Raw genomic sequence first — 70,558 nt, forward strand, 5'->3', positions numbered from 1 at the left:
GTGAGCAGTCACTAGTGTAATCTAATCCTGGTTGTACAATCCTATCTACTAACCTTATCTGTTAGTCCAATTATGTCTAATTAAACATTAGTATTTCCGTCCATAATATATTTATCTTATTCTTATATATTTTACTTATAAACGGAGTATTTATCCGCTTAACGGCGACGTCAGAATTCCGTTAGTGTAGGAAAAAGATCCGTCACAATGGTGGACCACAAGATGAAGCGCCCAATAATACGAACCTAATCGAATCATTCAACGGAATGCCTATCATCATCATTATCACCATCACCGTCTCTAACACTTGTTCTCTCTCCCCACTGCAGCGCTGCGGCAAAAGAGGATATCTTCAGTCAGATCGTACGATTCTGGTGTGCATAATTCTGCAATTCTACCAATTTATATAACAAACAATTTCTGTAACTTGTTCAAGTTTATTACTTAGAATTTGAGAGAGATTGATGAGAAGAAAGTATAAGTGCAAGTCGAAGGGAATTATTGGAGAAGTTGTGATTATGGAGGTTGCGGAGGTAGCAGTGAAGATGACAAGAGAACGGGAGGTTTTAGAGGTGGTTGATACAAGGAAGAGGAAGAAGCGTGATGGTGATTTGGAGATGTCACCAACTGTAGCTCGTGTTAGAAGGAATTCCGTAGTTTCAGAATCTCCAGCAAGCGAGCTTAGTTCCCAGGGAAATACTGTGTTGTGTGAACCGGCTGTGAGTTCTAACTTTGATAACGTTTCAGCATCTGGTTTTGGAGATAATGAATCAAGCAATGTCACAAAAGGAAGCTCGAAATTTTTAGATCTGGATGTATGTGAAATTAAACTCTTTGAATTTTACTAGTTCCGCTCTTCCATTTTTCTGCTTTACTATTTTCAGGTCTGATAGTAATGCATTAGAATTGGAGCGAATTGTCATGCCGTTCTATAACTGTTCATTTTGGTGAAATTTATGGCGGACTGATATTTGAAATTCGAATTTCGAATTTTTCAGGAGGACAGTGTGGAAATCGCAACCAGTTATTCAGAGTTGAGAGAAAGGTAAATATGTGTAATTTTAATGGCGTTTCAATTCACTTTCAGATCCGTCTTTTCTTTCAACGTTTATTGAAAACAAAGAATCATTCCGCAGTAGAGAGATAATACTATCATCCAGCAAATTCAAAGTTGAATTTCAATCCACACCGAAACCACAACATGCTAAATCTTGCCGCCGCCGATTGACAGAGGCAAATATGCCCTCCGAGGCTGAGCTTGATGAGTTCTTTGCTGCAGCCGAGAAAGATCTCCATAAACACTTTGCAGAAAAGTACAAAACTCTCTCTCTCTCCCTATCTCCTTTTTTCAAAATTTTGCATTATTCATGAAAGTGCGTGCTGTAACAGATACAACTTTGACTTTGCAAAAGAGGAGCCATTGGAAGGTCGCTATGAATGGGTTCGACAATGAAACCACAAGGCCAAGATCATCAGTTGCTTCTTAATCTAATTTGTTAGTAGTATTTCCAAGTATATTTAACTGTTCACTCTTTTAAACTAGTACTAGTACTACTTGTCTTATTTTATTGCTTTATGATTGTGGTTTCCATGGGGCGGGAGTTCAATTTGAATATGTACAGGCCGGGAGCACGAAATCTCTCTTTGTGTTAATATTAACCGAGAAGCTGCCTCTGCAAATCATCATTTCCTATATAAGACCTAATTTTCGAGTTTGATATCTTCTCGATCTTAACCTCCTTCGTAATGGGGCGAAATTAAATTTATAAAATAGGCCGTTGTTACAGTACTTATGATTTGTTGATACTGTTGGAAATGTACATTTTCTTCTGTGACTAAAAGAAGTAGAATGGAATATTTGGTGGAGGCGTTGTGAGGGTAGGCAGTGATAGGTTAGAGTAGAGAAAAACGCAGCAATAGAGCTTGCCGTGTAAGTTACGGACACGTGCTGACTGCTGAGTAAAGGAAAGCTATTCTTGTACAGGCTTTTAGTAGTGTGGACCTCTCCATGCAGTCACAAAGTACTTGGTTGGGGTGAAACAAATAATTACTTTTTTTTGTTCTCTTTTGGTAATTTGGGTTTCATTGCTAAAGAAAATACTCCAACTTCTTATGCAAGAAAACTGACTTGCATTATGTCTGCTTCTTCTAGCTCTAGGAAAATAACACATGAACTAGTGAAGTGCTCAAAAATTTAAAATTAGCATGAAGCAAAAGTTGTTTGAGGATAACTGTTGTAATTGAAAGAAATGGTAAAAGATCATTTGTTACTCCAGCATTCTTCTTGGATCTGCTGAAATAGGCTTCCTTATTTAGGGTACTGTACTCCTGCTGCTGTATACCTTGATTTGTGGACTATTGTAATTTTAGTGTATACTATTGCTGAAAATATATATTCGGTATCAGTTTTACATCTGCATATTACATAAAAATATTCCGTTTATCTTGGTCTTATATGATATTTATACAAGTAGACACTTAAAATTTATATAAAATTGAACAGAGACTTGAGTTCTAAGTGGCCTGGCATAATACATGTCAACACTCTATAGGACACAAAATCGTTATGTAGCATGTTATGTAAAATGAATGTGTCTATTTGTTCAATTTTTGTCACCTAAAATTTGAGGGCATAGATGTCAACTTAAACCAAGTTAAATGATTTTTTTTTTGAGTCAAAACAAACAATTTAACTTTAGTCATGTATAATTATGTGAGAATACGTATTACTTAATCATAGTTAAATAAATTAATTAATAAATAGAATAATCCGTTACACAAATCATTTCGTGATTATGTATGATTTGGAGAAGGGTTGCACCCGAGGAGCGTGATCTAAACAACCTACTATAAATGCAAATATTAATAACGACTTTCATGGTCCAAACCTATGTCCTATAAATCACACACGCTAATAAGTTTCTATAGTTCCTTGCAATAATGTGGCTAAATGCTAACTGTGCATCAACTAATTGAAGTAATTACCCTTTTTGAGTGTTCTTTTGGTGCAACATTCTTATAGTAGTAAATTACCGCCAATGTACTTATTTTTTGCAATGTTTCTCCTGAGTACATTATGTTGAGTTTAAGTTATATATGTTGTTAATTAGTGTAAGAATACACCGTCAACAAAAAAAATTTACACTAAAAGTGTATTACTTTCTACAATTTGAGCACTATTTGTTATGCGGCAGGACAGAAAATTAAAGTCTGCACATAATCATGCATCTTTATTTGGTATAAAGCCATCTTATGACTTTGCTGCAAGTTCTTTTGTCGCGTATAAATAAAGGATATAAACGAAAAGGGACCCAGCAATTGCTAGTTACTCCTCAGTGCCCGGTTCATTTTATCTGGTTCATGTTGACTTGACGGTAGAAATATATATCATAAGAGGTTATTTATCTTGTAAATTATGCTTTGGAAATCTAAATCTGACTAATAGTGCTTTAAAAAGTTATTTCATAATCAGGATTAGTATAAGAGAATCTTCAAAGAACTATGTACAAATAACCAGGTAAAGCTGGAGATCTCATTTCTCATAGGGTGTTTGAATCGATTTAAAAATTGGTCAACTCTATTTTTAAGTCATTCTTTTAATTTCTGCAACTGTTGACAAATACTAAAATAACATATAATAAGTCAAAATATGACTTAAAATAAGTTAGAAAGTGTTTGATAAAATTAAAAATAACTTTAAAACCAAAATAGATATCTTCCTATATTTTATTTTTTTGACTTAAAAGTCAAATTTGACTTTTTTTTTTTTACTTAAACTACTTCTTTTAAGTTAATTGGAAGAGACTCAAAGTTGTCTTTCTCCTAAATGTCTTTTCTCCTCGCTGTTTTTTCCAATTAGCGTTTCCTTAACCAATCAATTTAACACATGCCCTAAAACTTTAGCTACTTAGCTTTAAGATTCAAATCATTGAAGCAAAATGATTAGGCAATGCTAGTTACTGTCATAATTTGAATTGATGTAAAGAAATAAGTCACCAATATCCGTTTTGCAGGACCAAATTTTGGTCTACAAGATATGCTAGATAGATAGAAACAGTTGAGTTCGATAGCATATTGTATAAGACATCCCCTCTACAGAATACAACATATTGGAGTTCGATAGAAAATGGAATCATTCATCTGGAGCAAAATGTAGAATGATCCAGTATCTTATCGACTGAAAAACATAAAGTAATTTTACATCATCTCTAACTCTGTATCTTGCTCTTTTCGGGAGTGACCTTTAAAAGGAAAACAAACAAAGTCATGTCTGTACAAGTTTCTAATCACACGGAGACAAAAATACAACTGTACTGATCTCTAAGAAACGTTGATTTTACTTGATAGTGAGAGTTTTGATGACCTTTCTTGATGTTGTTGATGAATTCATATAAGATGTCCGTGGGAAGATATTTGAGCTTGGAAAATTGGTCTTTCAACAGTGATATACTTAATGAACTCTCTTAAATAACCACGATGGGAGTTAAAGATCACTAATCTATACTTAAAATGTTTAAACAATTTCGAGAGAACCATTTGATCTTGTGGACACTGATCGGGTGGAACTGTTCTTTACAGAACGAGGAACAGATCTCGTAGAACCTTCTCTGGGAATAGTGGAATACTGCATGATCAATGTTTTCACTATCTGTCTGAATTTCCTTCTATAAGTTGGAAACTTAGAAACACTTCTAATCATTCCCACCATCCTGCCAAACCAACAGAATAAATTCTTCATCATTTACTACATGTATCATCACCACACACAAATTTTGCTTCAACACTGCAAGCTTGTAATGAAGATATAAACAAAGAGGCTTACCTTCGGCTTATGCCTTCAATTTGAGCTACCCTGAGAGAATCCTGAGGTGCTACGCTTCCATTTTCCCAGGCCTTAAAGCGTTCAGAGTTGCTGTCGAAAAGGACCACTTTCTCTAGGAACCTCATTTCACCCTCTTCTAGGCTCAGGGCTCTAATTTGTTCCTTGAGGACCATAACTGGTTGGAAAAACCAGTCTAATAATCTGTCCTGAGGTCTGTTCAGCTGAGTGATCTCAAGATCCTCTAGAAGGAACAATCCATCTGATCCGGATTTTATGGAATAAAAGATTATCTGTAGAAATGTATAACATGCTAAACCAACATTGATGACTGCAACATCAACTCCATGTTTTCCCTTCAACCAATCATCCAGGTCGTTGGGGGTTATCACTTTCGCGTCCAATAATTCCTTGCCCCTTATTTCACATGATCTCATCATGTTATGCCACACCTTTTCATTGTTGTGACATGTCAATTACCCAATTTCATGGTTTATAAGACAAAAAAAACTATGATTCTGTTTATGAAAGATAAGTCGAATTGTGTGACTATCTTATCTAAAAGCTTAAGTTATTAAAAGAGTGAATACTTTCATTTACTTAATTAATCTTCAAAGTACATATAAAGATGTTACTTGTTAGCATTTCGCAAATTAGCCATTTCACATGTTTGTCAGTATTTTGCAGATTAGGCAGAAAGGAAGAGACAAAGAAAAGCACACCTGCACCATTTTCACTTCTTGTATTGCCTCCCGCACTGATCTAGATGATGTTAGGCTTGGCACGAGCATTGCAGGTGCTTCAGCAAATATCGAGTTTAATCTACCTTGTACTGAGCTGTTTCGTTTCACAGAGTAATCTGACGAATTGGATCCCTTCTTGTTCCGATAACGAGGTCTGGCTGCGATTAAGATGATCAGTAACATTGACAAATATGAAAACCGTGTATACAGAACTAAGGGAGAACTCAAGCAATTACTTTGGAAGAATGGACCCTTCTCTAAGGTAAAGCCAATCATTTGTGTACTCATCAAACTCTGCCACCATTGCAACCACGAAAGCAACACCTCTTTGGAAGGACCTCTCCTGATATCACAGTTTTTAACTACTGATAAATCCGACGGTCACACTAAAACAGCAGACAGAACTGAGAAACTAATGAGGCAATTACGGAATAATTTACCTGATAGACGATAACAGCTCCATATAATCCAATGAAAAAACTGGAGAAAACAGCCATTATGACACTTCCAATGACAACAAGAGGCCACAGTAGGATTGTTAATCCCGCAATGGGAATGCAAGCAGTTTCAAGAAATGGGCCTTCGCGGCTTATCAGATCATGTATGAGTCTGTACCATCCTTTGAACAACATGAATGGGCTCTTTACTATAGCTATAGCAGTGTAAAGAGGAATTTCCACAATCAGTCCCAATAAACCAACCATGATACATCCTGGTACATGGATGAATCTGCAACATGACATTTTGCACATTATTTTTACTGGTTATCAAAAAGAGAATTGAATAGATGCAAGTAGCCAAATAAGAAATTGGAACATTCTATTTGCATATAACTTTGATTGGTATTATCCTTTTTTTTCTTTTTCCTGCTTGATATAAAACTCTTCCCACAAATCATATAAAATATTTTTTTCTTGTATTCTAGTTTATCTCTTATCATTTTCTAGACTAAATGCATTACCATTTTCCTTCTTCTTTTCTTGATTTTTACTCTTTTATTCTGGAGCAACTACAAAGTTGCCTCTGTGTGGTCACCAGTTCAAGCCGTGGAAACAACCACTAATGCTTGCATTATGGTAGACTGTCTACATCAACAGGTGTACCCCTTTCCCAACTTCGTTAACACAGGATGTTTTGTGCACCAGACTATAATGTGTTCATTGTGACTTTGTGAGGGCACGGAGAAAGTCAAATCCATTTATTATTCTGAGTCCAAGGTAGTTTATTGACTTCGTCATCAAAATAATTTGTGGTAAGTAGAGCTTTAATAATAATATAGCCCTGTTAGAAAATCAAAACGTGTATAACATTTAGAAAATTCATTATGATTGTCCCCTATTTTTTACTAATTTTTTTTTCTGACCTGAAAATTCGAATTTTCTACTCCATTTCTCCTTTTTTTTTTTTTGAGGAAAAAGAAAACATAGAAAGGGAAATTAGAAAGAAACCTAAAAGGTTGAAGGTGAAGAGAAGCAGGGGAATGACGGAGTTCCTTCAAATACATTGGATATGAATGATAACACATATCTGCAAAATCTCTAACAGCAGTACAGCTACCTTTTATGGTTCCCCATGTTCCATCCTGAAAATTAAAATAACCTAATCAAAAACAATACTAAAGTATAGAACCAAAAGTCAAGAATTGGTTCTTACCAGAGCGCAATGAACAAACTTATTAAATTCATCGTCGTGTCTGAAAGCTTCAAAGGCAGAAACCCAAGGAGCAAAGAAACCATATCCAACTCCCACAAAAATACTACCAGCTAAGCTTAAACACAACCAAATACCAAATAAAGCTGGCAAACCGAACAACAAAGCTACTTTAAGTGGTGCATCAAACCTATTAGTCCTGTTCAATTGTCAACATATCCACATATTAGAAAAAAAATTCAACTTTGTACAACATAAATGAATCGCCTTAGACATTTACTTGACAAGGGTGTAAATTGTCCAGAAAACATGTGCTGGGAACAGACATAAAATCACCCCAACATTTCCTATTATAAGTATTAGCCCAGCAATTGGACCCACCAACAAACCTGCAATCAGAAAAATTATGCAATTGAGAACCACCAACAGTAACACAGATCAACAACAATATACGAGAGTCTGTTTCCAAAATCCCCTTCGCATCAACAACAATCATAAAACAAATTAGTACTACTTACTTTTGATAGCACCCAAAAATAAAGCAGAGCAAAACGCGAAAACAACATAAACACCCTGGAACCAAGAATTTACGTTGTTGGTCATGTTTTTTTTTTTCTTTGGTCAGATAACAGAAACTCAAGAATGAATTATAAAAGGCAACTAATAAAATTTTTAAAGAGAGAAGCTAAGCTGGAATTATATTGTGTTGGTCCATGGCGTAATTAAGGACGAGTCATAGTCATAGGAGGATTAATTTTTTGTGAAATTTGGTGTGCCTCTTTTTCTTAAAATAAATTAGAATATCAATAATTATGCAGACTTTTCTTACTGGTTTAATTTCTTTCATCAATAATTAAAATAATTACTAAGTAGATATGTTTTGTCTTCTAGAAACAGAGAGGCGATGAAGTTAGAAATAGTATTGAAAAGTTTTAAAAAGAAATGTAGCTTCTACTACTTGATTTTTTCTCTTAATAGTTAATGCACCTTAAGCTTATAGCGGCCTATTTTGGAATGATAACGACTTTAAAACTTATAATCCATGGCCTAAGCAAAAAATTAAAAATCAGGACAAACAAAATATTAAAAAAAAAAGACTAACTAAAAGAGTAATAAGACAGATAAATTGGAATATGATGGTACAAAATATTTTCTTTTAAGAAAAACATATAATTTTAAAAGTATTAAGGTCTTAAAATATTGATTGAATTCTTTGTCCTTCTTTACAAGACTTTATAAGAGATAAAAATTTTCATTTATTATTTTTTTCAAAGTATTATTTTCCTCAAATTATTAGTTAATTATCTTTATAAGATTTAAAAATTAAGAAGTTTTAAAATATATGATAAAAGAGATTAGGCGAATTAATAATCAAAGAATCCAAAAAATATATGGCAAGAAAAAAATATATTTTAAATATGATGACATCATAAAAGATATAAAGCAGAATAAAATCACAATCACATTAGGAAAAATTAGGAATTTTACGATCATATTATGGCCTAAATTTGGCATAAAAGATCCCACAATTTACTTTTTGTCTGTAATAACTCAAATACATTTTTTTTCTTCTAAATATTGGGCATTTTATTGCTAAATATTGAGATCATTTATGTTATTGCTATAAACAAATCATTCATGACCTAATAATTTGTTTTAGCTTAGTATTGAAATTTGTAAATCATTGGGACCATAATTATAAATTATAACTTTACTCTATTTCAACAAATTTGTGATTTATGGAGTAGCTTCTAGGTCTACACACATGTGCAATTAAGGTGCACTAAATTAGTTATTACAGATATATCATAATTTTTAAAGACTTTGAAATTAATTAAAGTTATAACTATTAATTTTTTATTTATTTGTACTAAGTATAAGAACTTTCAATATATAGTACTTTAAAATAATGTTCTATTGTTTGAACTATATTGAAATTCTTAATATTTTAACACTTTAAAAAACAATTTGTTACATCATATAAATCTTATTTAATTTATGGCAAAATAAAATAAATAAATTAATAATTAAAGAACTCAAAATATTCGAGGAAGAGATTCATATTTTTTAATATAACGTTTTAATCTCCATGTATGAACTTCCTATCATTTAAATAGATATAATTTTTATTTAATGTCAACGGAATTTTTAAAAATAATTTTATTCTTTTTATACATAATTTTATCTATCAACGTAACACACATGTAAAATACACTCAACTAGTCGCTAAAAACAGGGTACCTCATTGAGGGCCTAATTAAGAAAGTTGTCTTATTTTTTAATGCTTAGAATTGATCATGTTATTCACATACAAATCTATTTCTGTCTTTAATATTGATTCAACACATGCATAAAATCTATAAAGAATAAAGCACTTTTAAACTGTTATTTTTTTGTTGTAAAAAGTACCTCGATGATTCTGTAAAATCACATTAAATTTAATGTGACTATAGGAGAAATGAGGGGTTGAATTTAATTTTTTTTGGGTGGGGCAAAATAAGCCACATTAGCTTACACATTCCAATGGCCATTTTTATTAAAAAGAATAAATTGCATGTGTTTTATTTTGTGTGAAAATAATAGTAGTGATGATAAGATAAGATTTTGGTTGGATTACGTGTTTGAAGCACAATTAGGAAAGTTTCCGTAGGCTGCTGAGGATGATTAGTCTAAGCCTACCACGCTTTAATTTTTGACTCTAACCTATTTTTAAGCTAAATTATGAAATTAAAACATAACCACTAACCTAAAATAAAGTCCTATTCCAACACTGAACTTTCTTTATCTTAATTGAGTAATTATCAACAAAATCACAATCATTTAATAACTCTTGCAATAGGAAAAACTATACTAATAGTTACTCTATATTTTATAAGAATAAGGAATATTGCAAGAGGCACACCAATTTTTCATTTATATATTTTTAATCTTTCACTTTCTTTTTTTCTGTTTTCACTCTATGAAGGAATAAAGAAAAGGGGAGTAGTTGGTCAAACCCTTCAAATTGTGTGCTTCAATATTTGGTTCAATCAAATATTTATGGCTAAACATTTGAATAGACAAATTAGGAACCTAACATGTTCAAGGTTTGTGAAAAAGATTCACTATATTTTAATAACTATTAAAAATTACTATAGATATATGACGAAGAGCGATAAATTAACTTCTATCTTATTCTTGTATAATTATTTTTTTATATGAAGTTTAGTGTGCCAAAAAATGGGAGTTGAATTCCAATTTGTTAAAGAAAAAAATCCCAAAAAGTGTAGTTGATTGATTCTCTTACCATGACACTTACACGTCAAGTATATCAAAAATTAAAAAAATTTCCTTTTACTTGTCCAGAGCAAATCGAGAGACAATTATTACTTTAATAAATTTTACTCTTATTATTTACTACAGTGGAACGCAAAATATAAACTAGATTACATTCCGGGCATTATAGTTGACCATACAATTTAAAGCTTGGCCCAAGTAATTAGTCAACCCCCATTTATTGTTTTTATAGGTCAAGTTGTCATTGTAGTCTTTTTAGCTTAAGCAAAAGAGGAAAAATGCACACGAACTGGATCATTGTAGAAACCAAATCAGGTTTACTGTATTTTTTATAATTATTATTTTAGAATCCTTTGATAATTGCGAATCTATTCCATATAACATGAAGTATTGTCCTGACTAGGAATTAGTATTATAACCCTACTAGTACTTTGGCCCAAAATGCAAAATCTTGGTGATGGATTCTACATTGTTGAATGAGGCACTTGATCGGCCACTAATAAATCTTACAACTTACAACAAACTCCTCTTGCATTTACACAAAATTAATACTAACTAGACTATATATTATATGAGAGAACTTTGCTAAAATATTCACATTATTTTATCCAGTGTTTACAAGACTAGACTGGCAAATAACTGTTTCTTCATTATCAGGAGATTCAAGGAATGGTAGCTTTAACAAGTTACACGTGTAAACCAGGTGGCTAGAGACACACACGACAGTATGCCAGTATAGTGAAAAATGGTTCATGTTTTGTAATCGAGCTAAAGATTATTAAACCACAAAAATGGATCTCTAATTGTGTTTGTTTGATTAACCGAATGAAAAAAAAAAGTGCCTATCACCCAACACCTAAAAGGGTTTTTTCTATCTTTTTCTTTTACTAGTAGTTGTATTCTAGTCTTCGTTGTTGTGTGCATCACATTTTTTTTTTTCTATCCAGGGGAGTGATAGGAATAGGATCTGATAGGAAAAAGAACAAATCCCTTCAAAGGTACAATCTTTATTCCATTTTCCATCAGGAAAATGAAGATTAAAGTAGTTCATCGAAGTGAACCCCCAAATCAAGAACGTGTTTCGATTTCCTACCCAGATATGCCCAAGAAGGAGGTTTTTGATGAGGAACAGGAAAATCAACAACTTGGAACTCAAGAACCTGAACCTGAGCCTGATTTTGCAATACCCAAATTGGGGAATGACAATTTGAGTCTTGTTGATGCTTCTATTCCAATTAATTCCATAACCCCATCTACCCAAACTCCAATTTCTTCTTTGCTGGTAGGTACTCTTTTCTCGCTGTGTTGTTATTTGCCTGTCTTGATTTACTGAATTGATGTTGGATCTGGCTTAATGGTTTCATCAGGGTAAGAGAAGAAGGAAGCCTAAGGAGATGGTTGATCAGATTTCAACAATTCCCTTCAGGAAGAAAAGGGTATTCAAGAAACAGTCCCAATCCAGCAATGTGAGATATACTTCTCTTCATATCAACTATTTCCTGTCGAACACACAGTACTCGTTAGCAATCGATAACCTATGGATCAGTTGATGTATGACCAATTTATCCTACTGGTTTTGCTGATAACGGTTCAACTAATTGCTATGTTAATTTGCAACCCACTCTGGTGGAAAATGTGATTCTGGTAGCAGTATTTACAACTCCAACTCTTGTTTACAGTTAGGATCTCATCAATTGCAAACCTGTCTAAGCTGATGCTTGAACCTGGGATAGTAATTAACGCGACCACTTAAGAAAACAGGCTGATTTACAATGCAACCTGGCTACCAAAGTTACCTTAAGCAAGCAACCACAACATTTCCCTAAAAATTGTCCCAGCCAACTCTTAGCTTGGTTCCCTAGCCTTTTACTCCGACTGTTCCACCAGGCCACCCCATCTCCGTGATCTTTGTTTCTGTCATGAGTTATTTGGGAACTTCAACAACTGCACTTATGAAAGGACTTATTTCTGTTATAGGTTTCTTAATTAGTCCTTTAAGGTTTTTTTCTGTGCTTAAATCTGAAGTCAAACTGGTAGTTATTTGGTATTTGTGAATGTAATATGATGTAGAGTTCCTAAAGTAGAAGTGAGTACTCGTCCAACCCCCAGCCGGCAGTCCCATCGAATAAGGTTCCACAGGTAGTCCCCTATCTGTATCAATGGGATGAAATAATGGGAAAGGATTGCTTTCTTAAAAAAAAGCTTTCTTTATTAAGAGTCCTTTAAAAGCTAAGCTCCTTGAGATAGTAAGATTCACTTAAAAAATTGAGATAGTCACTTCGCTTTCCTTTTAGACTGAAAAAGGAAAACTGAAAGATTGAGCATAAAAAAATATAGACAATTAGCTATTAGAGGAGATGAAACTAGAGAAAATAGTTGTGACAGCTGAGTACAGCATGGATGGAACCAATCAGGGTTGACTCAAAGCTTATTCAAATTCATAAACAACTTGCATTTTCCAAACTAGGAGTCTAAGATTGGTCTATGCCTAAGAGTGACTTCAGATTACTCGCATTGGCAAATATTCTAGTGGGAGGAAAGGCTCTTTCAGTTGTCTGCCAAGTATTATTTTGAATAAATAAAATGAGTTATCATTACTACACAAAATTTAAGATTTAAGTTAAAGGTATAATCTGCATTCTACTAAAGCTCATGCTGGTTTCGTGATGCCAAATAACTCATTAGTTTGCATGGTAGTAATCCCTTTTCTGGTTTTATGAGATATAATCATTTTCCTTCCTGTTGCATTCGACATTTACACTGTATTTCAGGAGATGCTTTTGCTTATGCCAATTTTAGATTCAGAACATAATTGTGATCTTACCAAATTTCTAACACACTATAGTTTTTGTCACATTCCATGACTGTGTACTTTTACCAAGAAATTACTTTTAACATCTCTGTTGCTGTTCCTCTTATCCTTGAGCAGGGAGTAGCTGTTGCTGGATGCAGGTCAATTAGGTCAGTCTTTCAGTAGAAAACATTCTTTGGCTATTCTTGCATAATCATGAACCTTCACTTTTTGAGAGTGACAGTTATTTGCTTTTATCTTGAAGCACCAAACTAGAGAGAGCTGCAGCTGATGGGTCTGGAAGTGCTACCCAAATGAAATCACCAATCATCATTCGAGCAGAGGAGTTCCTGTTAAGTATTGGAAATGAATATCCCAGCTTCATGAAATTGTTAGTTAGATCACATGTCGGTAGTTGTTTTTGGATGGTAAGTTTTGTCTAAGCAACTTAACTTTTGATTTAGCAAAGTAATTATTTACTTAATCCTCTAATTTTTGTTTTATATTGTCCATACAAATAGGGGCTTCCTGTGCCATTCTGCAAGAACCATCTTCCAAGAAAGGACACTCCGGTTATTCTTGAAAGTGAGACTGGAGAAGAGTTTGAAATAAAGTACATTGCTGAAAAGACCGGACTTAGTGCAGGATGGAGAAAGTATGCTGCTGCTCACAAGTTGGTTGAGGGAGATGTTTTAGTTTTTCAACTTGTCGAGCCTACTAGGTTCAAGGTGACACTCCCAAATTTCTTTTCTTAACATGCTTTGACTCAGCTTGCTACCGTATTAGTTTATCTACTTGTACAGAAGTGTAGCAGATAACTATTGTTACTTGTGGGTCGATTTTGTTTTTCCCGTTTCATGGTCTATCAGAGTGACGTCATCATGTGAAGCCAACTTATTTGCACGTCGATGAAGATTTTGCAACAGGGGTGTGAATTGGTCAGTTTAAAATGGTTCTATTCTCATCCGAAGGCCACATTCTCTGTTAAACCAATAGATTTGGGCAGAATTATGGTACTTGTAGATTAATGCTGGAAGAAGATATTGAAGACGCTCTTGAATTTGACTCTAGTATGTTTGATACTAATATATATCCTGGGAGACTTTGTTAGAGTTGAGTCTCTTTCAGTTGTAATCTACAAATTTTGAGGCCACCAGTTTTGTGGCATTGTGCTTGGACAGGATGGAAGTAGATGACTGACATTATCACAAGTGCAGTAAACACTCTTTTTTCCTTGTGCTGAACTATTCAAGTCCAAATATGGTAGAGCAGGCATGCTAATGTGTCATAGGTTTGTAAAAAGAACTATCATCATAGTAAGGTTTGCAGGTATCTTGGTAGAGCATGTCTCACGTATTTGCTTAGCCTATCATGGATCCAGATGGAACATACTATTTGTTGTGGTTCATTTCTTGCTTAGCTGGTTTCCTAGCATTGTACTTCTAGGCCTCATGGATAGTGTCTGGAGACTGTCTTATCAACATCACTGTGAGCCCATGTTAGTGCATACCGTCCTCAAACCAAGTATCTATCAATGTATCTTTTGGAAGGAACAAATATATGGGCAAATACTATTGGTAGAATTCACATGTTTTCATCTTAATTTTTTTGGTTACTTTGGTGCCTATATTTGAGGGCAGGTCTGCACTTGTTTCTTTTACTTGATTAAACATTAATTCCACAAATATTGTGGATTCTTTTTAAGATACCAAAAGTAAGAAGATAGCTATTAGTGAGTGCATCCTTTTACTGAAGCAAATGGATAGGATAGAAAATGTATTTCACAGTGGATAAACAAATTCATGGCAGTCCTTGTCATGTGTATATAACAGTGACACTATAGAAACATTTTGACGGTGAGGATGATTCAAAAACTTGTGGAACTACATCGCTTGGCAGGCTGGAGAGGCAATTTCTGATTGAATTAGGACTATTCAAAAAGTTGCTTTATATTATATCAACTGTTATCCAGTTAACAGCATGATAAACTCTGTTGCAAGTGATGATAGTTTTCGTCCTAAGCCTAGTGTCAGATATTATATAGGACATCTCAGTAGGAATGCTCACCATGAAGTGAAGCAGAAACCTGGAAATTGAAGAAATGGTTTTCTAACTGCAAATATACAGATTTAGCTGCAAACATTATCTAAACTTGGTTTCTGATTTCATAGGTGTATGTCATAAGAGCAAATGATCTAAAGGAGGTGGATGGAGCTCTTAGCCTTCTAAATTTGGATGCACCCGCCAAGCAAAGTGATGCAGGTCAGTAAATCAATTTTATACCCGAAACATTCTGTGAAACATGATATAGTTTTTAGTCTTTTGTCTTTCTTCTAAACAACTTGTTTCCAATTTGTCGCATGTCAGAGGGAGCTATTGGTAATAATATAAAGAAGCGTCAAAAGAAGTCTCTTCCCTTAACTGTTGTGCAAAAGAGGAGACGAAAGGAGGATCTGAGTAAACAACTTGTGCCATTGGAGGCACAGTCGGGAAATGATAGTGATGAGGTTGCTTCAGAAATTTTAGAGGGCTCAAGGTCCTCCGGTCTTGCTGTTAATTTTGGAGACATTAAGAGCCTTGAGGAGTTCCACATTCTGGTGAATGGAGCATGCATAGACTCTGAACTTCCTGAACATATAAGGAGAAAGTACTATGAGTTATGCTGCAGTAAAAATGCTTTTCTTCACGATCGTCTTTTACAAGGTCTTCATTGTAAGTTGGTTGCTGGTATGATTTTTGAAGTCGTCAACATTGCCGATATGGTAAGAGCCTGCAAGCTCACCACCCCACGGAAGGAATTTGATAAATGGGAGAAGTCACTGAAATCTTTTGAACTTCTGGGCATGAATGTTGGATTTTTGAGGACTCGTCTGCGCTGGTTGCTGAGTCTTGCATTCGACTCTGAAGGTGCTTCGGACACCAAGAGGTACTGGGACGCTAAAAAGGAATGGTCTCGAGCTGAAGATGAGATACGGAATCTTGAAATGAAACTTGAGGAACTGAAACAAGCTTCTGGAAAATATGTTGCTGATGTTGAGGCTCTGAAATCAAAAGCTGAGAGTTATGAGCTTATGTTTCAAGGAGAAGTCAATGCTCCATGGTAATCTTATCTATATTATATGATGTATGCAGCAAATCAGAGGGAACAGTACAAAGGGAGAATGTTGTTAGTATATCTTAGTAGTTTGTACTTGGTAGTAATATCAAGCTAGGAGGACATGATAATTTTACTTTTTTCAATTGCTAAATTCTGCTGCTATTGTTATTTAAGCCTAAAAACCTAGCTAAAAAAATTCAAGGACTGGTGTCTCGTGTGTACAAGTAGTCTATATTCTAAGTCACTGTTTCAAAATTTTCTTATTAGATGAGGAAAAGAATTGCTCTCTTTACTTGAATCGAGGGTATATCAGAGGGTATGGTCTGGTCTGCATGCTTTACATTCTCATATCCCATTTATGGGATTAGATTGTTTTTACATCTTTAGATTAAATATGGGAGTATTTTTGAAATTGTGAAATTTAGTCTCTTCAAAATGAGAAATATTCATTTAGAACTTTGTTGCTTGTTAAAATCATGGAATCCATCTTGATGTTTTAGTCTAAGAGAAGTGATGAATCTTAATTTATTTATTTTGAACTTATTTTAATTATAAATTTTTACTGCCAATCAAAACATAATTTTTTTTGGCTGTTCATTTGATTTTGGAAAAGCTTTTAAATACTAAATAAACGAGTTTTTTGGTACCATAGTTGAACGTGAATAGGAATAGGAAGCTTCTTTGCAAAATGGGCCAAGTACGTTTTGACCGGCAGCTCCCACGCTATGGACATTATAATTTATAGTATTTATATGTATAAATGTACTATTCAAATGCACATTTATCAATTCTCATGACTCAGATTCAGATTGGTAAAAGTGAAATCTCTTTTGGAGTTTTGTGCTTCTTCCTCATCCAGCCTGTCATTTGACCCCTTAACTTTCAATTCTAATATTAATCTATATACTTTTTTTTACTAGTACTAAAAATATAATACTCTAGCTGAAGAACAAGAAGGAAATAAAGAATAATATGTCATGTACCTTAGTACTACCAGTATTTTGCAGTTGAACTTTGCAAGTCACATGAGTTTTTTTTTTCCATAATAATATTAATTAATGTTAGTCTTAGGTTAGGTTTTAGAAAAATAATTTGAAGAAATATCAAGGCTGAAAAGAAATATATGACTTTGTCTTGATATGCTGCAAGTAAAATAACAAAATGTTTTTTAATACAGCAGACAAATAAAAAGTGATAGATTCTTTCTCAATCATTTTTAGCCGAAATGCCCCTTGTAGCTGTCATTTCATCTGTGAACTCAAAATTATACAACCTAGAGATATATTCCAACAATGCTTCATCAAAAGTAAAGCCAAAATCTCCCATATTTAACAATTGATGATAGAAAGAACACAATTGATCTAAAAGATAGTACTACTACTAGTAGAAAATGATAAGAATTGAAGTTGTACACAAAACAAATCAGAATCTATGTTTGATTCAATTCTCCCAAACTTGAAAACTGAAAAAGCATAAAAGCCATCCCCGCAAAATACCTTGTAGTTTCAATTTCAATTAAAACGAAAGTCCATATCTGTTCCATTACCAGACTCATTGTACCCTTGCTGCAAATTATAAACAAGACAATCATCCAAAAAGAAAAGAGTCGATTATAAATAAATTAAATAAAAAAAAAAGGTACCTTGGTAGAATGAGGCGTTTTTTCATGTTTTTTCTTAGATTTTTTGATTCCTAATAAACCTTTCCATGTAGTAGAACTTTTGGGTATGGTCAAGGTAAAATCATCGTCATTTTGAAGTTCATCTCTGATAGTAGTAGTTTTGTGCGTGTGTTTAAAAGGCAACAATCTGCCTTTAGAGAAGAGTTGATCAGCAGTAAGCATGGTATAATTAGTGACGGAGAATTCAAAGTCAGAGGAAACAGGGGAATAGGAATCCCTCCTCTCATTGTGTTGAGAAGAATTAGTTGAAGAATCAATGAAGTCATTTGAGAAGGAGATTCTAGGACTCATTGAGTATAGTTTGTTGTTGTTTTGGTCAGAAGATGACTTATTTTTGTTGTACATTTCTAAGCAGGCCATGAACAAGACTCACTATGGACTCTCAAACAAAACAGAACATAGCCAATGGTTGCTTATATAAAAATAAATTCCTAATAGGACCCCTCTTTCTCTCACACCACTACATAATAAGGACTAGCTAGCGTTTGATACTCGATTTTTAGATAATTTTTAAAAAAATATTATTTCAATATTATTATTTTTATTTTTATAATAAATTAGATGATATATTATATAAAAAGTCATTATGCAAATTATGATTATATCTACGTTACAATAAAGTTCAATTAAAATAATTAGCTTTAGTATTTCATGCAGTAGAGTATAACATAATCATATGAAAATAACTGTTGGTTCTATTTTCTTGTAAATTGTAAGCTATTGAATTGATTTTTTCCTGATTATATTTACGAATCTTGTGAAAATCGACACTTTCGGTGAAAAACTTTTTGTTGGATAAATCATGCTTTTCAAATGAGTCAGAGTCATTAATAAATAAAAGTAATTATGAGGTAAATTTTAAAAGAACATTTTAAACTGAACAGCTATATTTTGGCCAAGAAAAAGTTGTCTTTTTATTATTTATAGATTTTGGATTTTTTTGCCCAAAAAATAAATTAAAATTAAACAAATTTCCACTCCCTAGCAAGGATATTTTGTAGGGTTGTTAAATAGGAAAACTTTCCCTAGTACTTGGTAGTAACCAATTAAATTCAAAATCGCGAAAGAATCACATTTATATTCATAGAGGGGAGGGTCTTCTTTTCTTATCCCTTTGTGCATTCAATATTTGAAATTTATTTGCTACACTAATTAAGATCCGAACAAACACTTTTTGGTCTATTCGATAACAAATTTTTCTTTTCATAGTTTGAATTTAAAAATTTAATAGCGATAATAATTTTTTTATAATTCAAATTTAAAAATCCTTTTGACGATAAATGGATCATATCCATATAATAATAAGAGAATTGTTATTTAATTAGAGTATTATTTTTGCTAAAGAACACATTTTGTATAAATATGATCCATTCTTAATATCTAATTTAAAGGGCTACTGACATGATTCCTACACGAATGACCACGGTATAAAAAAATGTGGCAGGAGGATAGTTAGTACAATTATATTTTGACAAAATAACAGTCACACTTTGACTGTATTGTGGATGTACATGGATATCAAATCAAAGACGGTGACGCTTTTTCGCATGTCGTCTTCGTTTGGAATTGAGCTATAAATGTACGAGTGTTTGCTCTGATTTTTGGGAAAAATTCGATAAAACGCTTTCTAACAAAGGTAATTTTGTTCATATAGAAATTTGAATACGAGAATCTTTGATTTACTTCATCATATCGTGAATTGATATAAGTGTTTTGCTATGATTTAATCATTTAATACGTGAAATAAAAATAATAATTTTAAAATAACAGTTATATGAAAACTTATATAAGAAATGAAATAATTAATCCAGTAAAACATCTTATCATCGTACCAAACGACCCCAAAATCTTGGATAGAATCCGATAGGAAAGGAAGCCATATTGTCACTTTGTTATGTTTTTCATTGAGTGCGCCTTTTTTATCTCTCAGAGGGTGTTTAGGTTGACTTAAAAATTAGTCAAATATGTCAATTTTTAATTTTGAAAGTATTTAATTAAAGAATAAATTAAAATAAGTTAAAAAGTGTTTGACAAGATTAAAAATAATTAAAAATAAATTTAAAATAACTTATAATAAATTAAAAAATAAAAAAATATGTTTTTTGAACTTTTTATTTTTTTAACTTAAAAATTATTAATTTAATTTTATTTTTAACTTTAAAGATGTTTTTCTTTTTAAGTGTATCGAAACTGTCTTTGAATGACATTTCTTTTTCATTATCTTTTCTCCTTGACGGGCCGTTGTATAGTGTTCTGTGCATTCATTCCCAAAATCATTTCTTTGATTGGGATATAAAAAGTTTGGAAAATAATTTCGGCTTTTAAGTGCCCATCCATGTATATGTCCAAATTCAATTTAAATTTTATAAAAGGACAAGAAAAAATAACAGGAATTTTGACCATATTTATTTAAGTACCCATCAAAATATTCAAATTTGGGTCGTTGATTCATACAATGTGTAGTTTAAATATAAAAAGACTAGGATATACTCCCAACAATACTTTTAGTTTTTTATATAACTAGGAAGGCGTTGTTGTTTTAAGTTTTAAAATTCAGTCTTATTTTGATAAGTTGACTTTCAATAGTAATATATTTAGTGTAGTTTTTAGATGGAATCGGATGAGGATAAAGTGTATAATTTTATTCATATTTCGTAAAGATAAAAGAAAATATCTTTTGAAAGATCACATGACTCAAGCATCACATGTCAAAATGATTTTTTTTTAAAAAAAATACAAAGGACATAACAACTAATGAGAAAAACATTACATGCATTCATAAAAGAAGGATAAAGGTAAATAATGTGAATATTAAGATCAAGAAACAATAAATTATAACATAAAATAAATAGTAGGAAAAAATTACCACACTTATCGCCCTTAAAATACTCTTTACATTCACTTTTTGGTTCAAAAATATCTTCGAGGTGGACGTCAGGGGTATTTTAGGACCTATATATGGATGTAGGTTAATTTTTTATCAATTCAAATATTGAGAGGCATTTAGGCCTTTCTCCGTATATCCCAATACGTAATCATCATCTCTTTTAATCTAAAGTCATGCAGTTAACGATGTATCATATCCTATTTAATTATCTCTCCTCAATATTTTCAATGTCCATCTACATTTCCTTCAACTCACCATAAATAACATTTCACTGGTCATTTATCACTTTTTTTTACCTGTTTAAATCATCTTAATTTCGCCTACTTATTCCTAATTTCTAAAAATATTTGTAAGAAGTAGGTTGAAACTAAAGCTTCAAGTGGTATGTAATATGGACGTTTTCTTGTGTTATTAGTTTACTGTCTTTGAATGACATTAGGACGTGCCGTTATATAGTGTTCCGTGCATTCATTCATTCCCTAAAATCAATTCTTTCATCATTTCGGCTTTTAAGTACCCATCCACTCTCTTTGTATGTCAAAAATCATATTTTAGCTTTAAATGAGACGAGAAATAGGCTGAAAATTTGACCATATTAAATACACATTCAAACTTGTGTTGTCGATTTCATTAAATATTGTAGGATATACACAAAGTGAAAAGGTAATAATAAAAACATTGGGTTTGTGAATAGCTTTTTCAAAATGTTTTAAATGCAAATATTAGTCTTACTAGCTAGCTAAGAGTGTGGACAGAAGAAGGCAGAAAATCAGAGCACAAAGGGTTGAAAGGATGCTGCAGTGCAGATGCCATCCATGGGTTGACTCACCTTTGACTTGTATTTTTTTTTTACTACTTCCACTAATGAATGAGCTGGCTAGGGGACCACCTGATCTTCATCTCTTTAACCCCCATTAAATTACACTTTTTTATCGAGCGATAAGAAATAATTAATTTTATTTCGGATCATTTTAGTGGTGCTCCATTATTTACTAATTACTATTTGTTCCGGATCTTATTTTTGGTCCGAGATGCGCGAGTTTATCGATTTGTATGATTTAAGTCAATCGGAGATATTGTTATTGTATTTAATCTTTTATTTTGTTCATAGTCAGTGGAAATGTGTTCATTTGTGATTTATCCAGCCAGAGAATAGGACAAAGAGGATGCAGCTTTTGCAGATATTGAAAGGTTACAAGTTTGAATTGAAGGGTCAAAAGTAAGTATATATTATATATTAACCAAAAACTGAGAAGTATTAATAGGCACGCGTTTTGTATTTCTAATTCAATTGAATTGCAGCAAATGCATGAGTCAAAACTCTAAACAAAGCACACATCAGATGGTAAGCTCTCACTTCTCAGTTCCTCCAGGCTCCAGCTGTTCACTATCTTTAATAATACAACATGCCAATAACTTTACCACACGTCAATTCTTTATTTAGTTATAAAGTTTTAGACAACTTATTGGGTAAATAATTAGTATATATTTAAGGCAGCGATATTCAACAACATCAAACCTATTCTGATACTATATTAAATTAAATTTTAAATTTAATTCATATTTCGGCTTAAAAAAGGAGAATTACTCAACATTAACTACAGACATTTGTCATTTAAATAAAATATTTTGAGATTTAATAAATTGACGGTGTATTGTTTTGTGATCATTTATGAATCTAGCTCCTGGCCCTTGTATGTTTTACATGTGTCCTCTTTATCAGATTTATTTTATTGTCGCTAATGATCATTGAATTAAAAATTTATAACACGATATATGTTATTTGAGAATATGTTGATTCATTTTCGAAGATGGATTGAATTAAATTTACTCAAGATGTTATTATTATAATTTAGTTATTCAAAAATTATATATAAGAGTCATATAAATTGTAATTTTTTTCATTTTAATTAATGACAATATAAATTTCAAAATTATAGTCAAATTTCACATGATTTAACTCATGCCAGGGATTTTAGCTAAGTCGAACATTTTAAAGAATAGTAGGCCAATCGAGTTGTTCCTATTTATCGAAGATTGTGGACAAGGCCTCTCATGAAAACATTAATGGAAATGTTATTTTTATAATAAACGCTACATATATGGAATTAACTTGCACAAATCTATTTATGTAAATGGATATTATATGATAGACAACTTCTTGTTCAAATGTGTGTAGTTTTTCTCCACTTATATAAATTACTAATTAAATTGAAAGACCTTAATTAGAAGGTTGCGTTGAAGCTATTGGACTTAATAATTTTCCATTGTTGGGCCATAGCTAGCCCACCACAATTTTATCCATTTCATTCTTGTACAGAATTAGCAGCTTTCATGCATTGATGGGCCTCCCATACCACGTGAAGTATAGGGCCGGAGTTATCTTTTTATTGAAAAATTATAAGTATAAATTATAGGAAGCACATATTATAAATACAAAATGACCTTTTGTCCCCTTTATAATTGAAATTACTAAAAATTTCTTAAAATTCAAGGAAGCGGGATACATCCAAATGGCACGGGATACATAAGTCCTGATACATCATATTTTGCATCTGCTGCTATTAATTAGGAGTAATTATCTGATTTCTGTTATTTGTAACTGAAATCATGTAATTAATGTTATACAGCTTGTGTAACTGATTAGTAAATTCAAATTTTAAATCAGATGATCTTCATAAATCAAAATTATTCTTGTAAAAGTTGATCTGCATACTAAGAAATAAAAAAAAAAGGTTTGAAGATGAATATCTCAATTCTGCTGCGACATTCTGGAATTTGGGTAAGCGATGTTAATTATGAAGGTTACAAAGTTGATGGTATTGTTGTTGGCCATTCCATTTCATTTGTGAATCTGAAAACGTTGATTTTATCAGAGCTTGAGATCGACACTGTTACAAAGGATATTGAAATACGATACATTGTCGAGGGAGATCATGTCCATTGAAAATCAAAAACGACATGGGTGTGAAACTTTATTTCGAAGTAAAAAAGAATGCATCTGGAATCGGCATGTATCCGCTTTGTATTAATACCACTGATAAATTTTTATAAATAACTAGATTCAACAGTGGTGCGTTTTTAATGTAACAGTAATGATATATGAGTTTGTTTGTGTATGTGATGTATCATATACATGCATATTATTGAAAATATGTTATATGTTACGTGTATATTGTCTTTTTAGTTGTTCAAGTGTACGAAAAAATTGACTTGTTCAATTGTTTACTATATGATTAGTGTATACAGCCTTATGAGTTATAAATTTGATATATTATACTCAACAGTGTTGGGTTTCCATGTAACAGTAATTAAAGATGAGTTTATTTATGTATATTATGTATCAGATACATTCATATGATTGAAAATATGTTATATTTTTCGTGTATACTCCCTTATGAGTAATTCTAGTGTCCCAAAACTTGACTTGTTCAAATGTGTACTACATGTTTCGTGTGTATTGCCTTATGAACTATAATTTTGATATATTACATTCTAGTGGTGCTTTGCACTGTAATATTAATCTGTGATTAGTTTGTTTATCTATATGATGTATCATATACATTCGTATAATTCAAGTTGCTAAATATATAACTGCAATATTAATACATGTATATATTATAACTTATGTATCATATACATCATTTTTATAAGTGAAAAATACTTAAAACTCAAACAATAATGTATCATACACATTAGATCTTAAGTGTCATATACTTCATTTTGTAAATTAACTGTCAAAATTACTTAAACTGAAACAATAAAAATTTTGTACCTTAACATTATAAAGCAACAACTGTGTCTAAAACAATAACTTGAAAACACATAACATTAATAACTAACAAACTATTGTAATACCAATAAGCTTTTAAAAAAACACAAAAGATACTTGTCTTCAACACAAAACAACATAAAAACTTGTTCATCCTGTCTCAACTAATTACTAATCTATGTTAACAATGTCATCTTCAGTTGGTGTTGTGAATTACCATCTCCAGATTTACACTCTTACATAATATTTGTAAACTCACACGATGAAGAGAAAGAAGGAGACTCCTACAAAATATCAAATAGATATGGCTTCAAATTTGTACTTGAATTCAAATTTTGTTAAACTGCAAACGTGTGGAATGGGGAATTCAAATTAGACAATTATACACCTAAAACGTAGGTAAATAAAAAAGGAATAAAAATTAATATGGTAAATTTTAATTGGGGTTGTTAATGGGAAAGTGAGTAGCTTGAAAATAGGATTTTGTTTTAGTAAAGTAAAACTTGTCAATTGGGTAAAAAAAGGGTGGGAAATCTTTATGTATCTTTCATATTTTTTTAATTGGGGGAATAAGGGATTTTTGAAATTTTTATAATAAGTAGGGATAAATGGTTATTAAGATAATTAAAGGAGTGTAGTTAAGTAATTTTTCCAAATTATAATGCATAAATACATCAAAAAATTAAAAATTGGCTTTTACGATCGTTATTACTTTCTTATTTTTAATTACTTGTTCACTATTAAATTAATATACCTATTAAGATATTGTGAGTTTATCATTTTATCTCTATTAATTATGAAGTGGATGAATGAAAAACTTAAGAAGCTCTACATTTTTCTGAAATAATTAATTGAGAATATAATATGAAAAAAAAATAAAAAATTCTTAATTTGTCAAAATAAATAAGTAAATGGAGATAAGAAAAAATAAATAAATAAATAAAGATAAAAAATATTATTTTACTTGCTTCATGCCAGCTTAAAAATTATTGCTATATGAAGTAAGCGATGAGGCAATTTCTTAGGAAGGTGCATATTGCTTTGTAAAGACTTGGTTGAGTGACTTTGTAATTTTGAATGATTAATTTGTTATTGATAATATCAAGAAAGAGTAGATTAAATGATTTTTCTGAAACCCAACGTAAACCCCGTTTCTCATTTCACGTGGATACCAGCTTAAAAATCTGATTTACTTAATTGAGAAGCATCCTTTTAATATATTGAAGAGAACATACATAATTACCTTATTAAAATAAGATTTGTTTTTTTTAAAAGATAATTGAACTTTATGGGTCTTAATATTCCTTTAAATAATTTTAAAATGTTATAAGTATCTCATTTTTTAGTCATAGGAAAAGAGGCGCAATTAATTATCTTTCACGTAATAATTATTTTTTAATCTTTATTTTTGAAGTGGTCTTTATCAACTCACAATTGTTATATCACTATATTGAATAAAAAATTAATTACTAACAAATTGTAAATTAAAAAATAATAATAACCTTCAATCTACCATTTTCTTTTGTAAATTATAACAATTATGCACTGAAATTTAATTACGATGAAGGTAATGAAATTTTATAATACTCTCAAATCAAAAAAATTTATTTATTTAGAAGCTAAAGAACTAGTAACAATTTATTTGTTTTTTTTTTAAATAATAATATTATCGGAAGAAGTTTACAATAATTATTATTTTTAAAAAAATAATATTTTGAAAAAATAAGAGAGAGAAAAAGAAAAGGCAACAAAAAGAAGCAAGAAGACAGAAAAAAAAGAGTAACGTAAATGGGTCTCAAGTTGAAGAAGATATAAAAGAGGTAGTTGATTCTTTTGAGTTCAGTCGAAGAAGGTAACAAAAAGTAAAAAATTGAGAAGTATACATTTTTAATTAAATAAATGCTTACTTAAATATTTATTTACTAAAGGGACAACAAATTCATTCTAAATAAGAAGGGAAAAGATTCAAATATGTATCTAAACTATTCGAAAAAGATTTAGATATATACTCTTCATTCAATGTTTGCCTCACTCATAAGTCATACCCTCACAATCCAAATTTTGACCCAGATTGTTCTTTTAGGCGTTAGTGGTATACTGGACATATCCAGCTCATTTTTTATTTCATTAAAAATCACATGGAATTGTCATGTCATTTATATGAAAATGGAAAAAGATCAATTATGTCCCTAAAAATTTCAGACACATAAACACCTAATACGACCCATAAATCAACCTCCCTTTAAACAAACTATCCGACCCACTTTCAATAATTTTGTTTAGTTTTTATTTTTTTGATAAATTTCAAAAATGTTGATTGATAAAAAATAGGAAAAGTATGTTAAAATAAAATAAAATTAACGCCAAAAATTTACAAATAAATATAATAACCTTAAATTCAACATTTTAATACTTTTTTAGAATTTTTTTTTTCAATAAATTTTAAAAATGAGTAATTGATTAATAAAAAATATAAAAAAATAAAATAAAAATAACACCAAAAATTCAAAAATAAATATAGTAACCTTAAACTCAACAATTTTAATATTTTTTTAATTTTTATTTTTTTCCAGCAAATTCCGAAAATGAGTAATTTATTAATAAAAAAAATATGAAACATATATATAATTTACGCCAAAAATTCACAAATAAATATATTAACCTTAAATTCAACAATTTCTTTAATTTTTATTTTTTGGTAAATATAAAAATGATTAATTGATAAATAAAAAATAGGAAAATATGAAAAAATATGAAAAAAAAATTGTTGAAATATTTGAATTAAAGGTTACTATATTTATTTGCGATTTTCTGGCGTTAATTTTAGTTTTTCAAATTTTCCTATTTTTATTAATTAATTACTCATTTTTGAGATTTATTGAAAAAATAAAAAAAATTGTTGAAATTATTGAATTTAAGGTTACTAGATTTATTTGTGAATTTTTGGGTAAATTTTATATTTTTATTTTCATATTTTTCCTTTTTTTTTATTAATAATAACTCATTTCGGCATTTGTCGAAAAAAATAAAAATTAAGAAAAAAAATTATAGAATTAAAGGTTATTATATTTATTGATGAACTTTTGGCGTTAATTTTATATTTTTTGATACTTTACATATTTTTTATTAATTAATTACTCATTTTTGAGATTTACCGAAAAATATAAAAAAAAATTAAAAATTATTGAAAATGTTAGATTTACGGTTACTATATCTATTTGTTAATTTTTGGCGTTAATTTTATATTTTTTCATATGCTTCCTATTTTTATTAATCAATTACTCATTTTCAGTATTTACTGAAAAAAATAAAAATTAAACAAAATTGTTTAAAACGGGTCGGGTAGTTTATTTAAAAGGGAGTTGATTTATGGGTAGGATTAGGTGTTTATGGGTTCGAATCTCTTTTCATTTTCATATAAATGTCATGTGCTAAAAAATCAAAATGACATGGCAAATCTATGTGACATTTAAGGAAATGAAAAATGAGTTGGATATGTCTAGTATACCGACTAATGCCCATAAGGGCATATTTGGGCCAAAAGTTGGACGGCGAGGGCATAAGTGAGCCAAATTTTAAACAGGTGGTATATCTAGACCTTTTCGAATAGTTTAGGGTGGTTATATTTGACCCTTTTCCCAAATAAGAATAGGGAGTAATAGGAGTACAGGACCAATGCAAAGTTCAAGTGTCTTTATAAAAAGAAAAAATACATAAAATCCTCCTCAAACTTGTCACACACTATAACTTTACATGTATTTAAATAACTCCTTAAACTACTTGTAAGTGAATTAAATTTCACCTTAGCGGCTGATGTGGCAAATTAAAAAGTTTTCGATGCGTTAAAAAAAGAAGAAAAAATCAAAAAGAAAAAGAAGTGGGTCCCACGTTATCTTCTTCAACTGCTCCTTGTTCGTATCCCTTCTATCAAATTGTTTTCTGTCTATATTGTCTCGAAGAAAAAAGTTCTTGATGACAAAATGGACCGACAAATTAAATGTTGCTCGATCGTAAAGGACATCACCGCCACCCTTTATTTCGCGTTCATCACTGCTCCATAAAAGACCAGGTGTCATGAATTATTCGATCTAATAAAAATAAATTCACATCGCCGGTGGTCTGGACAAAATGGCCATACTCGTTTTCTTGGCTTTCTTCCATTATTCTTATTTTTTTCTTTTAATGTGTTCATATTTTTTCGTCGATTATGATAAACAGTTTGAAATTGTTCAAATCCTAGGCTTGTAAGGGAGAAGATGGAACGAAGAAGAAAATGAGTACACGGTGGAAAAGAGAACAAAATATATTTGCAAAAAGAAAAAAAATGAAAATTAAAAACAAAATATGACATGAAAAAAGAAAACAAGAAATGAAAACTAATTTTATTAACTATATGACGTGTTGTCAACGTGTTACTAAGGTGGTGTTGATGTGGAGTGAGTGTAACGTCACTTCCCAACTATGAAACTGATATTGTATGTATAAGGTGTTATTTAATTTACCTAAAAGTTCTTTAAGGCGGTGTTTAAACACCTGTAAAATTACAGTGCTATAGTGAATTTTGTGGACAAATTAGAGAGGGATTTAATGTATTTTTCCTTTTAAAAAACATATCTTACGTTATTAGGGTAATTATGTATTTTCTAGAACTACTTGCTTCGTTTTCTAAAATAAAGTTTGTGTTTTATCTTTTTCATTTTGTTTCAAAATAAATGGCTAAAAATGAAATGAGTACATCTAAATATAAGTTTGATTTGTTAAGATGTGTGCACAAACTAAAAACAACACTATTTTGAAATAGAAAAATAAATAATTTTTTTGTGTAAGAGTATATTTTTATTTTGAAATGAGTGATTTTCTCATATAAATTTAAAAAATATTATTTAATTTGAAACGAAGCAATTAATAATGTGCTCAAATATTTTAGTGAATAATTGAGCTTGGATTGCGCATTGAGATGCTCAATTACAATTTCTAATTCACACGAATGTTTATAAATTTAATTTATGTTTCATTTGATTTGAAAACGAACTTTGATAACAACACCAGAATATTGTACGATTATAATTAGTAATAAGCTTAATTTTTATTTATGAGTTGTCACAACATATGAAGTGTACTGACCCTCATTCTCTTTTCTTGGCATTATTTTCCAGAAAAGTTAAAACATTACTTCATACTATTTTGATCCATTTTCTTTTATATTTAATTAAAATCCATTTAAACCTTTTGAGTTTTAAAAAACAATACACTAATTTACCTCTTGAATAGGACAGTAAATTAAACCTTTTGTTTTATAAGAAATTTTTTATTTAGTGATTGGCAAATAAAATCAAGAAGACGTTTGAATATACATTTGACTGATCTTGTGAAGATAAGTTTGATTAAAGTTGTTATAGCGGTAAAATTCTAACATTGTTGGAAACTATACCGGTGATCTCTTTATTTAGATTTAGACAAAATTTCATCGTAGTACAAGTTAGTGTCGTTTGGATTAACTTATTTTAGGTGTTTTTAAGTTAAAATTATTTTTGAACAGTTTTGAAGTGTTGGATAAAGTTAAAAAATGTTATAAACACTTGTTTTAAAATCAAAATGACAAAAATAAGCTAAAGTAAATCGAAAGAGTCATGAAATTTCAACTATTACCAGATTTCTTGGAAATGATGATTTAGGTACGTTTTTTACACTACAACATTTCTTGAAATTGATGTTTTTCACCCGTTAAATTAGGAGATTGTACCATTTACCTAGAGAAACGATTCATTCATTTTCTTCAAATTAACTTTACTCTAAGTATAATGTATCCAACGGTAGGATATAATCTAGGTCCAATGAAACAACCTTATGTTCCTCCTCACTATGTATCTGCCCCCGGCACCACCACGGCGCGGTGGTCAACTGGTCTTTGTCACTGTTTTGATGACCCTGCTAACTGTTTAGTTACTAGTGTTTGCCCTTGTATCACCTTTGGACAGATTTCTGAAATACTAAACAAAGGAACAACTTGTAAGTATATATATACACATTCTTTTTTTTTTGGGATAAGTTCAATTTATTTGATATTTGGTTACCAAGAATATGATGTTTGTGCTGTTTTCTTGATGTTAGCATGTGGGAGTAGAGGTGCATTATATTGTTTGCTGGGACTGACAGGATTGCCTAGCCTATATTCCTGCTTCTACAGGTCTAAAATGAGGGGGCAATATGATCTGGAAGAGGCACCTTGTGTTGATTGTCTTGTACATGTATTCTGTGAACCTTGTGCTCTTTGCCAAGAATACAGAGAGCTTAAGAACCGTGGCTTTGATATGGGAATAGGTAATATTTATAAGTTTATACAGTATTTACATAATCAGATCACTAAGATTTATGGAAATTGTGCTGTAGGGTGGCAAGCTAATATGGATAGACAAAGCCGGGGAGTTACCATGCCCCCTTATCATGCAGGCATGACCAGGTGAAATGTATGCTTTTGTGGTGGTTACTAAATTGGATTAGTTTCCTGCAGCTAAACTAATTTCTAATGGCAACTCATTTTTTTCTTGTAATAAGATGATTTAACTTTGACAATGCTATCTCCGACTCCCTGTATGTTCATAGTAAGTTTGATTTAAACTTGTGCAAGATCAATGAAATCATCAAACATGAATCCACGAGCAACACACACATATATATATAATATATTCACATTAATTATTTGCTTCTAGGACCACAAAAACAGAAAAGAGATACAGAGAACAAACAAACTTAAGAACTAGAACAAAGGAAAGATACATAGCAGTACTGTACTGTTTTTATACTTATCAGCATTACCAAGAAGGAAAAAGATAGACTAATTAACTTTCTAGCACAGTAATGATTTAATTGATATAGTTTGATTCTCCACATCAACACCAATCAACTCTTTGGCTCTCTGGGCTTGTATCATCCAATCAGTTCTACTCAACACAAAAACCATGAGACATGCACAAACACCTTGAGCAGCCAAGAGGCCAAAGCAAAGGCCCAACACCCCCATCTTCATAACAAAGCCCAATACAATAGCTAGAGGCAACCCAACACCATAGAAAGATCCAAAGTTTATATGAACAGCCAAAGCTGGCCTTGCACTGCCCCTCAAAGCACCACAACCGGTGGTCTGTGGGCAGTTGCCCAATTCACACAACCCCACCACCGGCATTGCTGCTGCTGTCAGCCAACAAATCGACTCGTCGTCTGTAAAAGCATTGCCCCAAGCATTTCTAAATGTTGTCATACATATCATTAGTAATAAGCTTGTAACTGTAGCACACATAATTGCTACATGACATGAAGTCTTGGCTTTATTAGGCCTATTAGCTCCCAACTCATTTCCAACTCTTGTTGAAACAGCTAAACTTAATGCTGATGGAAATATATAAGCAAGTGAAGTTGCCTGCAAGAGAATTCCCATAGTAGACACAGCCTCTGCAGCATTAAAAAGAACCCCTGATAACAAAATCATCAACTCATACCACCACCACTCCAAGCATACAGAAATACAGCTAGGGATAGCAAGAATCAAAATTGGTTTCCACCCTTCAAAGCATTTAGCTGACCAACCTTGCCAAGATTTTCTATGAACACCAGAAAAACTAACATAAAGAAAAAGAACACCAAGGAGATTGAAATCAGCTATCACCACAGCCATAGCAACACCTTTAATACCAAGGCCAAGGTGATAGATAAGGAAATAGTTGATAGGTGCATGCAGGGCAAGTGAAAAAGCAGCACTAAAAGTAACAGGGAAAGTGACATTCTGAGTTCTCAAGTAGATTTTGAGAGGATTGATAATGGATTGAAAGAAAAGATCAGGGAGACAAAAGGACAGATAAGTAGAAGCAATTGATGAAATGGTTGGATCTTGGCCACAGAAAAGGAGTAAAGGTTCAATCTTTATCCACAAGAGAGAAATGGGGATGGATGAAAATAACAGAATCAAGATTGTGCGTTGTAGCGTTTGACCCATAAGAGACCATTGTTTAGCACCACAAGCTTGAGAAGATATAGCCTCCATACCCATAGCTAGGCCAGACAGAACAGAGTAGCCAGTGATATTAGCTATGCCAATAGATAATGATCCACCAGCAAGTGCTTCTTTACCTAATCTTCCCATAAACAACATTGATATCATTGATTTTCCATACACAAGCAATCCAGCAGCAATGATGGGAAAAGCTATTGAATATAGCAACTTCACCTCCTCCATAACCTAGAAACATACATTCCAATTAAACTCACGATTCAATTTCTAAATATTTTTTCTTCAAAAAAAGGAATTTCTTTCTTTAAAAAAACCTAACCTCGGAACCGGTTAGTCGTTGATGAGTTTGATCTTGTTCATCCGGATTCGTTGTACTTGTACCTGCACGAATTGGTTTCAACATCGGAATACTGGGATCCATCAGCAGAGGCGTTGAAGCCGGTAGAGCCATCACGAGCGTTGAAGGTATCGTGCAGAAGCTAATAAAGAAACGTTGAAGGACGATTAGTTAATATAGAAAGGGATCATAAACATTCTATTGTTTTCCGCGAGAGAGAGTAGAGAGAAAAGAGAATTGAAGTACTAGTGAGTAGTTTCAACATCTATTTAATAAGGAAAATGTACATGGTGTTGATATGTATCAGTGGGTGAACAGACTGCGGCGGTTTAAAAATGGAGAGATTAGAGAGTGAGACAGAGGAAGGATAAGGTAGAAAGTGTACATGGAGAAAACCTTTGTCCTTTCTCTACTTCAATCCAAATCTTTGTTGGAATCCATGCAAATGCCAAATTTCAGTAAGCTGTCATCTCATCTCTTCGTCATTAGATTCTTTGCCTTTACATTTCCTTTCTTTCTTTCACTTCTCCATTTTTTATTTCACTTTTCATACTCTAATCTAATTCTTCATACTTAGTCTTTGTGTTTATAAAGGTAACAAGAAATCAATCAAACAATCAAATCTTGCGCAAACTGACATAAATATATCATTTTACCAAAAAAGGTACTGAAAGAAATATGACAGTAAAAATCTTTACTACTATAAATAGTATACTAAACTTAATAGTAATTGGAGAAAAAATGGAACAGGGAATGACTAGTTAGAATACATCATTCAATAAAAAATAAATTAAAAATACATCATTAAAGAATCTGAAAAAAGAATGACTAACTGCCAAAAAAAAAGATAAAACCTCTAATAAATTGCAAATATTTTCTTTATTAATTTACTTCAAAATAGAAGAGAAAAGCTATGTTAAAGCACTTACCTATATAAATATCAAGTGGTAATAAATTGAGACTAATTTTTATTTTAATTATTTAATCTCAAACTTAATCTTGAATATCCCATTAATTAACTCAAAATTATAAATCTCAAGGACTATAACTTTGTCCAGCAAATGACCTCTCACATCTCACACACACACACACACTATATATATATATATATGGAGCGGCAATAAATGTTATTCTTGTGTTACCATAAACTCAAATTTCAAAGATCATATGCAATAATTTAGGCCCTCTCTCATCTAGGGATTCACAACATCTATGGGTGAGGATTTGAGTAAAGGAAAGAGCCATCAACGTATATGAATACTCTCAATGCATTGCACGTGAAACACATCACTCGTCGTTGCTAAGAAGATCCATGGATGATAAGTATGTATACATGAACCATTCAAACGGCAAAAGCAGGTCAAACTCTACGTTATCCGTGCGCCTTAATTTGGACTGGAGTTTAACAGAATTTGGTATTACCTTATTGTCCGTATTAATAAAACTTAAATACACTCGATGCTTAGCTTCTAAGCATTATTATAGAGGGTAAAATGGGCATTATCCAGATGCATGAACAAATGATATGGTGACACATAATATAAGTTTCCGTTTACGAAAGGGTAGTCAGGACCAGGGAGGGTTGAACGAACCCTCCAAAGACCGAGCCTAGGAGTGACGTTCAGCTCAGAAGGGTCCTGAAATCCACATCACCAAGACCGGTGCCTGAGCCTCACTAACATAGCCTACATAGCTCCGGAAGGATTCAAACTCCTTGTTATATTATGACACATATATGCAAGTAGCAATTATGTTAATTCTTAATCAAGAATTTCTTATATAGCTAAAATGATTCTTATAGATTGTGAACACTAATTTGTTAAGAAATAAATGAATTAAGAAAATAATGTCATTATTTGTTGAAATTGAAAGATGACGATAAGAATATATAAAATAAGCTTATCATCCTGAAAATCACAGGGAGGTATATTTATCTGTCTCTTGCACCAAAGACTAGTGAAATTTAAATGCTGTGTTGCAACACCAGGTTCATATGAACCAAATAAATTCAAATGCAAAGTATAAATTTATGTATAAAATCCACTAATATCAGAACAAATATAAATCAGAACCATAAAGGGGATTTATAATGTTATAAAGTATTAAATGTTGAATTCACAAATTTTTGATTTTGAATACGACTTGCAACATGAATTATGTAGACATTGTCATGGCCATGTGTTGGTATCAATATACTTCTCTTTGCTTGAAATATAAAGGAAGCGTAGGAAACCAAGATGATAATGAGTCTCTCTAAATCTCAAAAGCAGTATGCATAGGTAGGCCACCTTAGTAAAAGCTAAATTGTTGTATCAGGAGAAGTAATCCATGTCAAAGGTGCAGATGATATTTCCCCTTTTTGTCATAAAACTTTAGGGACCATGTATTGTCCATCTTCATTGTGTTCCCTTTCTTCCCTTCCATAGGACAGGATCTATCTCTATCAATATCTCCCACAATTGATGAAAGAAAGAGACGCAAAACAAATACTTAGTCTAAATTACCCGGAACAGGCAATCAGATTTCACGTGACACTTAGTCGAAATTTTCATCAAACAATTGCTTTGCATGTCACCTTCAAATGTGGGGACCCAACCCTCCTGATTATTGCATGAAATTGATGATTCTTATCCTACTTGCATTAGTCATATCCCCAACTGCATGGATTTTATTTATTGATGGTGCACCTAAAATATGAACCACTTACTAAGACATGTTACTGGAGGCATGGGTCAAGTACTTGATAGCAACTCTTCCATTATTTGATACAATATGTACACAACAATGGGATACAAGTCCAGATACCAGTAAAACATAACCTCCTCGGAGTCGGAGAGAGAAGGTTTACAAGTTACATGCGAAATTATACATCTCCCCGAGTTTTTTGCCCAAGGCATTTGCAGTGGTACACTTGTCTTAAGAGTCAAAATATTTAGGTAACTTTTTTCTACCTGATACTTATGGCTAAAGTTGAGTAACTTTTCTATCACAAAAATAGTTTACTAGACTCTGATGCAATAAAGTAAAATTGAATGAGCATCCGTGAAATGACCGCTAGTACTATTGGAAGGCAACATTTCGGCTACACAAGTTACTTTTTGGAAGGAATTGTAATTGTACGATGTGAAGTATTGGGATTGAGGGGATTATTCCTCTTCTTTTTGCCAATCCCATCAAAGAATGAACCTTTTCGTCTTTCTTATAAATAGTAAAAAGTGTAGATTGTAGAGTAAAATCACAACTGGAACTAATCAATCAGCATTGGGTGAGAAGACTACATAATTAGACAAGATCCAAATTCTTACTGTGGAAGTCATTTATGTTTGGTTTTCCCTCAAGACCAGGCAAGGTTTAATTCTTGGAACAATCAAGTGAAGACACCTTGCAACCTTTAGCTTTTTTAATCCCATATTTGGTTTAGGAGATTAAGATCAAGTTAAGGATTGAAAGTTCAACTGTTTTCGGAAAACGTACTGGCATGTTGCAATCAATCATTTGCGAGATTTATCAAGAATGTCGCAACTAATTGGGCATAAAACTTTACTCGGGAACAATTCAGCGGATCTAACTGTATATGAAATTAGACACCGACTAGGGAAACGAAAACAACCTGGTGACAAACACATCTTAACTTCCCACAAAAATAGTCTTGTTTTTCAATAGCATTGTTTCGCTTCTTTCTTCTTAGTAATTTCTTCCAACTCTGCATTTATAGTTTTGTTCCTCCATCCCCATACTCACTACAATCTCTTCGAAGGGGGAGAAAAGTTATATAATGAACACAGATAGAAGACTTTGAGGGATCAAGAGTAAACCACAGCTAAATATAGTTAGCATAGTTAAAAAATGTAGGTCAAAATCCATAAAAAAAAAAATCGACAGGAAGCTTCAAATGTGACATAGTAAAGCTCTTGGAGTCAAGATTTTAATGGGTTAATTATCTTCAAAGCACGACACAAAAGTAACCTATTTAACAGTGTGGGGACTAACCACTAGACCTTAAAAAAATGTGCTCCACATCTTGCAACTAATTCATTTATCTAGGGGGGCTGAGAAGGTCAATTCCAACATTTTCTTAGAAAAATCGCAATGAAATTATTTGGCTTCAGCCAATCTCCTGGTCCCAACAAATCACTCTTTGAATGGGGATAAAAGAAAGATAATGTAAAATAAAGAAAAGACACACACCAAATTGACTAAGATTATAGTAGGGAATACATACTACTTCGTAAATAGATTGAATAAGCTGTACTCTTTTCTCTTTATACTATTATTCTCTTTTCTTTCTATCAACCAACCTCTCTCCTCTCATAAAATTGGAATTACAATATCACAAACACTTAACCATTTACAAATCTCTATGCCTATTACATGACCAATTCATTACAGTTCAACAACAATACTAGAAGTCCTCAAGTCGAAATCTTGGAATTCCAAATGTATGGCCAATTGGCCATATCAGTTGGTAGCAAAGAATATAACTTGTCCCTCCCCTTTCTCATGCAATATCATGACGGAAAACTGTGATAGTGTGCCAGTCGTTACAGCTAATATAACCAAGTTCTGTGGCCTCATTTGTGAAAGATAATGGAAATTCAAGTCACAGTTGAAAGTGAAGTCATGAGAATGACATAAAGCCAAGAACGAGAAACATTGGTTGGCAGCAAAGCATCACGAATCCCAAGGAAAACGGGGCCCTTTTAAGGCATAGCCCCATACTAGGCTTGAACTCATGAATGCAACTTTCTAAATTCTAGTTCTAGCTACCAGTTAACTAATCAAAACTGGACTTCATGCATAAATGAACAACATTGACAAGGCCCAATAAAGATCTTACCTCTTGAACATCTCAATTGCTCTAATGTAAACTTACAGACAATTTGAATCTTCCCTAATTAAAATTTCGTGTATAGTAAGTACCTTCAGACTAAAACACACAGCTACTAAATCTGTATAGCCCTGCTCCTAATGACATGGGCAAGGAGCTATATTAAGTTAGAATTGATGAAGATGAAAATCAAATTCACCTCCTTCCCAACCCCCAAGAAAAAGGCTCAGGCAATCAACCGTCATCTCATAATTGACAAAGCATGGAATAGGATCCCAATTCAACAACAGAACTCTACTCATGTAAGCCAAATGACTGTCTGATGTAGTACACAGAAGTGGGGAATTTTTTTAATCATATACCTAATTACTTGAAATCTCATGGATTCAGATGACTTCCGCAGGGCCTCATCTCTTCACAGTATCTCAAAAATCTGCTCAGAAGCATGCGCACAAGTTGACAAACAAATATTAATGAGATTATCAGTGAACTTCAAAAGAATGGAAATACGAGACAATTGTGCACGTATGCATCCGCAAATGGCAATACTACAACAACGGGTTCAAATAAACTCATAATCCCATTCCTGGCTTCACCTGATGATTCCATGCAATAATAAACAGCAAGAACCAAATTAAGAACTTACATTAATGGGCATTTCTGCTATGAGAAGGCCACTACTTTCTTCAATGCTTTTGAGAGTAACAACTTCGCCTCCGACAACCATGTTGATCACGATTCCATCTGCATATGATGCAGAAACTTATGTGTGTTCAAGAATAATAAAGCTAACATGACACTATACAATCAACTACATAAAAATAAGGTGGGGGAAGGGAGTCTGAAGAAACGGACTATTGGATGACATCCTTCTTAATTGATTCCATTGAAGAAGAAGTATTATAAAGGAGATCTGAAAAATAATTATGTTCTGTCTTGTTTTTCTTTACTTTCATCCTCTTATTCCTTCTCTCAAGTCTAATATGCTCTTTTGTCAAATTCAGTTCTATAGTATGGAAAGAGAACCTGCTGCCAAGCAAGTAGCCATGCGCCTCATATATGTTTCCTACATAAGAGCATAACAACAAGGTAAGTGCATTTGCAAGTCCTGGGGTACAGGTCACAAATACAAAGAATTAAATGCAACTGTCTAGTGAAGAAGACTATTTCTCTCACTATACATGTTTTTTCTAGGCCACTTCCACCAACAATTTCGAGTATCACATTTGGTCCCTAAAGAACAGAAATGAGACACTAATAAGATTTAAAGAATTAAGAAACAGAAGTTTCTTATCAGCCCATGATACATATTATACTCATGAAAAAAGAGAATTGCAAAGCCGAAATACCTCAACAAATTCAATCCCCATTAACGAGTATATCAAGTAAAGTGTTTCACACATATATTGGTTTTCAGCTACAGTGATCGATTTTATCTGAGCTGATTATGAACAAGTGTAAAGTGGAGCCATATAATGGAAGCAGCATCTGGGCTGCTAGCCCAAGCTTATGGGTCCAGTTCTTCATTAAGTTGACAAGGACCAATTCATTATTTATCAACAGCTTACAGGTGTTGTGCACCTTATTAGTTGTTCGTGCATAGCATCTAGATGATATATTTTCAGCTGAAATCGGTGCTAATATATACTTAATTCATTCACAGCTTTGGCAACTCTTCCAGATGTTCATCTTCTGCATTCACGAATATACAGACTACATGGGGGTGTTTATATTCTTCGCCAAATATCTCAAATTGATGAAAGATTTCAGCCATCATGATATCCAAGAAAACTTAGGATCGGACAAGACCTTTATGACAATTTCTCTTCGATTGACATTAGGGTTTTGCAATCACAGCAAACCTCAAGTCAGTACTTGCATGTCAGGATACTCCGGAGCAATTAATGGTTTTCTTTCATGTTTAAGACTTAAAAAGTCTCACTAGCTGCTCTTGTTCACCTTTTGTTCTTATTGTTCATCATTATTACTTCTCTGCCTAATTAGCATATGCCAAATCCTTACAATTCCTCATGTCCTATGAACCCGTTTGTATTACAAGCGCTTTTCCTATCTACTATTATCTAAAAATAATCAAGTTATTAATGACTGGACGAAACCAAGAAATAACCCCTCCTGTGCGAAATTATAAAATACACACATCAATTAATCCTGGAACATGGTGGTTTGCAGTCTTTTGATGTAAACGGGTTTGGTGGATGGCAAAGAATCATGCTCACATTACAGTGAACTAAGTTGCTCGGACTCTTCACTTAATGTGCCGCACTCGTGCGACACGACACGACGTGGTGTGGGATCCATACGGGTTCTAGTCAATCAATTCTTGGTACTTTGAGCAAAAATAGATAGAGAAATTTGAGACAACTACAATGATTTCTGAAATCAAAACAAAAGCTAAGGTAAAATTATAAATTAGGCGTATATTTTTTTTATTGCTAAAAGATATTTGTATACAAAAGTCAGCAACCAGTAGATGCCTTTTACAGATCAACATCACTGTTGACTCTATGTTTGGATCATTGTTATCCATTGTATTGTATTGTATTGTTACTATACCTACAATGTTTGTTTTGATTGTTACTTAAAATGTATTGTATTGTATTGTTAAATTTCGTTATTACGTAACAATGAAAACTCCTATTTTATGGAACAACCAATTTGGTGTGTTCCCATTGTTACTTAATTTGTTTTTTCAATTATATATTTACATAATATTTCAAAATACTATTTTACCCTTTATCTTAATTATTTGAATCTAGTCAAACCTCCTACCCTAGAATAATTAGGATATTTTAGTAATTTATAAATTACAATATAGTACGATACGATCAAACTAAATAATTAAATGTTATTAAACAACAACAAACAATACAGTCTAGCCAAACATTGTATCTACCATAAATACAGTACAATAGAGTACAATACAATACAATACATTATGAAACAATGGATAATAATGATCCAAACAAAAGGTGAATGTGCATTGAACTCAAGAAGTTTATCATGGCTTCTATATCATTCGTAATAGCATATTACACTAAAAAACAGTAAGAAGATGCATACATACTTTAATTAGAGTTACAGATTCAAACTTGCTCTTCAAAATCATGCATTTCTTTTCTTCCAATACCCATATTACACAATATTTGGTGTCATTCTCTTAAAAGACTGTGCCTAGACATTAGAATTATCAGCATATTGACACTAAATTCTTACTTAATTTCACTTCGACTTCATTCCTCATAAGAAAGCTAAACTTACTACTTATAAATTAATTATATTCTATTTATACTTATCCTAATATTCTCAGTCTCTAAAGTAATTGCAATACTACTTTAAACTCATGAGAGCATTCGCACAGTGTTCAAGCTTTTCGTTTTAAATTTGGAATCCTCGCGACCTAATCTATAAGCTCCATGGCTCCAGTCTGATAGTTATTCTAACTATTTTGTTTATCTAGTATTATCATCATTTAAAACCTGGAGGTACATACCAACTCTCAAAAAATATGAATTTAAAATGTACTGTCTATGTATTCACGTCTAGCATAATTTTAAATTTCACTTTCTAACAAAGATAAATAATCAGCATGTTATGGGAGAATGCTTCACACCAGAACCCAAAGGAGGGAAATAATGGACATCAAAAGCTGGAAATAAGCAGGCTCAGTTTACACCAGTCAAACGGTGCCAGAAAGGAATAAGCAGATCTTAGAAATTTATGCTTTACTTGAACCTACTCTTTAAAAGTTAGCTCTCTCTTTTTCTAAATTTCAAGCAGTGAACAGTATTGTCGTTTCACACTAGACCACTCGAGTGTTATGATCCAGTAATTAAAAGTCACACCTCTAATTAACAAACCTTCAAGTCCCATGAGCAAGAGTTATTAAAATGCTGAAAAGAATGATCAATGAAATGTAAAGCCTGCAAGAAGAGTACCTTCTTTGTTGGTAGCTCATAATTAATCAAGATACGAGCATTAATAGGTGACTCCCCAGAGTTAACGAGGGGAAGGCAAACATCCGTGACAACTATCAAATGACACTTCTCCTCTTTTTTCTCAGTTTCCCCTGTATCCTGCTTGATCCACCTCATTGTAGCTTGACGAAAACTAGCTAAAACTCTTGCACGTTCTGCTTCAGGAAGATCACTGTACTGCAATTTACACACATATATGTTCAATCAAACAACTAACCCTCAATCTCAACCTAGTTGAGACTCTCCATATCAATTCCCCTTTGTTAAGACTAATTTCATGTAAATATCATGTTCTTCATTCAATCAATCAACCAGCTATGACTCAACTTCAAAGTTAAACCCTATCTGTATCCGTTATATGAATCCTCTGTAATTATCTAAGTCCCATAACAGATTATCAATTTGATTTAACAACTTAATTTTAAGCCAATTTGCAACAAAGAGGAAAACGGGTTGAGAGAGAACCAGAGCGGCGATTGTAATATGTGAGATACTAGAAAGAGCGGAGAAGACAGCGTCGAGCTCGTCACGTGTGCTGCAGCTAACTACAATAGGTATGGACCAAAGCCGGCCAGCCATGCCCAATAGATCCACCAAAGTCTCCTGTTTTCATTTCAGTTTTAATAAGTATAATAAGCTAATGGTTGACGGGATTGGAGAATAGGAAGTGTTACCATTTTGAACTGAAGTCTATCGACGGCGAGGTAAAAATGACGTTGCTGGCTGGAATTGAAGCTTGATGGAGAAGTCGATAGTGGAGGTTCATTGGGCTCCATCAATGGCTTCTGAGACTTTTGCTTCGCTGAACAGTCGATGAAAAAACTCAATTTCCCTACAGTAATCTCCCAGCTGAGTGTGTACGCGTTTTAAATGTCACCAAAGATTACGAATATTCTCCTCGAAATTCAATTAGTATAAAATAATTTTTTCGGCTGTTTTCCTGTCTTTGCAAATTTTCCCCAAGTAGTTTGTACACATTTTAAGTATATAAAGTAAATTACTCATGTTAAACACTCATATAACATAAAATATAACTTAGTCCCTTAATTTATCAGAGTATTTCATTCATACACTAAAAAAAAAGATATGTTTCAATTTAACACTTTAACTTCTAATAAAGTATTTTAATTAGATATTATTATATTTATCATAATTAAAATAACACGATTAATATTTATCAAAAAGTTTCGCATAATAAACTTCTTCGGATAACTTATTAGAGCATATTTTGAAAGTTATATTATAATTGAAATTTGATATAATTAAGAAGTATAATGTTCTCCAATTATTATTATTATTATTATTATTATTATTATTATTATGAATATTGTATAATTATTTAAACATCATAACCGTTTTCATAATTACAACGTCTCTATAAATTACAAAATAATTAATATGTAATATTTATATATTTAATATAATTTAAATTTTATTTTATCAATTGTCACTATGATATTCATTTTATTTTTTTATTTTTGTCTTTAGATTGTATATGAGTAATATCAACAATAAGATTGAATATATATGCACTAATAATAATGAGTAAATGTATTAGAAAGTTTCTTCAGAGTTTTATTAGTAATAAATAATGTTTGCACTAATATTCAAAAATCATTCATACCTATTTTGGCTAAAAAATGTTTCAATTTAAACCAATTATATAGCCCTAAATAATAAAGAAATAGCCTCGTTTCTACAAGTTAATTAAATGGTCCTTAGGTAGGAAAAAAAATAGCCTCATTTTTGTAAGTTAAATGGTCCCAAGTGGGGGGGGGGAGGAGGGGGGGACGTCCTATGTGAAGAAATAGTCCCATATCTATAATTAATTAAATTATTGGAGTTGTGTGATTTGAATTCGATCGGATTAGTCATGATGAAATAAATTATGTAGGATTAGTTATGATTGGAAAATTATGTTAAGATTATTTTTAATTGAATGTTTGTTTTGTCTTACTCAAAATAATAAATTTTAAGAACAATTTATTTGTTTACGAAATGTCCTTCATGAATATAAAAAGTGATGTATAAAAAGAATTTAAAGAGACATTTTTGTCATTTACTTATTTTATCTCGAGACAAGTTATTCCAAAATTACTATACTACCTAAGAGAAGGAATAATTTATCCCGATACTATTATTAATCTCGAGATAAATTATTCCAAAATTGTCAACCAACAACAACTTAAGTGGTACTATAATTTAATTTCAAAACCATTTGATATTATTTTTTACACTAAACCATCCGCGCGTTATATACATCCGGACTAAAACTATTTTTAACCTAATTTAAATGTTTCAATTTATTGTACATAAATACTTTTAAGTTAAAAAAAATTAAATGAGAACATGACTATATTTAACCTATAGTTAGCTAATGAGTAAAAACAAAAAGATTGCAATCTATATTTAATAATTATTTTTTAATTTCAAATCATGTGGTAGTTTTAAAATAGAATTCAGTTTTTCTCAATTTATGTAGTGTATTTTATATTGAATAAAATGTTTTTGGGTAAATTGATTGATAAAAGAGTTACCTTTGCTTTTTTTTTTTTTATGATGCATTTTTATATGTAAGACTATAAGGTGTTGGTATGTATGATACAATTGAAATGTTTAAAATAAAACTTAAGTTGATATATATATATATGATACAATTAACATCAATTTTTTAAAGAAATTAACTTAACTCATAAATTTTTATCATATGAATATATATATATAAGTTGAAAACTTTTGAAATAAACAAATTGTTATTACAATTTAGCACACTTTAATTGGATATTATTATAATATAATAATATTTTATATTATAATAGGTTTGAAATAAAGAAATTTCAAGCGTTCATATGATCGGAAAAGAAGAGCAAAAATGGTGCATTTAAATCAAGAGGATTAGCGGGCAGCAAAAACACACTGTTGATGATGTGTTAAAAAATTGCTAACTATCCATCTATCATTTAGATGCGTTTTATGAATCGATTTAATCGGTTATTGGTCAAAATTTTAAATAAATTTCATTTAATTAAATTTTAAAATTATAAAATCAAACCAAATACAATATACATTTATCAGTTTGATTTATTATTCATACACAAAAATTTAAAAGACGATTCTTCAAAAGATGGAAACAAATACAATAAATTATCTAAACCAAAAAAATTGTTAGAAGTTAGAAGGACTAACATTACAAAATTTTTGATCACTAAATTTATTGAAAATAGAACTTCAAATTCACCATTATAGTCTAGAAGAAAGAGACAATAACATTTTTAGTCCCATCAAGAATTTTGATACACTCATATACATAAATTCAATAAAATAGATATTTTCGTCAATAGTTTTTCTCTCATAAATAAATTATAAAATAAATTTGTTGAAAACATAGATATTTAAAATTGTTCTAAAAATAATATATTATGCATATATAATAATAAAATATAAGTATATGTGTTACAGTGCAGTTATTTATTTGATTTTTTAAGCAAAAGCAAAGAATATCGATTTCAAAAAGTCTACACTCAAACTAAAATCGATTTATTTAATCGGATTTGTTCGTTTTTTCAATTTAGATAGATACTCGTTGAAATCATGAAAACTCCAACAATAACTTCTAAAAGAAGAAAAAATGAACAAAATTTCAACTACACTCGTATCTATATTTATTCAATTGGAATTGTTTAAATTGAGACATTTGCTATTAATATTTGTATTGTATTGTATTGTTTATCTCATTTTTAATTTAAATCTAATTATAATGATTTTTTTAAAAAGAATTCTCAATTGAAAATATTGTGATTTATAGTTAGCCAAAAATTTATTAACACATTAAGTTTTTGGACAATAATATTTATATATAATATATAAGTGAAAGTATATAATATGTGTTTACCAAAATCAATTAGATATATCCAACTATTATTAGTTTGAAAAATTGAATGAAACGATAATACTTACTAATTGTGCCAAAATGGCCAAAGAAAGGGGTGGAGGGCCGACATTGAGGAAGTTCAATAAATATCGTGGATAGATATGTAATTAGATAATAAATTTGGGGAAGAAAAGTAAATAAGAAAACGATAATCCCTAATGTTTCGGTCGTTGTTTCACCCCAATTTCTCTCTCTAAACGAAAAAAAAAAAAGAAAACGAAGAGAAGTGATCTCTCTATTGCCCGACGACTAAGAGCAGTAGGGCTTCTCTAACGTCATTCACTCTCTCCCTCTCTCTATATCTGTAGACGCGGTGCACGTTAAACATCGCCGTCATTTATCTTACGCCGTCGGAGGTAAGCTCATTGTCGTATGCCTACCTGTTCATTTTCATCTGATCCAACGACCCGTTTCTGACCCGCTTTGCATCCAAACCCTAATCTAGCCACTAATACTGTTCAATACCTGTTCTAATCGATTTGTTACCTGTAATAATAAATTTATCCCCATTAAACTATTACTATCATTTTTTCGGTCTTGATTTAGGTCGGAGTGGGTACCTAGGGTTTTTATTTTCTTACTGGATCAATTTTTCAGTGAGATATTGGGGCCGATAAACATCTTTTAGGGGCTACAGAAAACACTGTTATACATACTTTTGATGCGTTCTGGGTTACTGATATGGCCAATCATGGCGGTGTTGGGAGCAGATTCGTCTCTGTGAATTTGAATAAATCATATGGGCAGTCTCCTCATCATGATAATAAATCTTATAGTGGTTCTATTGGCCCAGCCGCCGGTGTCGGCCGTGGGCGGTCTGGTAGCGGAGGTGGAGGAATGGTTGTTCTGTCAAGGCATCGGAGTACTCAGAAAATTGGGCCGAAACTATCTGTTCCACCCCCCTTGAATTTGCCTTCATTGAGGAAAGAGCATGAGAAATTTGATTTATCAGGATCCGGTGGTGGGACATCAGGAGGTGGCGGTCAAGGAAATGGGCCGAGGCCATCATCTTCTGGTATGGGTTGGACTAAGCCTGCTGCTGTTGCATTGCAAGATAAAGATGTAAATACTGATGGTCAGGTTGTTGATGGTTTGGATCACACTGGGCATGGTATTGATGGCTTCAACCAGGTTAGTGGATCCTATATGCCCCCTTCAGCTCGTGTAAGTGGAATTGGAGCTGCAGTTACTGGTCCTGCTAAATCATTTCCTTTGACAGTTGAGAAAGTCTCAGTTTTGAGAGGTGAGGATTTTCCTTCCCTTCAAGCTGCATTGCCTGTCTCTTCGGGACAGGCAAACAAACAAAAGGATAGTTTGAGTCAAAAGCAGAAGCAGGTATCTGGTGAAGGGTCATCTGATGAACAAAGAGACAGTTACAACATGAGTTCGGTGGTTGATATGCGTCCTCATGGGCACTCTTCACGTCATGCTACTGGAAATGGCCTGGCAGAAAATGGGTATGAAAGTCATGGTTTGAGCAGTGCTCGCAGGGCGGATCAACCTCGGAAGCAGGAAGATTTCTTTCCGGGGCCACTTCCATTAGTGCGGTTGAATCCCAGATTCGATTGGGCTGATGATGAACGTGACACTGGACATGGATTTGCTGATAGGGCCAGAGATATTGGTATTTCAAAAGTTGATAACTATTGGGATAGAGATTTTGATATGCCTCGAACTAGCGTTTTACCCCATAAACCTGTTCATAACCAATATGAAAGGAGGGCTCCTAGAGAGACCCTGACTGGGAATGGGTTTTCCACTGACCAGAGAGGGGACAGTTATAGCAGGGATCTGAGAACACCTAGTAGAGAAGGTAGGGAAGCAAGCACATGGAGGAACTCAATTCATTCTAGAGATGGTAATGTTCCATACATAGCTAACGACAGAAATGCTGTTAGCTTGGGTGGATCTGTTGTTAACAAGGATTTAGGGAAAGATAACAAATATGTTCCGCCACATTTTGGGGACACTGCTCGTGATGGAAGTTTTACTGGAAATCAGGATTATTCATATGGAAGGAAGGACATGGGTCTTATTACTGACGGCAAACAACGCTGGAATCATGCAAATGAAACATCCAACAGTCGAGGGGTTGAGCGCATGACTCAAGATCGCCTTGGGAGTGAACTGTCCAGCAGATACAGGCGTGATGGATTTCAGAACATCTCTGGGCCAAAATCTTCGTTCTCATCTGTTGGGAAATCACTGCCTCTGGGTGACCCTGTTCTGAATGTGGGCAGGGATAAATATGTTTCAAGGGGCGAAAGGCCATACAAAGAGGATCCATACTTGAAAGACTTCGAATCTGCAGGATTTGATGAAAGGGATCTCTTTTCTGGAGGACTTGCTGGGGTGATCAAGAGAAAAAAGGATGTAGCTAAGCAGACTGATTTCTATGACCCTGTGAGAGAATCCTTCGAGGCTGAATTGGAGCGAGTTCAACAGATGCAAGAGCTTGAGCGACAACGAGTTATGGAAGAACAAGAAAGAGCATTGGAGCAATCTCGAAGGGAGGAAGAGGAGCGACTGAGACTGATTAGAGAAGAGGAAGAACGTCGGCTAAAGTTGGAAGAAGAAGCACGAGAAACTGCTTGGAGGGCAGAGCAAGAGCGCCTTGATGCAGTAAGAAGAGCTGAAGAGCAGAGAATTGCGAGAGAGGAAGAGAAAAAGAGGATCTTCATGGAGGAAGAAAGAAGGAAGCAGGCTGCTAAACAAAAGCTTTTGGAATTGGAGGCCAAGATAGCCAAGAGGCAGACTGAAGTAACAAAAACTGATACCTTAATTGTCACTACTGAAGAGAAAATATCTGCCATGAGTAAGGAAATAGATATTTCAGGGGCATCTGATGTGGATAATTGGGATGAGAGTGAAAGAATGGTGGAACGATTAACAACTTCAGCGTCTTTTGACACAGCCGTTTTAAGCAGATCTTCTGATGTAAGTTCCCAGCACTGCTCCTCTCGAGAGAGTTTCACAAATTTTCCAGACAGAGGAAGACCTATTAATTCGTGGAGAGGGGATGTATTTGAGAGTGGAAGCAGCTCACCAATGCATCTACGGGACCAAGATATTGATCATCATAGTCCAAGAAGGGATGTATCTGCTGGAGGCAGAGCAGCCCCCCGGAAAGATTTATCAGGTGCAGCTGGATATTTGGCTTCTGGGAATTATGCCAAAGGTGGGCGAGAAGGATATACAGATGAATTCAGCCATCGGAAAGAGCATAGGTGGAACGTTTCTATGGATGCTGATCCATACATCAGGAACAGGGACATGGACACCGAATTTAATGATAATCTTGCAGATAGGTATGGTGATATTGGTTGGGGGCAAGCTCGTTCTCGCAGCAATGCTCGCTTCCCTTACCCAGATCGGCTATATCAAAATTCTGAAGCAGATGAACCTTATTCCTATGGTAAGTCACGGTATGCAGTGAGACAGCCACGGGTACTTCCTCCACCCTCACTCTCTACTATGGAGAAAACTTTTAGGGGTATGAATGATCATCCTGGTTCATCAAACTTTGTTGACAATGAAAGCCATTATTCTCATCCTCGGGGAGGTGAATCTACAAGGCAGACGGGCTACTTTGGTGGACATCCATCTGAACTGGTTGCTTCCCAGCAGGAGAACGCACTTGCAGAAGACGCAAAATTGAATAAAGATGTGACCCCAAGATGTGATTCACAATCTTCTCTATCTGTCACAAGCCCCCCAAATTCTCCTCCTCATCTCTCTCATGATGAGTTGGATGAATCTGGGGATTCTCCTTCAGAATCTGTTGCGGCAGAAGGTAAAAATGCAAGTCTCTCTGGATATGAATGCACTCTCTTAAAGGATGCCATGAAGATGGCTTCCAGTTCTCTCTCTGCCATGGAGGATGAAGACTGGAACGTGGAAGATAATGGTGAATTGCAGCAGCAAGAAGAGTATGATGAGGATGATGATGGTTATAGGGAAGAGGATGAAGTGCGTGAAGTTGATGATGAGAATCTTGACCTGAACCAAGAATTTGAAGATCTGCAATTAGGTCAGGGAGAATTATCTCGCAATATAGATAATTTGGTTTTGGGTTTTGATGATGGTGTTGAAGTTGCAATACCCAGTGATGATTTCGAGAGGAACTCACGGAATGAAGAAAGTGTATTTGATAGACCTGAAACCTCTGAAGGTGGATCTATAAATGGGGTTCAAGTTAATGAAAAATGCCTTCATCCTGGTCAAGGGGGGGCCCCTGGGGCAAGTTTGGATAGCTCTTCTAACAGGGTACAGGAAGCTGAAAAAACTATGCAAGAATCTGAATTTAGACAGAGAACTGAACCTCACACTTCAGCAGCGTCACACCTATTGGATGGTATTGATGCTTATTGTGGCCCTAGCCTATGTGCTCAGCAAACTTTCTCATCTGTTGGCACCCCATCTTCTGTTGGTCAGACTAGTGTGTCAAGTTTAGCTTCTTCTAGTCAACCTGATTTACCTGTTAAGCTTCAGTTTGGCCTGTTTTCTGGTCCTTCTTTGATACCTTCACCAGTACCAGCCATCCAAATTGGTTCCATTCAAATGCCTCTTCATCTTCACCCACCAGTTGGTCCATCCCTTACTCATATACATCCATCACAGCCTCCTATCTTCCAATTTGGTCAGCTCAGGTATTCATCTACTGTCTCACAAGGGATTCTGCCAATCACTGCTCAGTCGATGTCTTTTGGTCAGCCCAATGTGCAGGCTCATTACAATACCAATCAAAACTCGGGATGTTCTATGCCTCCCCAACTTTCTCAAGATACTTCTACTCTGGTGAAAGTCAATGTTCAATCTCTTTCAGCAAATCAGGGACATGATTTTCTAGTGAGACCTCATGACAGTAAGCCAGTACAAGGAACTGCAGAAAGCAAAGCTCTTACGGCCATCATTGCTGGGATTGCTGATGCTAGTGGTAGAAAACTTATCTCGGAGTTAGATATCCAAGTTGAAGCTAAGGGCTTGAATAATGCAGATAGGCAAGTGCAGCCATCTAAGGAGAAGGGATCTGATGGCAACACGTCCTCTGTGCTGGGATCAATTCAGTCAGTTTCCAATGAGAGAAATTCTGCTGGGGGCAGGGTTCAAGGCCAAGCATACAGCAACAAGGGGAAGAGATTCACGTATGCTGTAAAAAGTTCTAATTCCAGGTCATCTTTCCCAACTTCTGATGGTTCTTATTCTGAGTCTAGTAGATTTCAAAGACGACCTCGTCGGACAGTTCAGCGAACTGAATTTCGAATCCGTGAAAATTCAGATAGTAGGCAATCATCCAGCACTAGTTTTTCTAATGACTCTTGTCATGGTGATAAGTTAAATCAGGGTGGAAGAGCTGCCATAGCGGTTCTGGCAAGAAGTGGATCAAAGAGAAGCTCCTTTTCTAGTAAGCTACTGAAGCAAAATGTGGAGTTAGATTCTAAGTCAGCAAATGTTGATTCTCAGGAGGTTGACTCTAGTACCAAGCCAAGCAAGGATGACGGAAGGGCATCACTGCACAAAAATCAGAATATTTCGCACACCGGTGAGGGATATCTAAAAAGGAACATATCTGTTGAGGATGTTGATGCTCCATTGCAAAGTGGTGTTGTACGTGTTTTTAAACAGCCTGGCATAGAAGCACCCAGTGATGAAGATGACTTTATTGAAGTCAGGTCTAAGAGGCAAATGCTGAATGATCGGCGAGAACAAAGAGAAAAAGAAATCAAGGCGAAATCCCGTGCTTCTAAGGTATCACGACTTGCCCATGTTTCTAAGGTATTTATGCGATGTTATTTGTTAACTTTTTTAAATCATGTTCTCAGCCTCCACGCAAACCTAGGACAACCAGACAGAGTACTGCAATTTTAACTAGCCCAAATAAAATCTCGGCATCTGTGGGTGGAGAAATATCAAATAAGAGTAACTATTCAGATATTATTGCTTCAGAGGTGCAAGGATCTGCTTATAAGGATGTGTCCACTGGATTTACTGCTGTGGTGTCGCAGCCACTGGCTCCAATTGGAACACCTGCTGGGAGCAACGGATCTCAGGCTGATAAACAATTTCATACAGCCAAGTATGTTTCTCTAGAAGCAAAATATGGCCAAAGAACCTCTTGACCTCCTGAAATGCTTATGCGGATGTTGTTTGTTTACTTCTACAGGTTGCACCAAACCACCCCAGGTGTTGGTGTTTCTGCTGGTGGAGATGACCTTGAGCCAGGGTTGGTGTTTGAGAGCAAGAAAAATACAGAGAATGTTACATCATCACCTCTAAACTCTTGGGGTAGTGGACAGATCAATCAACAGGTATTTCTTTTGTCAGGTGTTGTACCACTCCATAATTGTGTGATGTTTTATGCAGCCATGTAAGACCGCTTCAAGTTAGATCACTTTCATTTCTGTTATTAAATTGTATTCTGATTGAATAGGCTACAAAAAGTTTGATGCAATTGCAAACTTGATTGTAGAAAACGTAGTCTCATTGGGCACCTCTACTCCCAAAAGTTTCCACTGTGATAATTTGCTTCCTTGTTTTTCCCTCTGCTATCACTTTATTGATTATTAATTTTTCCTCTTGCAAACCCAAAATTAGAGTGACTTATCTTTTCCAAGTTATCAATATAGTATTAAAAGATACTTCATATCTGAGCCAAAATTCCAACACAATTTCTTTCTTGAACATCAGCTAGGTAATGTTTTATGTTGTGACTGGATTATGTTATCCTTGTTTTCATAAATGATACTAGATATTCACAATCTAACCCTTAGTCATTGGTGGTGCTATTGTTCGTTGGTCTTTTGTTTATTAGATTGTTGACTATGAGATCTCTATGCGTTATGGTTCATTGTTCCTGTAATTGTTGGCTCCAAGAAATTTTCTGACTCACTTTGGCATAGGTTATGGCCTTGTCACAGAGCCAACTTGAAGAGGCTATGAGCCCTGCTAGGTTTGAAGCACATGCAGCTTCTGGGGGAGCTCACAGTAGTGCAGTCACTGAGCCCATTTTACCATCATCATCCATCTTAACGAAGGACAAAGCTTTTTCTATTGCTGCAAGTCCAATTAACTCGCTGCTTGCTGGCGAAAAAATTCAATTTGGTAACTTGACTAGTCATCTCATATATATGTATCTCAAGTTATGATTGTTTTATATGTATAATATAATGCCCCCTCTTACCAGGTGCTGTTACATCCCCAACGGTCCTTCATACTAGTAGTCGTGTTGTTTCACATGGGATTGGAGCTCCAGGGTCTAATCGATCTGAAGTACAAATTTCCCGTAATATTTCTCCAGATGAAAGTGATTGTACCCTTTTCTTTGAGAAAGATAAATGTGCCAATGATCCATGTCTAAATGTACAAGATTCTGAGGCTGAAGCAGAAGCAGCTGCTTCTGCTGTTGCTGTAGCAGCTATCAGCAGTGATGAAATTGTTGGGAATGGACTTGGCTCTGCTATTTCAGAAGCTAAAACTTTTGAAGGTACAGAATTTGTTATGCCCAAATATTGCTTTGTTTATCATCTGATGGTTCTGTCAGTTGCCTGTATTAATCAGTTTGTGTTATGACAGGTGATCAGCAATTGAGCAGCCAATCAAGGGCAGAAGAGTCTCTTAGTGTATCTCTTCCTGCTGATCTCAATGTTGAAACTCCTCCGATATCATTGTGGCAGTCCCTACCAAGTCCCCAGAATTCTTCTAGCCAAATCCTATCTCATTTTCCTGGTGGCCCGCCATCTCATTTTCCTTTCTATGAGATGAATCCCGTGTTGGGTGGTCCTATTTTTGCCTTTGGTCCACATAAGGAATCGGGTGGCTCCCAATCACAGTCGCAGAAAGCTACTGTGTCTAGCTCAGGTCCACTTGGTGCATGGCAACAATGCCATTCTACGTTAGACTCATTCTACGGACATCCAGCAGGTTTCACTGGCCCTTTCATAAGCCCACCTGGAGGTATCCCGGGAGTTCAAGGTCCTCCGCACATGGTGGTCTATAATCATTTTGCTCCAGTTGGACAGTATGGCCAGGTTGGATTAAGCTTTATGGGTACTACTTATTTACCTTCTGGAAAGCAGCCTGATTGGAAGCACACACCCTCATCCTCCGCAATGGGTATCAACGAGGCGGATATGAATAACGTAAATATTGCTGGTTCTCAGCGAAATTTAACGAATATGCCTTCTACCGTGCAGCACCTTGGCCCTGCTTCATCAATTATGCCCATAGCTGCTTCTCCTCTGGCCATGTTTGATGTTTCTCCTTTCCAGGTAAGGAATGCCATACCATCAATTGATGATAACAAAAAAAGAGGGCTTGTAGAATCTTTCACCCCATCATAGTGGAGTTACTTGTCAATTTTAGTTGCTCACTTCTTTTAAATTTTAAAATAATCATAATTGTGTTCATTTCTTTCATCTTGTGAAGACCTATTGATTAACTTCTAAGAATATGAACTCTGTTATGCCTTAGATTTTTGTTATATGATCTATTAGTGCAAGCAGTTCTCTCATATAACATTTTACTTCGCTTTTTGTTTCAACTCAGTCTTCACCTGAACTGCCAGTCCAAGCTCGCTGGTCTCATGTCCCTGCATCGCCTCTTCATTCTGTTCCCATTTCTCACCCCTTGCAGCAGCAAGCTGAAGGTGCATTGCCTCCTAAATTTGGGCACGGTCATTCTGTTGATAAGTCATTGAGTACCAATAGGTTCTTGGAATCTCATCCTCCAGAAGACTCTGATGGTACCCCCAGTTTTAATATTGCGACAGTTGCCAATGCAGCTCAGTTTCCTGTTGAAATTGGTCTTGGAGATTCCTCCAAGCCAGGGGTTACTGGTGGTTCTGTTCAGAGTTTGGCCAGTCAAAGCTCCTCTGGATGTGCTAATGCAGAAACAGGCAAAATTGATGCTCTCAGAAATGGTGTCAGCAACAGTGGTAAAGATCAAAGTGTCAGTGGTTTCAGAACGCAGACCCAGCAGAAGAATACCTCTGCAGGCTACAACTATCACAGGGGTGGTGGAATGTCTCAGAGAAATATGTCTGGAAATGATTGGTCCCATCGCAGAATGGGTTTCCATGGCAGAAATCAGTCCTTGGGTGCGGTTCCATCTACTAAGGTGAAACAAATATACGTGGCTAAGCAAACCCTTGGAGGGACAAAAACCACGGGATGAGAAAACCACATGGTTGTTTAGTGATCTTGATAGGTAAGGATCTGTTATTGAGTGAGTATATGTCAGTGGGACAATCAAGCTAGCTCTGGTGCCTTCTTGCATTTATGGCCTCTGAAAATAACTTAATTTGGACTTTAGATAATTGGTTGGTGATTATAGTGATCCTCTCAATTTTGTCCGGAATATGGATTTACTAGTGGTTTGGCTGCTGAGATTTGAAATTAAACTGTGCCCGGCTGTTATCTGCAAAATTTTCGTCATCTGCTTATTGCTTTGGCTTCCATTCTTTGAACAAGCTATTTGTTAAAATTAGTAGAATGCTCTTGTTTTGCCTGGAAACTGGAATGTTTGGAACTTTACTCGGTCATTGGCACTGTATAATGATAACTAAGTGGTTGGAGTTCTCATAGTACTGTTTTGTTGCTGCAGTTTCTTTTGAGTTTTTAGTCGTAAAGTTGTTCTCTTACTACTCTGTTTTGTTCAATAAGAAATGATATTTCTGCATTTAAGGGCACGCCAATGGTTATCTAGTTATATCACATTTGAAGGCCTGCAAGTAATGCAATCTGAGATTGCGCATGTCAGGTTTCTGGGTTTGGTGATGTCTCAATTGTACCAAAAAGAATCATGTGTTTTTGTAATGACAGAACACTCAACTTAAAGAAAATTTCTTTGTATTCTTAATAAAATGATTTATAATCATACAAATAGTTGAGTATTTTTTATGTCACAAATATCACTAGTCTCCCTCTTTTAAAATTTGTGCCAACTCAAACAATGTCACGTGCAAGTTTTGACATGCTTCGTTAAATTAAGCCCTAAGCGTCCTTACAATTACCAAAATAAGTAAGTGAAATAGTTGAGTTGTACTTGAGCTAACTCCGACTGAAATTTGAAATACACATAAGCTAGTTTGGTTACGTACATTACATTTTATTTTGTTTTAAACAAAATTTATAAATAACACGTCTACTGAAACACAACCAATTGGACTGATAAATAATAAATGGATTGAGTTGCAACCAAACACTCATTATTTCTTCTACCATAACACGATCGCAAACTTTAACGCAGGTTTTTGCTATTTGAACTAGCACATTTAGCAAATTGGGTTGGAGAAATAGTTTTTTGATAACAATTTTATTATCTTAAGAAGGTCCAGATATACCTTTTTTTATCGACATTTATCATTGGATCTACATAGTCAGGTTTGGAGATAAGGTATGGATCGGGTTATACTTGCTTTTGCCTTACATTACTTTGTGAAGTGCAGTAAAGTAAAAAAAAATCACTTTTACGTGGAAAAACACCCTGCACACAAGGGTGAAAAAAACCACGACCTACACCTATGTAGGATTTACCCCCAAATTGACTAAAATAAGTGAGCCTCAATAGTATTTAGATTACAAGGAACTAACTATAGTACAACTCGATCATCACCTAATACAAGAATTCTAGATTCAAAAACCATCAAGTATGAAACAAGTTCTTCAATGTGGTTCATCTTCGTATTAGACAACATCTGCACAACAAGTCAGAATTTCTTTTCATATATACTCTTGCTTATTTGCTTGAGTAATGAGTTCAGCCTTTAGCTCTCAGTATATATACGACTTGCACTTCTATACTCGTACGTGAAAGTTCGGTTCATCATGTAAGATTAAACCCATCATGTGTAGATGAGGACAACATCTTCTCCACTACACTTTGTCTACCAACAAAACTTCATCAGGTTCGATAAATAAGAATTTTGTTAATTAATAGATATCAATTAAAAATAGATTTATTATTAAGAAAAATAGACTTTAATGTGGCATGAAGAAAATGACAGTTTAGTAGATTTTTTGGAGGTTTTAACCAAATTAAGCCATTATATAAAGCCATTCACCAAAATAATATGTTTTTCTAAAATTTTACAAAACTAGTATAAACGTATTCCACAGTAACGTTTTAGGATATATTTTATTTTTTAAAAGTTGATGGCGTCAGATTGATATACGTTACTCACAGTAACGTTTTACTCCTAAAACGTTACTATGAGTAACGTTTTAGGAATAAAACGTTACTGAAAATAACGCTTTAGGAGTAAAACGTTACTTACAGTAACGTATATCAACCTAATGCTGTTAGTTTTTTTTAAAAAAAATATACCCTAAAACGTTACCGTGAAATACGTTTATACTAGTTTTGTAAAATTTTAGAAAAATGTATTACTTTGGTAAATTGTTTTATATAATGGCTTAGTTTGGTTAAAAATTCGATTTTTTGTTTATAATTTCTGAAAAACATAATAATAGTTGAAATATTTTATCAATTAAAGTAAATTTAGTAGTCAAATTCTAAAATGTTTGATAAGTTGGGTGACTTTTCGAGGGAACTAACTTCACTCATTTTATATTTTTTTAGGACGAAAATAAATAAATGATTGCAACATTAATACTCGAGTACAATACTTAAAACAAGAAGATATTTGCTACCACTCCGTACTAGCCACCTAAGAGTAATCAAATAAAAAGAAATAAACAACACAAACGACCTGCAAAACAAGAAGAAGATATTTTTCAGATAAGACAAAGAACATAATAATAGTAGAAATTATTAAGGATCAGTGGGACATATCCTGCGTGATAAATTTGACAAGCCTATCATCTTCCAATGTGGCCCAAAAGTCATCCCCATTATCATCATCACCATTCATCACATTTTGGTCATTTTCATGTTCTTCCACTATCATCATTGGGGAACTGTTGTCGTGATCATCAATATATTCTGAAATAGGAAAGTTGGTTTTCGCCTTATTCCCTCTAAATTCTACGGCTTTTTTGTCGTAAGCTCTAGCAGCATCTTCAGCAGTAACAAACGTACCAAGCCAAAGTCGTTGGGCTTTATGCGGGTCACGTATCTCCGCGGCCCATTTTCCCCATGGTCTTTGTCTCACTCCCCTAAATTCCTTCTTCGTATTCCTCCTCCTCCTCTGCTTCTTCTTCCCGCTCTCCAACTCCACGTGTACTGGGTGAACATTGATACTCCTACGTGGCATTGGATTATCTGACGTGGCTGCATTTTCAACTTCCCATAAAAGCTGAGCAGCTTCTCCGTCGGCTCGACCATCAACGGCGGCTCCAGAGAAAACATGTTTGAGAGCTGACACCATGTAGTGAGATTCTTGTTGATGAGTCAGTTTGTGAGTAAAACTACATAAATTATCCATTGTTTCTCTTTCTAGTTCTATAATTGAAAAAATGAAATTACTCGTTTGTTTGTTGTTGTAAATGAAAATAATAATCAAAAGAGGAGTGTGGGCGTATTTATAGGAGTAGTATAATAATATTGTATGTATTTTTGGGGTGAGGTGGAACACTAGTCAGACACGAGGTTGACTTTGATGTAGGCCACGTATAAGTAGTACACTCTACTATCATTACTTTGAGCTCCTTAATGACGTGCCTATTTTTGGAAGATGTGACAAAAGCCACTTTACATTTAACAGCAAACCATTTCTAATAAAAGAAATGTAGTATTCGCAGCTTCTAGAAAACTCTTGGAACCTTCCATATATAGGAGCTTCCTTCATTCGGAGGTATCTAAGGAACATTCTACTTTTAAAATTACAACGTTCTTCCGGAATTGTTTGTTATGGTTTCTATTTTTAGAGTTAAATTATAAAATTTTGATTAACATTTTGAGATATATTTTTTTCATCATATTAATATGTACAAAATTATAATTTATAGTACTTTTTTCATGTAGTTTTAGAATATCTATTTTTTTGTTTAAAATATCAGTTGCGATCTAATTTACCTTTAAAAATTAGTCAAATTGACTCAACATGACAAACAATTCTTGACGGAGAGACTACTAAATAACTTGCATAATTCAAAATTATTTTTTATTTAATATAATAAAGTATTTGCAAGGAGTTAAATCTTATGCAACTTATTTTTATTTGTTAATTATATTAAAAATAGTAATTATTAGCCCTTTTGGTTGATTTAGAAATTAACATATAATTTATTAATTTATTATTATTTATTAATTATATTCAGTTTTCAAACACATTTCTCAAGGAATAAAATATGTTATATCAAATGTAATATATAGTAAAATAGTCATCCTACTTACTACACTTTATAATATATATTACATTTGATATAACATATTTTATTCCTTAAGAAATGTGTTGAATACTGAGAAAAAGTAATATCAAATAAAATTCTACTAGTACATAATGATAATATACACATTATTTTTTCTTATATTTATTAGTATAGAATAATCAATCCTTACGAGTATATCAAGTAAATATTGGACAAGTAAAAATTAATATTAATTTTCAGTATAAAAAGGTTTTACATACCTTAAAGAGGTCTGTGCACGAATAATTATAACTTCTATGCATAGAAATATATATATTTATATATAACAGTAACATGTATTGTGTATTTTATTTTGGTTGGGTGTGCGAGCGGTTAGCCATCTTTATGCCACTTGTGTGACCAATCTGCTGAGCCAAAGGAAGTGTCACGTTGAGGTTTGACATCAGCTGAATTAACGTGGTCTTTCTTTAGAAATAACATGTCAAATATGCACTTGACAACACAACATTCTCGTATTCGTAGAATTACGACATGTAATTATCGAAGGTTCCAGAAACAACGACAGATGGAAGCCTCTACACAAAATTATCATTAAATATAAAAACTTCCTTTGCCCACAGGCCACAATAGTGGTGAACTTTTGTCTGGAGTTAAGATTAAAATATCAAATACAAAATATGTCATAAGTATTAAATACTTTTTTATTTAAATATATAACTGATATTTTTTATTTTATTTCAAATAAATTAGTGTTATACATCATCCAGAAGTATTACAGCTATTACTCTACTTCTTTTCCTTTTAAATTAACGTTTATTTTAAGACATGAAGTTGCATCATTTTTTTCTTTTTTTAGAAGGTCTAAATTAAAAATATTATTTATTTCAAAATAAAGAAATTACCTTATATGTGATCTTAAATATCCATGTCATTCATGTATCTGAAACGGTGACATATATAGGATATAATGTTAATGTTGGACTTAAATGATCAAACATTTCGCTCATATATATATATATAATGAGATTGTATTATTATCATTCAATAAATTTCATTTAATTTTGATTAATACGATTTTATGATGTAACACTTTGATAACAATTCTTCGTTTGAATCCGTCTATTTAAATTTTTGTATGCATTTATTTTATCTATATCCTACTATTTCTTGAAGATATTTATAAATATAAATTATTTGCATTGAACCATCACTATCAAATTCATTCCAACTTCAATAGTATTCTTCTTAAGTTGACTATTTGACTAAATGACAACCAATTTCCAAAGTCAAAAAGTGCTTTTTTTTTCTTTCAAATTTCACAATATGATGTAGTAATAGTTTTCAAATGGCCATATAGGCGTCAATGCTAAATGTCTTAATTCGTAAGTTCCACTGGGACACTTCATTAAAAAATTGAGACCTTCCTATGCAAAGTTGTCAATTCACTAGAAAAGTTCTTTTACGTTTTTACGCATAGTCAACTTATGTTTCAAATTTTTCACGTGTTCAATCAATTAAAGAAAATATTTAGAAATCTTTTACTATTATTGTTGGTATAGCAAAATTTTATAAGTAATAGCTTTTATATTTTTTTCTAAAAGAAAAGAATTCAGGCCGCCTTAAATGCGTTGTTCGATTCTTTTTCTTGTTTGTATATGAGTGCGTGCGTAAAATATCAAAAATTGAATTATTGAATCAAATTTGAATTTTTTTTTAATTTGATATTCGGTAATCAATTTACAATTTAATATGACATTCAAAAGTAAAAGAATAACAATATTCGAATTTTATATTTGATTTTGAGACATTAATATCATTTGATTATTTATTTACTTAATGAAAATCATATATCAATAGATCTATTACTCATTAGAATAAGTCCAAAAGAGAAAGTTAAATGACTAAACATAAGCAACGTCCCAAATGCATATGTTTAGTTGTATCAATATTTTCTTCTTAACAATCTTCTTACTTGTTGATCTTCTATTATATCGAATTTTTACATAGACAAATAAAAATAATTGGAGCAATAATATTAACTTTGTACTACGATTGGGTACAACTCTAATACGATATTACCAAATATTCTGCCGAAATTAAATTTATCGATCACTGAATTATCAAACTGAAATTTATAAATTGTACTATTTGATATCAACTTTTACCTACCAATAAATGAATCACCAAATTCAAAATTTGAAAATATTGAATCCAATACACAAGCCCACCTCTACTCTCTTTTTTTTAAAAATAATTTTTATTATAATCTTAAATTAAAAATGAATACAGAAAGCCCACCTCTAATCTCTCTTTTAAAAAATAATTTTTATTATAATCTTAAATTAAAAATGAATACAGAAAGCCCACCTCTACTCTCTCTTTTAAAAAATAATTTTTATTATAATCTTAAATTAAAAATGTATTCAGTTCAGATTTTAAAACTTATGGATCTTTAAAATGTTAAATTAAATAACTTGTTGATATAATAATAAAAAGAAGACACTCTTTTTTATTTTTTTTTCTATTAAGAAAAGAGTGCATATAAAAAAACTTACTACTATATAATATGATTACAACCTCAACACTTTGAGTACTAGAAGATATTCCCTACCACTCCTTAGTCCTTACAAAAGAAATTGAAGTAAAGGAGAAACAACCCCAAAAAAACATACATAAACCCAATTAAAGGATGAGAAGAACATATCCTGTGTGACAACTCCATCATCTTCCAACTTCACACAAAATACTCATCCTTATTAAATAAGAAATTCACCTGAAAGTTGTTGTACGGAGTTGTTAATGATTGACGTGCATAGATTCTATGTTGACTTTTGGAGATGTGGCTGGGGTGAGCTGGAACACAGGGTTGACTTATAGGTAATTAACAACTCTAATAATTACTTGATGTGCCTATTTGCCTATGTGATTTAGTCAAACAGTTTTTCCTCTCGACAGCAAAGCATCTTCGTACGTTATTTTAAAAATATCTTCATAGGTTCTACAAAGAACTTTATAAATTTTACTATATATATATATAGGAGGTAGCTTAGCATCCAAAATTTGGACTTTATATTTCTTTTCTAATTTTTATTACTGTTTCCTCTTGCATAGTACATATTTATAGGATTGTTGGGTATCTTTCTTTAAAAAATTATTCTAGACATAAATAAAATATTTTATCTTTTATGATTATCATTTTAATTATTTTAAAACTATTTTCATCATTAAAAATAAGAACTTTTGAACTGGTTGGATTTTAAATTAATTTTGTTTTGGTTGGCTGAAGGCTGTGTAAGGTGCTGAATCAGTAGTTGCACGCACACGTGGTGAGCCACCCTTTATGCCATTCGTGCATATAAAACTGCGTGACAGCGTAACATTCTCGTATTTAGGAAGTAGAAACATGTCATCCTCGAAGTTTCTGGAAGGACAATGTAAAAGCTTCTATTATCGGTTGTTTGTTAGTGGAAGCTTCTATATTGCTACAGTAATATTTTAAAAGCATGTTGCTTTTAAGAATGTACACTATGCTACGTCATTTGAATTTAAGATTTTAAAACGACAAAGTATTTCATTATTTTTAAGATAAAAGAAATTCATAGATCAATAACTTTAGACAAACAAAAGATAATTAACTCTATCATCACACACAAAAAAATATTTATAAAACAAAATATAACAAAAAATTTGAAAATGCAGTGATTGGTCGATAATTAAACATCGTCAATACATAAATTAAATTGTGCAACTTTTGATTAAGAGTAACAATCTTCATCTTCTTCTTCTGGTGGATGAAAGTTGAGATCCGGACGACGATACTTCACTACAGGAACCACATCATCGCGTATAGCTCTTCCTGCTTTTGTTTGTTGTTCTTCTGCAATGTTGTCTCCAACACCCTCCTCTAGCGTCATAGGAACAGCAACAATAGCTCTTCCTTGTGTTGTTGTATTCATAGGAGAAGATATAGGAAGATCAACGGTCAACTTTATTGGGGGAATCTCTGTATTTATATTTTAAAAAAAATTTTGGTTATAAATAAGCATTTTAAATTCAATAAATAAAGTAAGTTATGATTTCGAATCTTTCTTACTAGAATAATATGAATTTTGATCGGAGTGCATCCTATTCCCATATAAGAGTTGAGGTGGAATAGTATCTTTTCGTGTAGGTGCCTGATCTTTCTCGATGTAAGTAGTGTTAACCGTTTTAGTTGGCCCTGATGTGCGTGATCCCTCACCAAACACATCACATAATCGCTTACGTGGAGTGTATGTGCGTGATCCATCACCAAACACATAACGTAAACGCTTAGCCATAATTCGGATGTTCTCTTCTATTTCTGTTTTCGTTTGTTGCTTCGCAATAGCCACAGCTGCAAGATCTGCCTCCTTCTTTGTTTTTTCCTCCAAAATCTTCTTTCGTTCACCCTTTTGAGCTTGATCATTAGCAGACATTTCCTTGTTAGACACTAGAGAGGGTTGTAATTGAGCTCCACCTATGGGCAGATTAACGGTCAATCGTATTCCAGGAGATCCCTGAATGTTCTCTTTTATTTCTGTTTTCTTTTGTTGTTTTGCAATAGCAACATCTTCAGGAGCAACCTCTTTTTCTTTTGCTGCATCCTTTTTTTGTGTTGCCTCATGTTTTGCTTTTTCCTCCAAAATCTTCTTTCGTTTTTCCTTTTGCGCTTGATCATTAGTAGATATTTCCTTGTTAGACTCTAAAGGAGGTTGTAATTTAGCTCGACCTATAGGCAGATCAACAGTCAATCGTATTCCAGGGGAACTCCGGATTGTCTCTTTTATTTCTGCTTTCTTTTGTTGTTTTGCAATAGCAATAGCTGCAAGAGCAACCTCTTTTTCTTGTGCTGCATCCTTTTTTTGTTCTGCCTCTTTTTTTGCTTTTTTCTCCAAAATCTTCTCTCGATTTTGCTTTTGCGCTTGATCATCAGTAGATGTTTCCTTGTTAGACACTAGAGGAGGTTGTAATTGAGCTCTACCTATGGGCAAATCAACGGTTAATTGTATTCCAGGGGATCCATCTTTTATTTTTGCTATCTTTTGTTGTTTTGCAGTGGCAACAGTTGCAAGAGCAACTTCTTTTTCTTGTGTTGCCTCCTTTTTTGCCTTTTCCTTCAAAATCTTCTCTCGTTCACCCTTTCGCGCTTCATCATTAGTAGATACGTCCTTGTTAGACACTAGAGAAGGATGTAATTGAGGCCCACCTATTGGAAGATCAACGGTCAATCGTATTCCAGGAGATCCTGTATTAACATTTAAAAAGACATTGTTATATATAAGTATATTGAACTTAATAAATAAAAAAGTTAAGATTTTGAAAAAATATATGTATATATATGTATTTTTTCTTACTAGAGCCTAATGAATTTGAATTGGGCTGCATCTCATTCCCAGTCAAGATTTGACAATGTGGATGAATGTCATGTGTTGTAGGGGCTCGATTTTTTTCGTTGTACGCGACGTTGTCTATTTTAGTTGGTCTCTTAATTAGAATGGGTTCTCCAACTGCTGATCTGCTGCGTGATCCATCACCAAACACATCACACAATCGTTTACGCGGAGTGTATGTGCGTGATCCATCACCAAACACATAACGCAATCGCTTAGCCATGAATAGGATCTTATCTTCTACTTGGGCTTCCTTTTGTTGTTTTGCAACAACCTCTTTTCCTTCCTTCAAAACCTCCTTGTGTGCTTGATCATCGGTAGATACATCCTTGTGAGGGGGGTGTAGTTGAGATCCATGTATGGGTAGATTCACAACTAAGCGCATTGAGTCAGTCAATTTTATGGTGCCAAATCCTGCATAAATTTTAAAGACTCCAGTTATAAATAATATTTTTAAACCAAATAAATTTTTAAAAAAATAAAAATGGAGTCATATTAATTTTGATTTCAATCCTACCTGTAATACCGGTTTCACTTGCAGGATGAGGAATGACATCACTTGAAAAAATAGGAGGAACAAAATCATTCTCAGTGCCTCTCTTGTTCTTCATCTGTCCAAAGAAATAAAAACAATCATATCATCATACGAGGAAATACAAATAATTGATTTGCACATATTTGAATTAATTGAAAATACAAAATTAAAGCAAAGTTAACTTTCTACTTAAGTTACTTGGACTCGGGTTTGAATATTCGATATAAGTGCGGATCTAGAAATTGAATCCTCTATGATCTAATTTTTTTTTAAGATTTGGGGATACAGATCTATCTGTGTGTGGATACATGTACAAAGAGTTATAAATTTATTTTATGAAATATTATGTGAAAATATCTAGGAGAAAATAATGATCAAGAAGAGAATTTTGGAAGGAGATAAAATGAAAGAGAACAAAAATGGAAATTTATATATACAACATATTCTATTTTTTTAATTTCACCTTAGGTTTTATTTTAATCACATACATTGTTATATCTGTAGAAAATTTCTCCCTCAAATTTGATCGACGTATTAAAAATTGGTTGATCAGAATGGGTACAGATCCCACACCTATACCCACGTTATATCGATACGGATACAACAAAATAAAAAAATTCAAGCAACTTAGCAATTTCTATATAGATAGATAGCCAAATTAAAGAAACTTACGTTCTTTTTATCCTTTGAAAACCTTTTCTCGGTTGAAGCATTGTCAGATTCTGATGATGAAGCCATATGTGCTTAATTGAAAGAAGCAAGATTAGTACTGTTTATGAGTGATGAAGTGAGAAAAATTAATAATGGAAGACTTCTATTTATAGCTCTTACTTGTAATCTAGTCATTGATGATTTGTTGACCCTCTTGTCAAATATTTATAAGATTTACTTGCCATCAATTTAATTTGGTATATGCATTTATTAAAATTCATAATTTGTTAAAAAAAATTTCCCAAAGCAATTAATTAATAATTATTACATATTAATTGAATTACATGCGAATTGGAATAATATTTGACAATTATGAAATTTCTCCCTTCTTCCTAATTAAAATGTTAAAATGTATATTACAGCCTTTTATTATCGACTTCTTTTTTACTTCATTAGAATTTTTATATTTTTTTGTTTATTTTAATTCACGTAACAATTCTTTTGTAAAAGCATAATCATTATTTTTTTGAACTAAAAAAGAGAAATATTGATTAAATGTATAGGCTAAGGATATCTTATAACGATGAAATTAGTTTTATTTATAATAATTGAAAGGCCAATATTTATATATACAATTGAAAATAGCATATATTGATATCCATGTCTGTACATTCGATGTGGGAGATACCGAAAAAATAATTTAATTAAGGTCAAATTCTTAAAGATTGTAGTTAGTTCGATCTTAAGTTATTTTAAATTATAATTTATGTAAGACTTTATCATTTTCAATCAAAACTAATTTATTTATATAGGCAATAGAAAATATCTCTACTATTTATATGACTTGACTCTCATTTCATGAATAGTTATTTTAATTACTTGTCCAATTATAAAATTAAAATAATTTTTTGATATTCTCTTATTTCTATCTTTAGTATTAAATAACTGCATAAAGTAATAATAGTAATCAAATTTAAAGCTTCAAAATAGTATTAATAATATTTATTTAGTAAATACACCTCTAATTATTATTTTAAGAGATGTCATATTAAAAATGAAGTAGTAAGAGAGTGGAATTAGAATAAAGGAATATGCATACATACATATACACACCTTTAATGCATATTATATTGAAATAATAATCATACAAATAATATCAATTTTGTGAAAATTCACAAATATATTATTCTACTTACAATATTAATGAACTTAAGGAAAAAGTAATAAATACCTAAATTATATATATATATAATATTATATTGAAATAATAATCTACAAATAATACTAATTATGTGAAAATTCACAAATATATTATTCTACTTACAATATTAATGAACTTAAGGAAAAAGTAATAAATACCTAACTTTTATATATATATATAATTTAGGTATTTATTACTTTTTCCTTAAGTTCATTAATATTGTAAGTAGAATAATATATTTGTGAATTTTCACATAATTAGTATTATTTGTAGATTATTATTTCAATATAATATTATATATATATATAATTTAGGTATTTATTACTTTTTCCTTAAGTTCATTAATATTGTAAGTAGAATAATATATTTGTGAATTTTCACATAATTAGTATTATTTGTAGATTATTATTTCAATATAATATTATATATATATATAATTTAGGTATTTATTACTTTTTCCTTAAGTTCATTAATATTGTAAGTAGAATAATATATTTGTGAATTTTCACATAATTAGTATTATTTGTAGATTATTATTTCAATATAATATTATATATATATATAATTTAGGTATTTATTACTTTTTCCTTAAGTTCATTAATATTGTAAGTAGAATAATATATTTGTGAATTTTCACATAATTAGTATTATTTGTAGATTATTATTTCAATATAATATTATATATATATATAATTTAGGTATTTATTACTTTTTCCTTAAGTTCATTAATATTGTAAGTAGAATAATATATTTGTGAATTTTCACATAATTAGTATTATTTGTAGATTATTATTTCAATATAATATTATATATATATATAATTTAGGTATTTATTACTTTTTCCTTAAGTTCATTAATATTGTAAGTAGAATAATATATTTGTGAATTTTCACATAATTAGTATTATTTGTAGATTATTATTTCAATATAATATTATATATATATATAATTTAGGTATTTATTACTTTTTCCTTAAGTTCATTAATATTGTAAGTAGAATAATATATTTGTGAATTTTCACATAATTAGTATTATTTGTAGATTATTATTTCAATATAATATTATATATATATATAATTTAGGTATTTATTACTTTTTCCTTAAGTTCATTAATATTGTAAGTAGAATAATATATTTGTGAATTTTCACATAATTAGTATTATTTGTAGATTATTATTTCAATATAATATTATATATATATATAATTTAGGTATTTATTACTTTTTCCTTAAGTTCATTAATATTGTAAGTAGAATAATATATTTGTGAATTTTCACATAATTAGTATTATTTGTAGATTATTATTTCAATATAATATTATATATATATATAATTTAGGTATTTATTACTTTTTCCTTAAGTTCATTAATATTGTAAGTAGAATAATATATTTGTGAATTTTCACATAATTAGTATTATTTGTAGATTATTATTTCAATATAATATTATATATATATATAATTTAGGTATTTATTACTTTTTCCTTAAGTTCATTAATATTGTAAGTAGAATAATATATTTGTGAATTTTCACATAATTAGTATTATTTGTAGATTATTATTTCAATATAATATTATATATATATATAATTTAGGTATTTATTACTTTTTCCTTAAGTTCATTAATATTGTAAGTAGAATAATATATTTGTGAATTTTCACATAATTAGTATTATTTGTAGATTATTATTTCAATATAATATTATATATATATATAATTTAGGTATTTATTACTTTTTCCTTAAGTTCATTAATATTGTAAGTAGAATAATATATTTGTGAATTTTCACATAATTAGTATTATTTGTAGATTATTATTTCAATATAATATTATATATATATATAATTTAGGTATTTATTACTTTTTCCTTAAGTTCATTAATATTGTAAGTAGAATAATATATTTGTGAATTTTCACATAATTAGTATTATTTGTAGATTATTATTTCAATATAATATTATATATATATATAATATTATATTGAAATAATAATCTACAAATAATACTAATTATGTGAAAATTCACAAATATATTATTCTACTTACAATATTAATGAACTTAAGGAAAAAGTAATAAATACCTAACTTTTATATATATATATATATGTATATATATATGAGCGAGATAAAGAGATATTATATATATGTAATATGAAAAGGGTAAGATGGACAATACGTAAAATAAAGGAGGAAGTTAATTATTATTCAAAATTGAGGAGGGAGTTTGATTCTAAAAACAAAAATGAAGGATGAAAATGATTTTCCCAATAAAATTATTACAATATTTCTTTTTGATTCACTGATATGGTCAAGAAAAAAATTGAGTTGAGAATAACTATTCAATATTTTTCATTAACACAATAACAATTAATATATCAGAATTAAAAAAAATATTTAAAGTTTAGTATATGAATCATTTGCATTAACTATGATTCACACTTGAGCTCGTTTTCTCTAGTGCTTCCACAAATTATAAAATGAGGATTCTAGTTTAAAGACAAAAAGAAAGAAAAAAATAAAAGGCAGAAAAAACATAGAATTTCAGTTTGATGACACAACAAATAATAACGAATGAAGTTTATTAAAGAAATTAATAAGATACCTGAGATTTTTTATTTTTTGTTATTGTTTGTGGAGATTTGAACGCAAATAATATTGTTTATTCAATATTTTATTGTACAGTAGAATGAAATTTCGAATTGAATCTGAATATAATGAAATGATTCATGCACTCTTCAACAAATTAATGTGGTGATTTTTGAGCTTTTCTTTTTCAATTAATATTGTAAATTTTTTAACATTCTAAAATGAGAAAATAAATTAATAGTCATCTTAATTTTGAATAGTGCCACATAATAAGGATCCTCTTTTCTTTTTTTTAACTAATATTGTTAATGTTTTTCAACATTCTAAATAAGAAAATAGATGAATGGCCTTCTTAATTGGAAAAAAATCAAATATTATAAATGTTTTTCAATATTCTATAATAAGAAAATAGATAAATAGTCATCATAATTCCAAAGAACGCCACATCATCAAGTTAAGGATCCTCTTTTTCTTTTTAATTAATATTTAATAATATATTTTAACATTCCTAAATAAGAAAATAGATAAGCGGTTGTTATAAATTTCAGAGAACGTCACATTATCAAATTAAGAATTATCTTTATTTTATTACCAGGCTAATGTTCCTTTTTTTTAAAAAAATAAAATTAAATATATAATAAACATTTTTTAATATTCTAAAATAAGAAAATAAATAATAGGTCATCTTAATTACTGGGCTGAGGATCCTCTTTTCTTTTTTTGACTAATATTTTAAAATACTTATAACATTCTTAAATAGAAAAATAGATAAATGATCGTTTTAATTTCAAAAAATGTAACATTACTAGGCTAAGAATCCCCTTTCCTTTTTAACTAATATCGTAATTGTTTTTTTCTTTTGAACATTTTAAAAATAAGAAAATAAATAATGAAAGATAATCTTAATTTAAAAAAACGTCATATCACCGGGGTAAGAAAATAAATAAATGGTCATTTCAATTTAAAACTAATGTTATAAATGTTCACTGATATTCTAAAATAAGAAAATAGATAAATGATCATCTTAATTTTAGAGAGCGTCACATCATAGGCTAAGGATCCTATTTTTTATAAAATAAATATAGTAAATGTTTT

At 32.1% G+C, this 70,558-nt stretch overlaps 9 protein-coding genes across 13 annotated transcripts; 4 read left to right on the top strand and 5 right to left on the bottom strand.

Moving 5' to 3' along the window:
• The first annotated feature begins 228 nt into the window (after positions 1–228).
• LOC107009341 (cyclin-dependent kinase inhibitor 1) lies at positions 229–1,720 on the top strand. The gene is made up of 4 exons (XM_015208656.2): positions 229–815; positions 999–1,045; positions 1,137–1,313; positions 1,390–1,720. The coding sequence occupies exons 1-4, from the start codon at positions 465–467 to the stop codon at positions 1,451–1,453; spliced, it is 639 nt and encodes a 212-aa protein (XP_015064142.1). The 5' UTR covers positions 229–464; the 3' UTR covers positions 1,454–1,720.
• A 2,281-nt stretch (positions 1,721–4,001) lies between these two features.
• LOC107009455 (uncharacterized membrane protein At3g27390) lies at positions 4,002–7,993 on the bottom strand. Its single transcript, XM_015208791.2, has 9 exons — positions 7,731–7,993; positions 7,493–7,601; positions 7,216–7,411; positions 7,011–7,144; positions 6,003–6,291; positions 5,799–5,905; positions 5,542–5,716; positions 4,823–5,271; positions 4,002–4,709 (listed from the first exon to the last, which is right to left on the bottom strand). The coding sequence occupies exons 1-9, from the start codon at positions 7,813–7,815 to the stop codon at positions 4,514–4,516; spliced, it is 1,740 nt and encodes a 579-aa protein (XP_015064277.1). The 5' UTR covers positions 7,816–7,993; the 3' UTR covers positions 4,002–4,513.
• Positions 7,994–11,091: 3,098 nt separating this feature from the next.
• LOC107011846 (B3 domain-containing protein Os01g0234100-like) lies at positions 11,092–16,674 on the top strand. Of its 3 annotated transcripts, XM_015211504.2 has the most exons (9): positions 11,092–11,191; positions 11,436–11,486; positions 11,586–11,770; positions 11,856–11,954; positions 13,418–13,449; positions 13,545–13,707; positions 13,801–14,007; positions 15,451–15,541; positions 15,647–16,674. In XM_015211504.2, the coding sequence occupies exons 3-9, from the start codon at positions 11,588–11,590 to the stop codon at positions 16,381–16,383; spliced, it is 1,512 nt and encodes a 503-aa protein (XP_015066990.1). In that variant the 5' UTR covers positions 11,092–11,191; positions 11,436–11,486; positions 11,586–11,587; the 3' UTR covers positions 16,384–16,674. The 3 variants fall into 3 exon arrangements, with proteins under 3 accessions (XP_015066990.1, XP_015066989.1, XP_015066988.1); XM_015211503.2 differs by having other exon boundaries at positions 11,174–11,191; positions 11,436–11,770; XM_015211502.2 differs by lacking the exon at positions 11,092–11,191 and having other exon boundaries at positions 11,255–11,770.
• Positions 16,675–17,589: 915 nt separating this feature from the next.
• On the bottom strand, positions 17,590–18,466 carry LOC107010405. Its single transcript, XM_015209688.2, has 2 exons — positions 18,019–18,466; positions 17,590–17,941 (listed from the first exon to the last, which is right to left on the bottom strand). The coding sequence occupies exons 1-2, from the start codon at positions 18,415–18,417 to the stop codon at positions 17,888–17,890; spliced, it is 453 nt and encodes a 150-aa protein (XP_015065174.1). The 5' UTR covers positions 18,418–18,466; the 3' UTR covers positions 17,590–17,887.
• A 12,030-nt stretch (positions 18,467–30,496) lies between these two features.
• Positions 30,497–40,194, top strand: LOC107010656 (cell number regulator 2). The gene is given in 5 exon segments (XM_015209947.2): positions 30,497–30,725; positions 30,828–31,037; positions 31,107–31,176; positions 39,550–39,603; positions 39,605–40,194. Coding segments are annotated over 5 exon segments (729 nt in total). The 5' UTR covers positions 30,497–30,517; the 3' UTR covers positions 39,792–40,194.
• LOC107011992 (protein DETOXIFICATION 48-like) lies at positions 31,371–33,917 on the bottom strand. 2 transcript variants are annotated; one of them, XM_015211694.2, is made up of 3 exons: positions 33,455–33,917; positions 33,041–33,200; positions 31,371–32,949 (listed from the first exon to the last, which is right to left on the bottom strand). In XM_015211694.2, exons 2-3 carry the CDS (start codon positions 33,170–33,172, stop codon positions 31,564–31,566), a joined length of 1,518 nt encoding a protein of 505 aa, XP_015067180.1. In that variant the 5' UTR covers positions 33,173–33,200; positions 33,455–33,917; the 3' UTR covers positions 31,371–31,563. The 2 variants fall into 2 exon arrangements, with proteins under 2 accessions (XP_015067180.1, XP_015067179.1); XM_015211693.2 differs by having other exon boundaries at positions 33,444–33,916.
• LOC107011993 (eukaryotic initiation factor 4A-3) lies at positions 38,113–42,816 on the bottom strand. Its single transcript, XM_015211695.2, has 6 exons — positions 42,556–42,816; positions 42,347–42,484; positions 41,843–42,058; positions 38,913–38,952; positions 38,533–38,630; positions 38,113–38,319 (listed from the first exon to the last, which is right to left on the bottom strand). Exons 1-6 carry the CDS (start codon positions 42,655–42,657, stop codon positions 38,302–38,304), a joined length of 612 nt encoding a protein of 203 aa, XP_015067181.1. The 5' UTR covers positions 42,658–42,816; the 3' UTR covers positions 38,113–38,301.
• Positions 42,817–45,961: 3,145 nt separating this feature from the next.
• On the top strand, positions 45,962–55,487 carry LOC107010347. Of its 2 annotated transcripts, none has more exons than XM_015209625.2 (7): positions 45,962–51,560; positions 51,635–51,888; positions 51,976–52,120; positions 52,730–52,913; positions 52,996–53,295; positions 53,385–54,079; positions 54,357–55,487. In XM_015209625.2, exons 1-7 carry the CDS (start codon positions 46,494–46,496, stop codon positions 54,981–54,983), a joined length of 7,272 nt encoding a protein of 2,423 aa, XP_015065111.1. In that variant the 5' UTR covers positions 45,962–46,493; the 3' UTR covers positions 54,984–55,487. The 2 variants fall into 2 exon arrangements, with proteins under 2 accessions (XP_015065111.1, XP_015065110.1); XM_015209624.2 differs by having other exon boundaries at positions 45,963–51,560; positions 52,712–52,913.
• A 1,861-nt stretch (positions 55,488–57,348) lies between these two features.
• LOC107010711 (ethylene-responsive transcription factor ERF095-like) lies at positions 57,349–58,257 on the bottom strand. Its single transcript, XM_015209999.2, has one exon. It carries the CDS (start codon positions 58,192–58,194, stop codon positions 57,589–57,591), a length of 606 nt encoding a protein of 201 aa, XP_015065485.1. The 5' UTR covers positions 58,195–58,257; the 3' UTR covers positions 57,349–57,588.
• Positions 58,258–70,558: the final 12,301 nt, after the last annotated feature.

The sequence above is a fragment of the Solanum pennellii genome, chromosome 2, assembly GCF_001406875.1.
Source record: "Solanum pennellii chromosome 2, SPENNV200".
Lineage (NCBI taxonomy): Eukaryota > Viridiplantae > Streptophyta > Magnoliopsida > Solanales > Solanaceae > Solanum > Solanum pennellii.

What these genes read in the sequence shown, in the direction of transcription:
- LOC107009341 (XM_015208656.2), top strand. Translation starts at nt 465, where the DNA reads ATGAGAAGAAAGTATAAGTGCAAGTCGAAGGGAATTATTGGAGAAGTT. An exon ending in CGAAATTTTTAGATCTGGAT is followed by an intron (nt 816 to 998) that starts GTATGTGAAATT and finishes CGAATTTTTCAG; the next exon opens with GAGGACAGTGTGGAAATCGC. An exon ending in TATTCAGAGTTGAGAGAAAG is followed by an intron (nt 1,046 to 1,136) that starts GTAAATATGTGT and finishes ATCATTCCGCAG; the next exon opens with TAGAGAGATAATACTATCAT.
- LOC107009455 (XM_015208791.2), bottom strand. Translation starts at nt 7,815, where the DNA reads ATGACCAACAACGTAAATTCTTGGTTCCAGGGTGTTTATGTTGTTTTC. An exon ending in CTTCACCTTCAACCTTTTAG is followed by an intron (nt 6,292 to 7,010) that starts GTTTCTTTCTAA and finishes GTCATGTTGCAG; the next exon opens with ATTCATCCATGTACCAGGAT. An exon ending in GAGCTGTTATCGTCTATCAG is followed by an intron (nt 5,906 to 6,002) that starts GTAAATTATTCC and finishes CTGTGATATCAG; the next exon opens with GAGAGGTCCTTCCAAAGAGG.
- LOC107011846 (XM_015211503.2), top strand. Translation starts at nt 11,519, where the DNA reads ATGAAGATTAAAGTAGTTCATCGAAGTGAACCCCCAAATCAAGAACGT. An exon ending in GCTGGATGCAGGTCAATTAG is followed by an intron (nt 13,450 to 13,544) that starts GTCAGTCTTTCA and finishes TTTATCTTGAAG; the next exon opens with CACCAAACTAGAGAGAGCTG. An exon ending in CGCCAAGCAAAGTGATGCAG is followed by an intron (nt 15,542 to 15,646) that starts GTCAGTAAATCA and finishes GTCGCATGTCAG; the next exon opens with AGGGAGCTATTGGTAATAAT.
- LOC107010405 (XM_015209688.2), bottom strand. Translation starts at nt 18,417, where the DNA reads ATGGCCTGCTTAGAAATGTACAACAAAAATAAGTCATCTTCTGACCAA. An exon ending in AAACGCCTCATTCTACCAAG is followed by an intron (nt 17,942 to 18,018) that starts GTACCTTTTTTT and finishes TATAATTTGCAG; the next exon opens with CAAGGGTACAATGAGTCTGG.
- LOC107011992 (XM_015211694.2), bottom strand. Translation starts at nt 33,172, where the DNA reads ATGGCTCTACCGGCTTCAACGCCTCTGCTGATGGATCCCAGTATTCCG. An exon ending in AACGACTAACCGGTTCCGAG is followed by an intron (nt 32,950 to 33,040) that starts GTTAGGTTTTTT and finishes GTATGTTTCTAG; the next exon opens with GTTATGGAGGAGGTGAAGTT.
- LOC107011993 (XM_015211695.2), bottom strand. Translation starts at nt 42,657, where the DNA reads ATGGAGCCCAATGAACCTCCACTATCGACTTCTCCATCAAGCTTCAAT. An exon ending in ATAGACTTCAGTTCAAAATG is followed by an intron (nt 42,485 to 42,555) that starts GTAACACTTCCT and finishes AAATGAAAACAG; the next exon opens with GAGACTTTGGTGGATCTATT. An exon ending in ATATTACAATCGCCGCTCTG is followed by an intron (nt 42,059 to 42,346) that starts GTTCTCTCTCAA and finishes TGTAAATTGCAG; the next exon opens with TACAGTGATCTTCCTGAAGC.
- LOC107010347 (XM_015209624.2), top strand. Translation starts at nt 46,494, where the DNA reads ATGGCCAATCATGGCGGTGTTGGGAGCAGATTCGTCTCTGTGAATTTG. An exon ending in AAACAATTTCATACAGCCAA is followed by an intron (nt 51,889 to 51,975) that starts GTATGTTTCTCT and finishes TTACTTCTACAG; the next exon opens with GTTGCACCAAACCACCCCAG. An exon ending in TGGCGAAAAAATTCAATTTG is followed by an intron (nt 52,914 to 52,995) that starts GTAACTTGACTA and finishes CCCTCTTACCAG; the next exon opens with GTGCTGTTACATCCCCAACG.
- LOC107010711 (XM_015209999.2), bottom strand. Translation starts at nt 58,194, where the DNA reads ATGGATAATTTATGTAGTTTTACTCACAAACTGACTCATCAACAAGAA.